The following is a 71,487-nucleotide window of genomic DNA, read 5'->3' as shown; positions in this document are numbered from 1 at the left end:
TGTAAATACTCCCACCATGGATGATCTCAAGCCACCAGCAAGACAACACTGAATGCAGAGCTGGGAAGAGATGCTCAAGCGTATCTTGCTGGCTCCAGTGCCTCATGGAGGTGGGGAGATTTGGCAGCTCTCTGTCTGTCTCATCTAGAGAAATAGCATTCTATTTCCCAACTCCAGTCTCTCCCCACCTCAGCCCAGTGGCTCACCCCCCAGGTCCTGTCCCCATTACAGAAAGCAATCCCTCCCAACAAATCCAGTGTATCAGGACACTACCCTGGATCTTGGTGCAAACATTTTCAGCTGTGCCTATTGGCCTGCATGCATGTCATGCAAACACCATTTGTAAAATTGTCAGCAGCTGGCTTTGGGGGGACAGGTGTGCACCTTAAGTTGTAATGGCTCAATCTCATGTTTAGATCCTTCAGCGTACGTGAGCGTCACAGGACACAAATAATGGCTTGCAATTCAGATCCATATCAAACCCAGAAATTGCCGGCAGTGCTGTTGCCCAAACTTTGGAAATTTTTACTAAGATAATGGTACAAAGTCTCTGGTTACTCTTTCCAAGAGATGGGTAAATATATCAGTACAAACAGGAGGAGGAAGGGCAAATACCATGTCTTCTCTTTGTCAGCTTCCACCTACGCAGCCCTGCCTGGTAACCAAGTCAATTTTAACCAAATCCAGCAGCTTATGAGAAGCTCCCTATAGCAGTGGGCCAGGTTTGGAGACAGAGGTTCTCCTGGGCGTCTTGGCCAACCTGAATGCCCTCCTGGTCCGTGTACAGTGGTTGGGAGATTGTATGTAAAGTCAACTGTCCTCAATCACTGCTTCTCAAAAGCGTGCCCTCCTCCTAGGTCTTAACAGTCAACTGCCGGTGAATCTTTTATACGTTTCAAGTCTTTCAAGATGGTCTTTGCTCCAGCAGTTTCTGGGTTCGATATGGATCTGAATTGCAAGCCATTATTTATCCGGTTATCTCGTCCTACTAGAGGTCCACGTTCGCTCTTGCCCTCTTGGCTTTGGTGACTAGCTTTATAAGGCAGCCAGCTTCTCCACAGGTGGACAGAGAGGGACAGGGGCAGGAACCGGGGGACTGCACAGATATAATTCTTACCTGCTGTGCGTCAGGCTCAGGCTATGTGTTTTATTCTTTCACATGGATCTCACTTAGTCCTAATAATAGCTGTGCAAGGTGGGTATATTTACACCCACTTTCAAGATGGGTATATACTTATACTCACCTCGCAAAATAAGAAATCAAGGCTCAGAAAGATTAAATCGCTTACCCCAGATTGTGGCTGAGGCAGGATTTGAACCCAGCTCTTGTATTCCTTCCCACACGGCAGTCCTGCCAAAAAGGCAGCTGACTTCTTTCCTTGCTTCATTGCACAAGGAACAGAAGCAAGAATTTTATTTGTTCTTACGGAGTTCCTTCCGATTTGAACTCACATCGTATAGAGTGACAGTTCGTTCCCACAGTTGTTTGGAAATTTTAGGAGTTTGTCTGTTTTTTTGGTAGTAAGGAAAGGATGATTCTAAAACCTTACAGAGGTTAACGAGAAAGCTCTTTACCTGTTTTTGGACTAAGGTGTCCATTTGCCCCGGTCTTTCCAGGACTTTCCAAGTGTTGGTACTGAAAGTCCTGCATCTCTGGAAAGCTGAGATGATTGGTCACCCTATAATATGAATCCTTAAAAGGTGCTCATACCATCTGGTGGCTAGTACTGCAAATTGCAGGCACGATTAGCTGCCCATCATTGTGTCTTGCCCAGCAGAGATGGGGTCCATTTTATTAGATAGATGATAGATAAAACACATAAGAACCAAAAGCCTTAGCCTTCCACTCAGGAAAAGAGACCACAGCAGATGCAGTATTGGCCAATCACTCCCCTTCTGATCAAGTTAATTTTTTAATTTAGCCATTCACATTTCCTCCAACTATGTAAATCAAGATAGGTCAACCTCTAGCAGCTTAACATTGGTTTCAAACTTAGGCGGTAAAAAGGAGTTTCTCTTTCATTATCAATGTCTGCACCTTCACACCCTCTTCCTTCTGCCTCACCTTCTTCGCACACGTTAGCTGTGAGGTCAGTGGTGTTAGAGAGGAGGCAGAGGGCCAGCAAGGTAAGTGCCATGTCCCAGATACATGCCCACCTTCGTCTGTCCTCAAGCTCCCAGCTCTTGAGGCAAACCCCAAATCTCTCCATGGTCTCCATGGTCTCCCTTCTCTGAGCCCTGCTCCTGGCCTCCCAGAAAACACGGTGTCTTCACTGGGCTCCCATGCCCTCGCCTCCTGAACTCAAACTTACTCAGCACCTACCGTGTGCCAGTTTAAAATATTTTGGAGTGGACTGTTTTTAAGTATAAATGTTCCCTCACATTCTATCACCGTCTGGTTCTGGGAGTGGCATCCTCTTTACACATTTGAAAGATGCGTAAGACCATGGACTGACATTTTAACACATCCCACTGGAGCCTGCCTCACCTACTGGGGGAAAGGGGAGGATTTGCTGCCCCTGGCAAAACTGCTGGTGGTTTACAGAGTACTTCTTTCTCCATGACCTCACTCAGTCTCCACACCCCCAGAGCACAATGCGGTGGTTTGGAACAGACTGTCTGCAGTGGAGCCCGGCTCCTCCCCTTAGAGTGGCTGTCTGGTCTTGGACAAATTACTTAACCTGTGTCCAAGTTCCCACTTCTGAAACAGTGAATAATAGTGCTTCCTCATAGGGCTGTTGTGAGGATTAGAAGAGACAGGCCATGTTAATTGCTCAGCAGAGTGCCTGGTCCATAAGCTTATGGAAGAATTGGCTATTACCGAGCCCGTGAAACCCTAAGAGTTGGCCAGCCTCCTCTTGACACTGAGAAGAGTGAGACCCAGAAAGGAGGAATAGTTCACCCATTCGAGGTCAAACATAGAATTAGAAACTGGGTCTTCAGACCCCCCAGTCTAAAGCTCTTTTCTCTGCCCCCCACAGATCTTAACCAGAGATTACAAACCTGTAGCCCACAGGTTGAATATTTTCTTTGCTCGCTTTGTTGTTTTATTTAATCAAAATACTACATAAGGGAATCAGAATATCTGACAGTTCTTGAAAAATGAGAAGTTCTGGCCACCTGGGCCCGCATCCTCACGAGACAACCATCTGCTGGGACGAATCACTAGTAGCCAGGAATTCCAGGTCCCTGCCCTTTCATATGACCCTTCAGATTTGGGGACCTGGTGCCTAATTCTGTCCGTATTTCTCATTGAGCTCACACGGTTCTTTCTCCCATTCGACAGGAATATGTCCCCACTTTCCACCTCTCTCTCACCAGCGGAAAATGACCAATAGACTCTAAGAGCTCCAGGACTTTTCTCACCGCAGACGTGCTTCCTCTGTCCCCTGCGGGCCCCGCAGGCATTGGGCAGGGCAGGCGGCCCCAGCCCCAGTGCATTCTCATGGCCTGTTGCTGCCTCCCCTGGGCCAGGTCTCCCAGACGGGCCTGGAGCTACCTGCCTTTGACATTTCTCTGGAAGCTTGCTATTCAGAGTCTGAGAGCATTTGGTAAGCACTAATGGTGGCTCTTTTCCTCCCCATCTTTCAGATGGAAAAGTAGGAGTCAAAGGAGCTTACCTGCAGCCATGGGAAGGGCCTGGTAGATTCCACGGTCTTCTGAGGACTTCCAGCCTCTGGCTCCAGACCAAGCTGCTGCGCAGAAAGGAGAAGCACTGGGCAGTACCTGTACTACTAGCACCTCCCAGGGTGGAGCTGCTCCTTGCTTCCTGATTACCTGGGGAAAGGAAGAGGAAGGGCCAGAGCCTGCCTTCCACACACCCATGCAGGGCTCGCCAGGCCCAGCTTCCAAAAGGGTGACTCAGCCTAACAGAAGCCCAACAGATGCTTATCTCTGTAAAGCCAGAGGTCTTGCATGAGGAACTGAGCTGGCTTAGTGAGGCTGGACCTTTGTGCCCACCCCACTTTATTCTCAACCCGACTGCCACTGGTTCATGTACGCATGGGCTTATTCATCCCGACAATATGGGTTGACTTAATCCTGTGGCCAGGCACTCTTCCAGGCTTTGGGGGAACGCCAGATAAGGTCCCTGATAATCTAATGGAGGAAGGCAGACAAGAAACTAGTAAACAAGTAAACTAACTTCGTATGACAGTATGTGCTCCAGGGGAATTCAAAAGCATGATCTGTTTTTGAGGGACCTAGGGGTGGGTGCATGTTTTATGTGAAGTGGCAGGGAAGGCCGATCTGAGAAGGTGACTTATGAGCTGAGACCCGGGTGACGTCAAAGAAGTGGAAGAGTGTCCCAGGGGAGAGGACAGCAAGTGCAAAGGTCCTTGGGTAGGGATCTTCTTGGTTTATTTGGGAACCATGTGGAGGCTCATATAGTTGGGACGTGGCTTATGGAGCAGCAGGGTGTCCATCCCTTCTTCCAGTTACCCTCAGGCTCCCCACCCCAGCTGTTGGCAATGACACTGTCCACAAGGCCTAATACTCTCCCCACCTTTTCTCCAAGACCCTATGTCCTAAACTTTCTCCTCTTTGCCGTTCTGAACTTACTCTCTAGCTTCATGCCCCTGGATCCCACCATCAAGGAGCAGACAACTCAGGAATCCTTAAGACCATGTGGGTTGATGCATGGAGAGCCGTGGCAAGGGCTCCCTTGGCAAGCTAGAAGTCCCAGGTCTTGTCCCCAGGCCTGCAACTAACCAGCTGTATGACTTTGGAAGTGTCCCTTAGAGTAGGGGCAGGCTAGAGGAAGAAATGGCATGCAGACTATAAAATGCTTTACAAGTTGTGTGCATTGAAACAGGGCTTTGCTCTAGACAGGGCCTTAGGGCACAGGGCAAGGGAGAGTGAAGGAGCAGGCCAGCCTCCTGGCCACCTTCAAGCCTGTCTCTTCTGTTGGAGAAGGAAAGACCATGCTTACTTGCAGAAGGGGTCTCAAGAGGGGTCTAGTGGAGGGCTTCGCTTTCCCCTAACCTTGTCTCTGGGATCTGGCCTCGTTCCCAGGGTCTCTCCACTCAGCACACAGGGCCTGAAGTTGGCTGAGAGGTGCGGAGAGCCAGAGGCAGGCAGGGTGTTCTTTCCTGGGGACCCCTGACCACAGGGACTTCCCACAAGGCCTTCACTTCCTGTTCTCAGCAGCCTTGGCTCATCAGCTAGAATGCCAAGGCCTCTGAGTTTGGGCTGGGAATTTCTGAAGCAATTTTTGTAGAGAAATGCCATTTGCAAACAAATCAGGAACTAAATTTTGTAAACTTGGAAAGTTGGGCATTAGGGCAGTCAGGGAACCTGCCTGCGCATGCCATCTTATCATGGTGGCCTGCATGTCTTTTATTACATCAGGACGACCACTCTGTGAGGCAGGTTCTGGTGTCTGGGGTCTCAGGTCCTGGCCTCGCACACTACATCTGTGTGATCTTGGAAACATCTGTAAACTGAGTGCAAGACTGCTACCCAGCTTGTGGGGTGGCTGTGAGGACTGAGCTAACAAGCCATAGGTGCTTAGAACACAGGAAGCATTATCTAAGCATTAGCTATTATTCCTGCAGATCATGGGTCTGATTTCTCCCTGGGGAGCTAAGGGCCTGGCCAGTCTTTGGGCAGGAAGGAGTTGATAAACTAGGCTGCCAGTCAGGGCCGGAGATGGCATGCTGGTCAGCGCACAAGGCGGGCATTCCCTGGCCAGGCCTGACTCTGGCCACATCCAGAATGTGGGCATCTCCAACTCCCTAGCCTGGCCCATTCCAGAAGTCTCCTCTCCAGGCTTGCCACCTCTCCTCCAAAGCTGCAAAGATCTAAGGGACCAGTGGCCTGGCCTGGCTCACTCGGGGCCAAAAGCCCCGGGGCCAAAAACGTCCCGGAGATGGGAAAGACTGCATTTGTGGAAAGGGCTGGCATTTGAGACCTCGGGAATTCCTGGGGGCTGGGCACCCTTGGAGGTGGAGGGGGGGCTGCTTCTGAACAACACGGAGCTACTCCACCTCCAGCAACAGTGACTGAGCACTCACTCTAGCACTGACCTGCCTGGGGCCAGCCTGTTGAACAAGGAAGAAGGGGATAGGGGACAGAGAGAAGACAGGGTGGAGGCAGGAGGTGACAAGGAGAGCAGGCATCAGGAGGGATGAGATACTGAGGTTCGATGTTATTTAGAACCCGTGTCTCAGACTGAGACAGCTGCAGGTGAGGTTACCTGGCAGGAGAGATGCCAAGGCCCCAAGGGGAAGCCATACTCCGGGCTCAATGGCAGGTTCCCTGTGCACCGTGGGAAGACTAGGAGCATCAGAGAAGCCCCTCATCGCAGCCAGGGGAAAGAGGCACTGAGGGGGCATCCTGCTTCCTGCAAGTTTAGGTGCATGAGGCAGAGGAGTGGAGCGGAGTTGTGAAAAGAGCCAGCATTGAGCTGTTTCCCATGATCTTAGATAAATGCTAGTCCTTGCAGGATCTGTGAGAGTCTACAAAACCCAGCTCCAGGCTCCGCTTGCAAAACAACCCCCTTATTCCCTGAACTCTAGCGACACAGGCCTCTTGATTTCTCAATATCACCTCTTCCTCCTGCCTCGGGGCTTTGACAAAGGCTTGTCCTCGGCTCTGCACGGAACACCCTTCCCTGCCCCATTCCACTGTCTTGCAGACTACCCTCACCCTTAAGACCTTAGCTCAGACATTTCATTCACATGATCCTCTGTGTGACACCTACCTCCCTGGCAGGTCACAGCAAGGATTGTGTCTGTTCTATGCACCATGATATCCCTGACTCTTCACACAGAACCTGCCACGTGGACAAATGAGTAAAGGAATAGATGGGAAGCTGCCACTCATGTACCTGGTGCCTCTCTCTCTCCCTCTCTCTCATATACACACACACCATTCACACATCTGTATAAAAGAATAAGTCTCCCAGCATGACATTCATAAGTGGTCACACACTGAAACACACAAGTTCACATCAGGCAAGGTCAAGATATGCAGATTCCACTTAACCCCATGATCCACTCTTCTGGGAACTACCCCCATCACCGCGCCACAACCTTCGGGGCCAGTCACGGATAAATGTGCCTGACTTGGTCCCCAGGCCTTGGCTGACTGGACCTGTGGTGGGCAGCTGCAGGAGGGAGGAACTAGAATGCAGAGAGGCCAGGCCACACGGACACGCTCTCACACCGAGGACTTCAAAATCCATAGGCTTTAGAGCAGCTACTTGCTGCAGGTGCACAGAGAGGCAGAGAAAGCCGCTCTGCAGGGAGGGAAGAACACAGCAGACAGATGTGGCAGTGGGATGGTAGAGGCCTTCGCCTGACAGATAATTATGGCTGGCTTCACATCTCATAACCTCCCTGTCCCCGGGTAGAGTCTCTCACGAGGTCTGACTGCACTGCCTACCACGGTGTCCTGTCTCACACGTTCCCCATTATGGCGGACGCTAGCTCAAGCACGTCTGCCTCCTGCAACCAAAGCCTTCAATTATACAATCCTATAAAAGCCAACAAGCAACACAGAAGGGAGCTGAGGAGTCGATCAAAATGAAAATGCAGGGATCAGACTCCAGCAAAGCACCGGCTGACAAATGGGAAGTCATTCCCCACATATGCCAGGGACACTGCAGTTCACAAAGCTCCTCCACGGGAGTCCGCAGCTCCGTAGCGCCTGAGGTTTTGCCTGCCAGGTTCCTCGCCTTATGATGCTAAGCTGGCCCTGCTCTTCCCAGCCCAGCTACCTTACCACATCCTCAGCCACAGTGCCTGGGACGTGGGACTCCTCCTGGTATTGTTCAAGCTGAACCTCAGGAAGAGAAGCAGTTCCTCTGGCTCTCACAGCAGCCAAATGGTAGAAGCTGCCAGCAAGTTCAAGGTGGGGTTTGGTCCCTTGTGACAACAACTAACAATCCTAACAAAACCTAATGTGCATCCATTCCACGAAGACTTCCCGCCTCCCCCCGCCCCCGCCCCAGCACCACTGCCAGGTGCGATGTTAGATCCTGGCGGGGCAGAGGTAAGCGGGGCAGGTTTTTCCTTGTCCTCACGGACTTAGCGTTCACACCCCCGGAAAACTACATCACAGGGTGATATGTGCGTGGATAAAGGAAGCACAGCGTTTTGTGGGAGTGCAGAGCAGGGACACCCTACTCAGGCTTAGGGGAGCGGCCAGGGGAGCCAGATGGGACAGGTAGAGAAGGAGGAAGGAAGAGGAGCTCCACCATAGTTAAAGGGGGTTTAGGCAAAGCAGAGCTGAAATGTAGTGTTCGCGGGGAAGAACAGCGGGAGCAGCCTACAGAGTCACAGAGCCCCTGGGCTCCAGGCCCTCACCCATCGATGTCATCAAGGGCTCTAGATTTGGGGCAGCATTAGGGGCTCCAGAACTGACAGGGGAGACTTGGGGTGGCAGTCTGGTTGGAAGTGGGAAAAAGGCCGGCAAGTGTTCCATTTGCATTTTCCCTCTTACTCTGTATGCTTACCTGGGGGAGGGGAAGTTGGGGAGCTGATGGTAATTATGGGGTCCTATTCTCCCCGCCTCAAATAACTTGAGCGGAAGTCGATCTCTGCTGGTTGTTTCATGTAACAGGGTGACTGGGTCCTGGGAAGACCTACTCACATGTTAGTCACCTGAGAAATCTTCCTTTTCTGAGGCCAGGGGCTTTTATGAGGAAAGAAGCATTCCAACCACAGGGTCTTGCGGTGCGTCAGAATTCCTGGAGAGACTGAGCCGCAAGCCTCTCTGTGCTTGGTAACAGGAACACGACTGACCTGTGGTCTGTTGCAAAGGGTTGCATCACTGGGGAAAGAAGTCTGTGCCCAGGAACAGAACAGCCCAGAGTCTGGGGTTGCCCAGACCTGGAGGTTTCCCCAGCTGTCTGGTCCCAGGGCTGGGGGCCAGGGTCATGGACTTAGAACCTAGGAGAGCCTGCCCATCCTAGTCTGTTGCAAGGACACGGAGTACACAACTAACCCAGGCCAGCATCTCTGCTACCCTGGGCTTTGTGTGCATGGTTCCAGGCAAACCTACTCCCTGAGCATGACATGGAGACTAGCACACAGGGCACTTACTGGGGAGTTAGCTCAGGCTCCGCCGCTGCGTGGTGTGAAGAAAGAAGGACCGAGCAGAAGGAGCTGAAGTACAGTGCAGTCATAACACTGGCCTCGGCCCATTATTCCCTGGGACGTCATTGCTATGGTGGGCCTGGCAAGAGAGCCGGACCTCCACACCCCATACTGACTGGTCATTGGATGTGGGCTTCCCTTGGAGAGCAGACATGACTTGTTCAGGTGCAGACTATTTTCCTGGGGCAGGGGTCGGTCTGGGCAGCACACACCAGCGTCTACGGCAGCAGTGCCCAATGCCAGTCACAGTGCTACCATAGGGACTAGCTTCCTGAATTTTCACAACAGCTTCAGCCTGTTTTACTATTATCTTCACTTTACAGATGAGGAAACTGAGGCCCAGAGTTGTCTGACTCAGAGCCTGCTTCACCATAACATCTCCTTCCCAAGCAAAGCACTAGATGGGTAGTCAGGAAACCTCAGCACAGAAGGCCTTCACTTCCCATCTAGCTGCTGACTGTTTCCCAGAGAGGTCTTTCTTCCTCTCTGGGATTCAGTTTTCCCAGCTGTAAAAGGGGGATTATAATACTTGATCTACATTTTGCTGGATGTGCTTTGTGAATTGCTAACCCCTCTACAAACAGCAGATGGAATTCTTAATGCGCATGAAGAACAGTATGGGATCTAAGAAATGGCAGTATAAGACCACCCCCAATCTCTGAGGATGGCCAGAAACCTAAATCTTTCGGGTACTCCAACTGGCAGAAGGCCAAAGCAAACACCTCCATTTGGCAAATGGATGGATAGAAGTAAATGACAGGGAAGTCTCTAGACAGAACTGAGGCCAAGAATGAATTCCCAGAATCCATGTCCAACAGGGCCCTAGTATGGATCTGATGACACAATGGAAGCAAGAGCCAGCCCAGCCAAGAGGATATGGACTTCCCCAGAGGGGTTGGAAGGAGGCAACATTTGTGAAATGCCCACCTGTGCTGGGCATCATGCCAGGTGCTTTATATAGGTTATGTTTTCATCCCTTCAATAACCAGAGGCTTTTGACAACCGACAATCAGAAGTCCGAAGGTGGGGGCGGGTAACTTGGTAAGGACACAGAGCCAGGAAGGGACGGGATCTTGGCTTTCTCCAGCACACCTGACGGCCACCTACCAGGTGAGGAGCTTGCTCCAAAGCCACAGGAGTACTGGGGGCTTTATTGGCTGGCCAGCATATGAACCTGTTTCTGCCCAGAAGTGCAAACTGGGTAAGAGAGTGAAAACCTCAGCAAGTTGCTAACCAGCTGACCTTAGAATAGGGAGATTATTCTGGATTATCTGAGTGGGCTCAATGTAACCACAAGGGTCCTTCAAAGTAGAAGAAGGAGACAGAAGAGGAGTCAGAGTGATATGATGTGACAAGGACCCAACACCCATTACTGGCTTTGAAGATGGAGGAAGGGGCCTCCAGCCAAGGAACGCAGGAAGCTTCTAGAAGGTGGTGAAAGCAGAGAAGCAGGTGGTCTCCTAGAACCTCCAGCAGCCCTGTTGACTGACACCTTGGTTCTAACCCAATGAGACTTGGATCAGAATTCTGACGTGAAGAAATGAGAGATAATTTTGTATTGTTTTGAGCCACAGCATTAGTGGCAATTTGTTACAACAGCTAATAAAAAACTAATAAGCCTTCTGTCCAGAACAATTTTCCTTCTTTTTAAAACACCCTTTGTTCTTTCAGTGAAGGCTTGTTGGGGGTAAACTCATTTATTATTTACCTGTAAATATCCTTATTGTGTACTTTTTCTTGATAGGTTTAATAGGTATACAATTCTGTATTCACAGCTATTTTTCTCTCAGCACTTTGAAGAGAATGATGATTTCTTAAACACTCCAGTTTAGTTCTTTCTCCAAAATGCCAGGTCATTTGTTATTTTTCTCTCTTGCTCACATTTTGATTCAGTTTTGTTGTTGTTGTTTTGCTTTAAATATTTCAAACATAGTTATTTAAAATTTTGAATCTGATAAGTCTGAAGTCTTAGGGACGTCAATCTGTCAGTTGTGTTTCAGACTCTGAGGTTCCCACATTCCTGGGATCATGTCATACCTGAAGTTGGAGGTCTGAGTCATGAAGTCAAATTCCCTCTGGGACTCTGAAGTCTACCCAGTGATAGCCTCAAAACTCTGGGGGGAAAAAAAAAGAAGGAAAAGCAATACATTGACTTATTCATAACATTAGCCTTCTACCACAAAACAAAGCAATGTAGCTTTTTGTTAAGACAGGCAAAAATGAGCAGTAATCAAATGAACTTTTTAGTTAAAGCAGTTATTACAGAACAAAGGATCTTAACCTGAGAGGTGTCTGAGGAGAGGCCTGAGAAGGGCCATGAACTCATTTAAATTTTATGCAATAGGTCAGGTTCATTTAGGGGGTAAGGACTCATATCTCAAAAAGATGTATAATCTAAAAACAAGTTAAGAATCACTGCTCTGGGGGCGCGCCTGGGTGGCTCAGTCGATTAAGCATCTGACTCTTGGATTCAGCTCGGGTCACAATCTCAGGGTTGTGAGATTGAGCCCTGTGTCAAGCTCACACTGGGCATGTGGCCTGCTTAAGATTTTCTCTTTCCCTCTCTTTCTATGCCCCGCCCCACTCGTCCATGTGTGCTTGTGAGCTCAAGCTCTCTAAAAAAAAAAAAAAAGAATCACTATGCTGGAGGAACTTCAAAAACGAAAATAAACTCGAATTTATTATTTTGTATCTTCATTATCCCTTTGCTGTTCTAGTTCTTAGTCTATCCCTTTATTTCTGTAGATTCCTAAGGAGAACTTTGTTTATTTTCCCATGTGTGATTTTGGATTTGAGTTCCTTTACAAATTGAAAAGAAAAATATCAAAATTCTAGTAGACCAGTGAACAAAGGAAATTTTGCAAAAAGCTGAAATTGAATGGAAGACAGAAATATAGAAAATATTCGATTGACATCATTAACGAAGAAGCCATAGTTAAAATAAGGCATTTACACCTAATGAATTAATGAAAATCAGAAAAGCACACCTTCCCAACACTGAAGAGGTTGCACTGAAATTTGATGCCAGCAATGGGCTATTGTTCTAAACTTTTCAGAAGGTGATTGTGTAACATGTATCAAAAGCCATAAAAACATTATCCATCTTTGATTCATTAATCCCATTTTAGGGAATTTTTCAATAGAAAATCGTCCAAAGGATAAAAGCCCCATGGTTATTTCAGCATAGAAGAAAACAGTGAAACATGAGAAGAAACTTCAATGTGCAGAAAAGGAAAATTAATGAATAATGCCATATTTATGGAAAATGATGCAGCTCTTTGAAATGTTGTATTTTAAAGACCAAGTAGCAAACACGAAAAATGCTTATCGCACATTGGTAGTGTCATCTCACCCAACTGAGACTCAGAAAAAGCATGGAGATTTTTGGGGTGCACGGTTCTCAGAGGATATATTTCCCTCTATTTTAAAGAAGTCTGGGGGTGGAGCAAGATGGCGGAGGAGTGGGAGACCTAGATTTTGTCTGGTCTCGGGAATTCAGCTGAATAGGGATCAAACCATTCTGAACACCTACGAACTCAACAGGAGATCGAAGAGGAGAGTAGCAACAACTCTCTGAACAGAGAAGCAACCACTTACTGGAAGTCGGGCCACTGCTCCTCCAGCAGGGACCCAAAAAGCGGCAGAGCCGGGGAGACTCCCCTTTCTCCCCTGGGAGGAGCGGCGCGGGAACGCACCGCAGGGATCTGCTGGGTTTGGAGACTCCACACGGGGTCGGGTGCCAGAGATAGAAACGCTCGGTCACAGGCCAGGTGAGCACGGAGTGTGGCCGGAGACCAGGGAGACAGGAGTGACTGCTTTTCTCTGGGGGCGCACTGAGGAGCAGGGACCCGAGTTCTCAGCTCCTCCAGGTGGAGATTGGGAGGCCACCATTTTCGCCCTGGTCCTCCAAAGATATACCGAGAGCTTGCAGGGAACAAAACTCCTAAGAGCAAACCTGAGTAGCTTGCTGAGCCCAGACCGACAAGGGCGGGGCAATTCAGCCTCCGGCAAAGACACTTGGAAACCACGGCAACAGGCCCCTTCCCCAGAAGACGAGCACGAACGGCCAACAAGCCAAGACCAAGTTTACCGATCAAGGAGAACGGGAGAACTCCAGCGCTAGGGAATACTGCACGTAGAATTCATGGCTTTTTTTTTACCATGATTCATTAGTTCATCAAAGTTAATTTTTTAACTGTTTTTTTTTAATTTTCCTTTTTCCCTTTTTCAACCAACATCTTATCAATCACTTTTTAAAAAAAACATTTTTTTATTTTTCATTTTTAGAGTCATATTTTATCCCTTCATAGTAGTTACCCTTATTTTTGGCATATATATATATATATATATATATATATATATATATATATATATATATATATATATAAGTTGTTCTCTCTTTAAAATTTTGGGATACAGTTTCTTCTAACAGATCAAAATATACCCTAAATCACTAGTGTATGGCTTTGTTCTAGTCTCCTGCCTGATCACATTCTCTCCCTTTTTTCTTTTTTTTTTTTAATCTTCTTTCTTTTTTCAAACAACTTATCTTATCAATTCCTTTTATAAAATCTTTTATAATTTTCATCTTTACAGTCATCTTCCATCCCTTCATTGTATCAACCCTTATTTTGTACATATATGTCTTTCTTCCTTTAAAATTTTAGGAGGCACTTTTTTCTAACAGACCAAAATGCGCCCAAAATCTAGTGTGTGGCACTGATCTATGCACTAGCTTGATCATATTTGATCATATTCTGCTTTTTTTGTATTGTTCTGTTTTGTTTTTATCTCTTTTTTTCTTTTTTTTCTCTTTCTTTTTTCTTTCTTTCCCTTTCTTTTCCCCTGGTTTCAGGTCTTTTCTGATTTGTACACAATATATTTGCTGGGGATGTTGTTAACCTGTTAGCATTTTGTTCTCTCATTCATCTATTCTCCTCTGGACAAAATGACAAAACGAAAAAAATCACCTCAGCAAAAAGAACAAGAGGTAGTACCGTGAGCCAGGGACCTACTCAATACAGACATTAGTACGATGTCGGACCTAGAGTTCAGAATCATGACTTTAAAGATACTAGCTGGGCTTGAAAAAAGTGTGGAAGTTATTAGAGAAACGCTTTCTGGAGAAATAAAAGAACTAAAATCTAACCAAGTCAAAATCAAAAAGGCTATTGATGAGGTGCAATAAAAAATGGGGGCACTAATTGCTAGGATAAATGAGGCAGAAGAAAGAATCAGTGATATAGAAGACCAAATGATGGAAAATAAAGAGGCTGAGAAAAAGAGAGAGAAACAACTACAGGATCATGAGGGCAGAATTCGAGAGATAAGCGATACGATAAGACGAAACAACATTAGAGTAATTGGGATCCCAGAAGAAGAAGAAAGAGAGAGAGGGGCAGAAGGTATATTGGAGCAAATAATAGCAGAGAACTTCCCTAATGTGGGGAAGGAAACAGGCATCAAAATCCAGGAGGCACAGAGAACCCCTCTCAAAATCAATAATAATAGGTCAACACTCCGACATCTAATAGTAAAACTTACGAGTCTCAGACACAAAGAGAAAATCCTGAAAGCAGCTCGGGAGAAGAGATATGTAACCTACAATGGTAGAAACATTACATTGGCAACAGACCTATCCACAGAGACCTGGCAGGCCAGAAAGGACTGGCAAGATATCTTCAGAGCACTAAATGAGAAAAATATGCAGCCAAGACTACTATATCCAGCTAGGCTGTCATTGAAAATAGAAGGAGAGATAAAAAGCTTCCAGGACAAACAAAAACTAAAGGAATTTGAAAACACGAAACCAGCCCTCCAAGAAATATTGAAAGGGGTCCTCTAAGCAAAGAGAGAGCCTAAAAGCAGCATAGATCAGAAAGGAACACAGACAATACACAGTAACAGTCACCTTACAGACAATACAATGGCACTAAATTCATACCTTTCACTAGTTACCCTGAATGTAAATGGGCTCAATGCCCCAATCCAAAGACACAGGCTATCAGATTGGATTAAAAAACAAGACCCATCAATACGCTGTCTGCAAGAGACTCATTTTAGACCCAAAGACACCCCCAGACTGAAAGTGAGGGGGTGGAAAACCATTTACCATGCTAATGGACACCAAAAGAAAGCTGGGGTGGCAATCCTTATCTCAGACAAATTAGATTTTAAACCAAAGACTGTAATAAGAGATGAGGAAGGACACTATATCCTACTTAAAGGGTCTATCCAACAAGAAGATCTAACAATTGTAAATATCTATGCCCCTAACATGGGAGCAGCCAATTATATAAGGCAATTAATAACAAAAGCGAAGAAACACATTGACAGCAATACAATAATAGTGGGAGACTTTAACAACCCCCTGACTGAAATGGACAGATCATTGAAGCAAAAGATCAACAAGGAAATAAAGACTTTAAATGACACACTGGACCAAATGGACTTCACAGACATATTCAGAACATTCCATCCCAAGGCAACGGAATACACATTCTTCTCTAGTGCCCATGGAACATTCTCCAGAATCGATCACATCCTAGGTCACAAATCAGGTCTCAACCGGTACCAAAAGATTGGGATTATTCCCTGCATATTTTCAGGCCACAGTGCTTTGAAACTAGAACTCAATCACAAGAGGAAAGTCAGAAAGAACTCAAATACATGGAGGCTAAAGAGCACCCTACTAAAGAATGAATGGGTCAACCAGGAAATTAAAGAAGAATTAAAAAAATTCATGGAAACCAATGAAAATGAAAACACAACTGTTCAAAATCTTTGGGATACAGCAAAGGCAGTCCTGAGAGGAAAGTATATAGCAATACAAGCCTTTCTCAAGAAACAAGAAAGGTCTCAAATACACAACCTAACCCTACACCTAAAGGAGCTGGAGAAAAAACAGCAAGTAAAGCCTAAACCCAGCAGGAGAAGAGAAATAATAAAGATCAGAGCAGAAATCAATGAACTAGAAACCAAAAGAACAGTAGAACAGATCAACGAAACTAGGAGCTGGTTCTTTGAAAGAATTAACAAGAGTGATAAACCCCTGGCCAGACTTGTCAAAAAGAAAAAAGCAATGACCCAAATCAACAAAATCATGAATGAAAGAGGAGAGATCACAACCAACACCAAAGAAATACAAACAATTATAAAAACATATTATGAGCAACTCTATGCCAGCAAATTAGAAATTTGGTGGAAATGGGTGCTTTCCTAGAGATGTATCAACTACCAAAATTGAACCAGGAAGAAATAGAAAACCTGAACAGACCTATAGCCACTAAGGAAATTGAAGCAGTCATCAAAAATCTCCCAAGAAACAAAAGCCCAGGGCCAGATGGCTTCCCAGGGGAATTCTATCAGACATTTAAAGAAGAATTAATACCTATTCTCCTGAAACTGTTCCAAAAAATAGAAATGGAAGGAAAACTTCCAAACTCATTTTATGAGGCCAGCATTACCTTGATCCCAAAACCAGACAAAGACCCCATCAAAAAGGAGAATTACAGACCAATATCCCTGATGAACATGGATGCAAAAATTCTCACCAAAATACTAGCCAATAGGATCCAACAGTACATTAAAAGGATTATTCACCACGACCAAGTGGAATTTATCCCTGGGCTGCAAGGCTGGTTCAACATCCGCAAATCAATCAACGTGATACAATACATTAACAAAAGAAAGAACAAGAATCATATGATCCTCTCAATAGATGCAGAAAAAGCTTTTGACAAAGTACAGCATCCTTTCTTGATCAAAACTCTTCAGAGTATAGGGATAGAGGCTACATACCTCAATATCATAAAAGCCATCTATGAAAAACCTACAGCCAATATCATTCTCAATGGGGAAAAGCTGAGAGCTTTTCCCCTAAGGTCAGGAACGCGGCAGGGATGTCCACTCTCACCACTGCCATTCAACATAGTATTAGAAGTCCTAGCCACAGCAATCAGACAACAAAAAGAAATCAAAGGCATCCAAATCGGCAAAGAGGAAGTCAAACTCTCATTCTTTGCAGATGATATGATACTGTATGTGGAAAACCCAAAAGACTCCACCTCAAAACTGCTAGAACTCCTACAGGAATTCAGTAAAGCAGCAGGATATAAAATCAATGCACAGAAATCAGTGGCATTCTTATACACCAACAACAAGACAGAAGAGAGACAAATCAAGGAGTCGATCCCATTTACAATCGCACCCAAAACCCTAAGATACCTAGGAATAAATTTAACCAAAGAGGCAAAGGATCTGTACTCAGAAAACTATAAAATACTCAGGAAAGAAATTGAGGAAGACACAAAAAAATGGAAAAATGTTCCATGCTTATGGATTGGGAGAACCAAAATTGTGAAGATGTCAATGCTGCCTAGAGCAATCTACACATTCAATGCAATCCCCATCAAAATACCATCCACTTTTTTCAAAGAAATGGAACAAATAATCCTAAAATTTGTATGGAACCAGAAGAGACCCCGAATAGCCAGAGGAATATTGAAAAAGAAAAGCAAAGCTGGCGGCATCACAATTCCGGACTTCCAGCTCTATTACAAAGCTGTCATCATCAAGACAGTATGGTACTGGCACAAAAACAGACCCATAGATCAATGGAACAGAATCGAGAGCCCAGAAATGGACCCTCAACTCTATGGTCAACTCATCTTTGACAAAGCATCTTGGACAAAGAATGTCCAATGGCAAAAAGACAGTCTCTTCAACAAATGGTGTTGGGAAAATTGGACAGCCACATGCAGAAGAATAAAACTGGACCATTTCCTTACACCACACACAAAATTAGACTCCAAATGGTTGAAAGACCTAAACGTGAGACAGGAGTCCATCAAAATCCTAAAGGAGAACACAGGTAGCAACCTCTTCGACCTCAGCCGCAGCAACTTCTTCCTAGAAACATCACCAAAGGCAAGGGAAGCCAGGGCAAAAATGAACAATTGGGATTTCATCAAGATAAAAAGCTTCTGCACAGCAAAAGAAACAGTCCTCAAAACCAAAAGACAACCGACAGAATGGGAGAAAATATTTGCAAATGACATATCAGATAAAGGGCTACTATCCAAAATCTATAAAGAACTTATCAAACTCAACAGCCAAAGAACAAATAATCCAATCAAGAAATGGGCAGACCACATGAACAGACATTTTTCCAAAGAAGACATCCAAATGGCCAACAAACACATGAAAAAGTGCTCAACATCGCTCGGCATCAGGGAAATCCAAATCAAAACCTCGATGAGACACCACCTCACACCCGTCAGAATGGCTAAAATTAACAAGTCAGGAAACGACAGATGTTAGCGGGGATGTGGAGAAAGAGGAACCGTCGTACACTGTTGGTGGGAATGCAAGCTGGTGCAGCCATTCTGGAAAACAGTATGGAGGTTCCTCAAACAGTTGAAAATAGAGCTACCATACGATCCAGCAATTGCACTACTGGGTATTTACCCCAAAGATACAAATGTAGGGATCCGAAGGGGTACGTGCACCCCAATGTTTATAGCAGCAATGTCCACAATAGCCAAACTGTGGAAAGAGCCAAGATATCCATCGACAGATGAATGGATAAAGAAGAGGTGGTATATATACACACTGGAATATTATGCAGCCATCGAAAGGAACGAGATCTTGCCATTTGCAACGACATGGATGGAACTGGAGAGTGTTATGGTGAGTGAAATAAGTCAATCAGAGAAAGACATGTATCATATGACCTCACTGATATGAGGAATTTTTAATCTCAGGAAAAAAACTGAGTATTGCTGGAGTGGGGGGTGGGAGGGATGGGGTGGCTGGGTGATAGACATTGGGGAGGGCATGTGCTAAGGTGAGCGCTGTGAATTGTGCAAGACTGTTGAATCACAGATCTGTACTTCTGAAACAAATAATGCAAGATATGTTAAGAAAAAAGAAAAAGAAGAAGATAGCAGAGGGGAAGATTGAAGGGGAGTAAGTCAGAGGGGGAGACAAACCATGAGAGATGATGGACTCTGAAAAACAAACTGAGGGTTCTAGAGAGGAGGAGGGTGGGGGAATGGGTTAGCCTGGTGATGGGTATTAAGGAGGGCACGTTCTGCGTGGAGCACTGGGTGTTATGCACAAAGAATGAATCATGGAACACTACATCAAAAACTAATGATGTAATATATGGTGATTAACATAAGAATAAAAAAATAAAAAAAAATAAAGAAGTCTGAGCAGCCGGCTGTGGCTTGTGATCGAATGACCATAGTGTATGAGTAACAAGCTGAGAAACCAGTATCTACATATATAAAGTTTACGTCCTGATCAAAAAAATCTCACCAAAAATGTTACCCTGACACGTACTCAAGGAACAACATTATGATTACTGAACGGAATAAGTAGGCCCAAATGTTCTCTTCCTTGGCTTTCCTTGAGGGATGGTGTATACTCAGCATGGCTTTAGGACCTAGCTGAAAGTGTTGAGAGTTTGTTTTTCACAGAACCTCCAGTCTTCATCTGTGTCAACAGTAGGCCCTGATGTCATAAACTCTTGACTCATTGTCATGGTTGCCAGACTACTCATTCTTCCCAAACATGGCCACCATCTTCACATCTTTACCTGTTTCTGCTCTACCCAGAATGCCCTTCTACTGGCCAGAAACTCATTCACCCCTGAGCTCTGAGGCCACTCCTCTGAGAAGTCTCCCGTCTCCCCTCATGTATCTACCTATCAGTAGTAGGGCTTCTTCCCAGGCCATCCATGTGCTTCTTTTTAGTTCCACATTTAGTTCCATAACTACACTTTGTTATGGTAAACTGTGATTACATCTGCTTCCCCACTGTGACCGGAAGTTTAATTCATAGCAAAATGTGTCAAGTATGGGATCTGGGGTTGGATAAACCTGGTTTTAAATTTTAGCCACACTTTTTACTAGCTCTGTGACCTTGGACAAGTTACTGAATCCCTCTGAACTTCTGATCCTTTATCAGAACAATAGGGTCAGAGAAAACCTGCTTCATGAGGCTATTGGCACAGGCTAAGTGCCCAATAAATGTTATCTATGTACCCAGGCTTATGGATCCCTGGAGTAGAATAAGACCAATGTGGCTCCAAGCCCTATGCCATACTACATGGACTGGGGAAGGTATACGAAACATAGAAGACCCCAGCTACTTGAGCCAACAAGAATCCAACTGTAGGTCTGGAAATTAGAAGTTGCTTCTCCTGTCCCCTCAGAGCCCTCAGACATGGGGGAAATCCCTTCACACACCTCCTCCTGCCCCCACAGTGAGGAAGTCCAGGAATAAATCACTGTAGGGACAGGAGGAATCAGAATCCCTGGCCACTGCCCAGTCTCCTGCCTTATACCTCTACTGCGACAACAGACTGAATCACTGCTGACATCATCTATGACACCCACTCGTCTTGGAGTTGGTGACCCCATGATGTGAAGAAACTTCCCTTCTGAGAAGCATCTCCTCCAGGTTACCAGAGATTTGTCTCCCCTCCTACTACCATTGCTCTAAACTTTACTTCTAACCTTTCAAAGTAACCCCTCAACCCTGGCACTACCTATTGGTGACCTCATTTTCTGTGTTACTGAGAAGAATTAGGACATAGGTCAGAAATTCCCTTGACTTCCTTCTACAGAACTGCAGCAGAACCATAATGATAAAAGTCATAACACTGTCTAGAATTAGATTGGACCCAGGTGTGAGTCCTGTTATTCGCTGAGTAACCTTTAGCACATCTCCTAATCCTTGGCCATTTACCTGGGCCGCTTACTTGTGAAAATAAGCTTAAAAAAAAACAACAACTTACCTTCAAGATGTCATGAGGATTAAATAAAATAACTTGGTGAAAGAACCAGAAACCTTGTAGGTACCCAACAAAAAATTGGTTATTATCCATTTCTCTTCCTTTTAGAATATTGTTGTTCCTTCTTTTCTGTCCCTGGAGCTCCAGCTGTTGGATGGACAGCTCCCCAATAATATGCACCTTACATATGACATCCAGAATGCCCCAAGCAAACTCCATTAGCTTCTCACTATTCAAGCTACTCTGTTTCTGTGGATGACACAACTTTCTTGAATTAGTTTCCTATTGCTGCTGTAACAAGTTACCACAAACTAATGACCTAAAACACGGATTTATTCTCTTACAGTTCTGTAGGTTACAAGTCCGACACAGATGTTACTGGGAGAAAATCAAGGTGGCAGCATGGCCTGTTCCTTCTGGAGGCTCTAGGGCAGAGTCCTTTTCCTTGTCTCTTCCTGCTTCTAGAGGCTGCCCACATTCCTTGGCTTGTGGCTTCATCTCCTTGACCTCTCTTTCTGTTGACATCTTCTTGGATTTACAGTCCTGCTTTCCTACTGTAAGTATCCTTGAGGTGACACTGAGCCTGCCAGGAAAATCCAGGATCATTTTCTCTTACCATTTTTAGATCCTTAATTCCATCTATAAAATACCTTTTTCCACATAAAGTAACATTTTGACAGGTCCTGGGCATTCTACGTTCATTGATGTGAACATCTTTAGGAGGCATAAATCTACCTACCACACTTCTTCCAGAATCCCGGGCCTGCACATCAGGAATGTCTGTGACTCCGATCTCCATCCCCATCCCTACCTCCCTTCATAGGATATCACCCGGTATAGTGACTGCAAAGAAGTTTGGGGTCATGTGCCCCCTCTGATCCAATGGTGCAGCTGACTGGAGTATGGCGCTGAGGACTGTGAGGCTGTGTCTTGGATCCCTTAAGAAAGGATGATCTGCTCAATTAGTCATATCCACCATGGTGGTCGGAGGGCAGAACACAGCATGAGTGCTGTGCATCTCCGTCCCAGCATCTCCCACACCTGACCTCTCTCTTTCCCATGCCCACAGGTCTCCCCTGCTCCCAGTTAGAACTGCTTGCTCAAAGTATTGCAATAGCCCCGTAAGAGCAGAAATCTTTGCTCTGCCTATGATCTCTCCCAGCATCAATCTGCCTTCTATACATGGCCAGATCTTTCAGAGCTGTGGTTCCTATATGTGGGTCCTTAGACCCATGCTAGTATAATAATGGGCCAAATAAGGTGAGGAAAGTGAGAGCCCTTGATATTTAAATGTATTGGTGTACTGTTGACAACTTACCTTTTTTTTTTTTTTTTTGAGATCATATCTTTTGGGAAGGGCACACAGAATAAAAAGTGGCTTTTCTTTTATGAGGTAGTGGTGATGTAATTTCTTATTTTTATTAAGGCCCTTGTCAAAATTCAAAGTTATTTTCCTGAATTAAATTATATATATACATATAGGCAAAAAACAAATTATTGGCATCAGTTATTCAAAGTCTGAGAATCGCTGTTTTAAATCATAGCTCTGATCATCGAGCATATCAGGCCTCCTGCCCCCAAATCACTCTCAATCTAAAAATGGCTCCCTTAGTGCAAATCAAAACCACAATGGGATGCTACCTCACACCAGTCTGAATGGCTAAAATTAACAACTCAGCAAATAGCAAATGTTGGCGAGGATGCCGAGAAAGGGGAACCCTCCTATATTGTTGGTGGGAATGCAAATTCAGCCATCAAAAAGAATGAAACCTTACCATTTGCAATGACATGGAGGGAACTAGAGGGTGTTATGCTAAGTGAAATAAGTCAGTCAGGGAAAGACAAATATCATATGATTTCACTCACATGTGGAATTTAAGAAACAAAACAGATGAACATAGGGGAAGGGAAGGAAAAATAAGATAGGATGAAATTGAGAGGGAGGCAAACCATAAGAGACTCTTAACTGTAGGGAACAAATGGAGGGCTGCTGGCGGGGAGGTCAGTGGGGGGTTGGGGGAACTGGGTGATGGGCATTAAGGAGGGCACTTGATGTAAGGAGCACTAGGCGTTATATGCAACTAATGAATCACTAAACATTACCTCTGAAAATAAAAAAAAAAGGAAAAAGCAACCCTGTAAATCTATAGGCCCACATACGTAATAAATAATTTTAATTCAAAAAAATAAAAATAAAAATGCCTCCCTTGCCTGTGGAAGGAAACTCTCACTCTTTTTTTTAAATTTTTTATTGTTATGTTAATCACCATACATTACATCATTAGTTCTTGATGTAGTGTTCCATGATTCATTGTTTATGCATAACACCCAGTGCTCCACGCAGAATGTGCCCTCTTTAACACCGATCACCAGACTAACCCATCCCCCCACCCTCCTCCCCTCTAGAACCCTCAGTTTGTTTTTCAGAGTCCATCATCTCTCATGGTTCGTCTCCCCCTCCGACTTACTCCCCTTCATTCTTCCCCTCCTGCTGTCTTCTTCTTTTTCTTTTTTCTTAACATATGTTGCATTATTTGTTTCAGAAGTACAGATCTGTGATTCAACAGTTTTGCACAATTCACAGCACTCACCACAGCACCTACCCTACCCAATGTCTATCACCCAGCCACCCCATCCCTCCTGGAAACTCTCTCACTCTTTATGCCCATCCAGGTTACAACAGATTCCCCTAGCAGGTCCCCAGCTGCTCCTCCACCCTCCGTGCATCACACATGCTGTCACATGGACCTTTCACTGTCTCTAGAACTACCCTCTGCCGCCCTCCTGGTTCACTTGGCTTGTTTCACTCCCTCAAACTGCCACATCCTCCTTCCTACACATATTCACCTGCTGATACCCTGGTGAAGCCCTCAAAGCCCATATGGAACGTTGCTTCCTTCATGAAGCCTTCCAGATCTCCCAGCCACTTGCTGTTTCTTAACTCTTCACAGGTTCTTTGAATCTTCCTTGCAGCATCTACATCTTGGCTTGTTTGAGCTTCTTAGGCACACTCTTCTAAGAAGGAGGAGGAATGCATGCGTTCACAAACATGACTTTCAGTCAGAAGGCTCTGAATTGGAATCTTGTCTGTGCTGCTTACTAAGGCAAGTGACTTAACTCTCTGAGCCTCCGTTGCTCGATTTTGATGATGGGGTATGAGGCTCCCCTACGTATATGCCCAGCATGACCCTTCAAGCCTTACCATAGACCACCTTCATAGGTTTAGTAAAGACCAGGACTCCCAGACACTCCTTCTGTGTCTCCCAGTGTCCCCAATTGGTCCGACATACTCCTGTCCTGACACCACAGTTTGTCATTTCCTGCTTCTCTGGGGACAGGACTCAACTAGCACCTGTTGTGTGAATGCGAATGTGTCTAACCACAAAATACTCTCCAGTTTGCTGGCATTTAAGAAAGAACAGAAAGCTATAGCAGAACACCCCTTCCCCTGTGAGTGACCTTTCCCTCTACCCTTTCTTGGCTCTTTTCCCCTCAATCTGCCCACCCCCTCCTGCCCTCTGATTTCTGCCTGTTTTCTGAGCCAGCTCTGCAGCCTTCCCATGGATTCTGGGAAACACCTAGTAATATTTTTCAATAAATTATTTTTCTATTTAAACTAGTCTGAGTCCAGAGGTGCCTGGGTGGCTCAGGCAGTTGAGTGTCCAACTCTTGATTTCTGCTCAGGTTGTGATCTTGGGGTCATGAGATCGAGCCCCACATGGGGCTCCACACTCAGCACGGAGTCTGCTTGAGATTCTCTCCCTACCTCTCTGCCCCTCCCCGCTGTTCACACTTTTTCTTTCTCTAAAATAAATAAATAAATAAAATCTTATAAAAAAAATAGTCTGAGTCCATTTCCACTCCTTGTCCCGCAGTCCCCAGCCAATAATCATGGATCTATCAACCATGACGGGCTTGTGACACTAATATTATAACACCTCACGTGCCGTGTGTACATGTGTGTTCACCGAGCGTGTGGTGGCTATCACCAGTCACATGTCAGACAAGTTCAGATGCAAATATATTTTTATATTTCAATAGTGTTACTGCGTTTAAGATGTAATAGAAACAAATACAGCTCACACATAAAGCTTGTGATTTCAAGGGTGTCGGTATTCAGGAGGAGGCTCAAATGGATAATTCCTATTTTATAAAAATGTGTCCACAGTGTAGTGGCTTTTTTAGTTTTCTATTCACCAACTAAACATGCTTCCCACTGGGGATAAATCCCACTGCCACCCTCCCCCTGCCCCAGTCATGTCTTGGTAGGAAGTAGGGCTCTGTTTTCCATTTCAGTACTAGAAAGAGCTACTCCTCTCCTGCTCCCTAGATAGTGAGGAGGGTGTGGGCCCATGGTCAAAGACAGGCCAGGACTCTGACTTTGCGGGAGTGACTCCAAGACACAGAAAGCATTCCGTCATTCGCCGCGGTGGTACCAGCTAACCCCTCCCTTTATGGCTGAGCACGTTGAGGACACGAAGCACTGAACAGGATCCAGAACATTGACGTAGTTTGTCCAAGGCCACAGAGCTATCGAGGGGTAAAGCTCCTTGTGGGACAGGACCTTCGGCCCACACCCCTCCCTTCAGCCCAGCGCTCTGCCCCCCACACTGCCCCTTGGGGGAATGCCACATTTGTCATTGTCAGGCAGCCACCCAGGAGCACTATTCCCACACAGGCTGGTTCTAGGTTGGGCTCTAAGCTGCGAGGTGGAAACCCAGAGAAGAAGCATAGGCGTCAGCAGAGAAGAACGAGATAGTGTTGACCCTGGGGCCCAGCAGGCGGTTGGACAGGGCGGCAGGGGGGCAGGGAGAGCAACCTGCCGAGAGCCTAGGCTCATCTCTACCACGTTCCACAGGCAACTTCTGGTGACTGTGGCTGCAGAGGTGGGAAGCGGCAGTGCGTCTGGGAGCTTGGCTCCTCAGCCTCTCTCGCAGTGGCCTTCCAGCTTGTCCTTGCACTGCCTAGAAGGCTGAGAGCCACATTGTGCAGACTCCCTTGCAGTGAAAGTTCTGGATGTGACTTCAGGTCTACCCATCAGACTTATCCGTGGGAGACTTGAATTTGGAATGCATTATTTGGGGAGAGCCCTTCCCTGCAGATTTTCGCAAGCACAGCATGCTTCAGCCTCCCGGATCTGGGTGAGGCCATGTGTTTCTGGAGCCAACAGCCACTATAGCCACTTCCTGATTTGAAGCTGGAGCGGGAGGTTGGGACAGCTTCTCCCTGATTGTGGCAGAGATGATGGCTCCCCCAGCAAGCCAATTCTAGAGTGTTCCTCCAGGGATTATTCCTGAATGCCCAGCCTAAAGCTCATTCCCCTTGTCATCCCGCTGATTCTGTAAGCACCCAGTCCTTGATATGAAAACATTTCCCGATTAAATCAGCTGCATTATTTCCTGTCACCTGCAACTGAATCCTGACAAATTAACCAACATCTCACCATCTTCCTCACCTTTGTGCCTGAGTGTGTGTTCTTGGCCATGTGTAAATATCCTCTTGACCTGACTCTGCCTGGCTAACTCCTAACTTCTACTTCAACACTGACTCAAACATCATCTCTTCCTTGAAGCCTTTACTGCCTATTTTCAGTATGGTTTAGTTCCTGTTCTCCATTCTCATGCACTCTCCATCTCTCTCCATCATTCCTTCCTTTCATTCATTTTCTCATTTCTTTCACTTACTCATTTATCACACATTTACTAAGCACTTCCTACAAGATACTCACTGAGATACAAAAGCGTATAGGGCACAACCTCTGCCCAGAGGTTGTTTACAGGTTAACCAGAGGCTCACAATTAAAACGTAGTTTGGCAAGTGCTATGACAGGGTTGATCCAGAGTCTCATAGAGGCATAGAAAAGGGATACTCAATCTGGTCACAGGGCGACATATTGTTTTCCGGAGGGGCTGAGTCCTTAGTTGAGCTCTGCAATATGAGTAAAATTAGCCAGGGAAGGAAAAGGGAATGATTTTCCACACAGAAAGAGCAGCATGTGCAAGGACAGACCTTGTGTGTGAGAGAGAGAGCATCCAGGATGGGGGTGGGGGGCTGCTGCAGAGGTTCCTAGTGGCTACAATGTGCTGCATGTGCAGGGAGCTGTGAGGGCAACTAGGAGATGAGCTGGAGAATATGAGGTATCTTATCTGTGCTAAAAACCTATGGGAACCTTGGAAGAAAAGGCGTTGGATCACTAGGATGTAGCAGCATGGACCAGAGTTTAGGACAAGGCAAAACTGCAGGAAAGTGGCTGGTGGGGAGGTCACATCAGCACCCACAAATGAGTGGACAAGGGTCTGAACTATGGTGATAGCCATCAGGATAGACAGATAGATTCAATAGGACGTGGTGACTGCTGAATGTGGATGCAACACGTGAAGGTGGATGGACAACAGGGAGCAAGGATATTCTTATTTGGGGACTTCAGGAACTGGGAAGACAGTAGAATCATGGATTGAGAATAGAGATACACGAAGAAGAGGGGGCAGATTGTTTCTGAAGGTAGTGGGGGGAGACCGTTAAATCAGCTTAGTTGCATTGTGTTTGAGATGTTGATGGACCACCCAAAGGGGTGTCCAGCTGGCAGGTAGACTCACACACCTGGAAATTAGAAGAGGAGACTGCTTTAAAGATAAAAATCTGTAAGCAATCGTTGGATCCTGAGAGAGGCCTGCAAGAGAGAGTGCAAAGTAAACCAACGCTTCAGCACAGAATAGTTTGTAATGCCATTTTTAAAGACAACTTGTTCTACCTGCTGCATTATGAACTATCACATTTTTTTTTAATTTTGGCTATCCTGTCTTTTGTTTTATTATTTACTTATTTTTTAAAAAGATTTTATTTATTTATTTGACAGAGAGAGAGACAGCGAGAGCAGGAACACAAGCAGGGGGAGTGAGAGAGGGAGAAGCAGGCTTCCCACTGAACAGAGCAAGAAGCCCGATGTGGGGCTCGATTCCAGGACCCTGGGATCATGACCTGAGCTGAAGGCAGATGCTTAACCACTGAGCCACCCAGGTGCCCCAAACTATCACATTTTTATCTTTGGGTCTCTGTTTTCTACTATAGTTATCTTGAATATTGTAAGAGCTCAAATGGTAGTAACATGTGAATCAATAATGAATCAATTTACTCATTTTTAAAGGGAAGGCTCTAACTGTAGCTAGACAAATATATCTTCTTCATGATCTCAGGTGAAGAGAGCATGAGGACATACAAGACTATAGGATTCCTGATCAAGGAAAATCAGGCGAGGGGACATCGATCCGGGCCCAAGTGGCATTCCCAATGCCCTGGCCAATCAGGTCACCAGAGAGGATCACCAGAGCCCAGGGTTGCTCTTGGGGCCACCGGAATGTGGAGGCTTCCTCCTCTAAATCCCTTGTTCTCATTACCAGTCGGTTACAGCTCTCTCCTCTAGGTATTGTTTCTGGTCTTCTTCTGTTTTTATGTAGAGATCTATTAAGAAAGTAAATTTCCTATATTTACTAACCCCAGTAAAGCAAAACTTCCTTTTCTTTGCCCTAAAATATGTCCTCTAAGTCTCAATGAATGTCATGTCTGATGCACAAGCCACTTCCCTTTGCTCAACATCAAGAACACCATTGTTTCCTGAGCTGCATTGTAAACTGTCTTACCCTCGAGCCTGCCTCAATTCCCACACAGTAAGCATCTGCTCTGGTTTCCAGTAGTTCAGTGACCTGTGGGACCTGTGGGGCCTGTGGGCAGAAATTGCAAATGTCTGTCCTTGGCCTTGAGGTCAAAAAGATAGGAAAAGTCTTTCCCAGGGGGCCACAATGGGAAAGAACTGCTGTAAAAACCTTGGCAGTTATTTTGCAAAATCACACGTCCCACAGTGATGGTTTGTAAACCCTAATGTACTTTCCTCCTTCTGCTATTCAACCAAACTATTTATTCTAACAAGCATTCATTCTATAAAATCTATCTAGGCTTACTGTTGACACAATTCCCACTGCACCCTCCATTCCCTTTGGAGGACACAATTTGTGACAAATAAGTCCCCACTTCCTCCACATACCCTCCAATTTCCATCTAATAGCCCTATTTTTCTCCTTCACAGCCTGTACCATTATCCAAAATTGTATTGAATATGTATTTGCCCGGGTGTTTATTTCTCTGTCTCTTGCTACTGGAATGTAAATTCCTTCTTTTTTTTAAGATTTATTTATTTATTTATTTGAGGTGGGGGAGGGGCAGAGGGAGAGGAAGACAAGCAGACTCCCCACTAGGCAGGGAGCCTCAGATCATGACCTGAGCCGAAATCAAGAGTTGGACGCCCAGGCGTCCCATGTAAATTCCTTAATATGTCTTATTCATGGATATGTCCCAGTGCCCAAAACAGTATCATACACCTAGGAGGTGCTGGATCGTTATTTTTTAAATGAATGACTCTATCTTTCCATTCGCTTTTCTAAATATTCCCTCAATTCTTGGGTTGGCTGAACCCTGGCTGTCCTTGGGGGACCCTGCTTTCCCTGCAGCTTTCTCAAGGAGAAAGAACTCAAGCCCCTCCACCCAGATATTTCAGGGCCAGGAAGTTGGGGCCAACATTGGGTCACCTCTCCACTGACATCAGATTGTGACATCTGCAACCTTTGTTAAATGAACAACCAATGAAAGCAAACAAACGGAAACCCCAGCCCTTTGAAGTTTTTACCATCCTGCATCTCTCATTGTAGCTTTCAGCTACTGACCTCCTTATCATTCCCCTCCATTTATTAAATATTTGGTACCTAGAACCAAGTCCTTCTCTTTGCCCTAAACCACAAGGGACCTTGACACCCATTTGGATGACCCACTCCATGACTGCTCGGTCCTTTGACTTACTTCCAGGGACTTCCACACCTATTCTCTTTTTTTACCAACCCTCATGGCTATACCTTATGACTTATCATTTCTCATAACCTCTTCACTTCTGAAAAGTTCAAACATCCTACTCTCTGACCACAAAGGACGGACTTTATGGCCTGTTTATCCTTTCCTCCTTTCTCTTTCTCTCTCCCTCTGTTCTTCCCTCACTCTCTATTTTTCCCCACTGCTATGTATTTCAACCACCAGAGACTTCCAATCCTTTGACCTACTCAACTTTGTTCTATCATCTCCTCCTATCTTCACTTCCTTCCAGCTCCTACTTGGACCATTCTTTTGTCGATATCCGCCCCCCTCCCCCGCCCCGCGAGGCCCCTCTGCTCACCCACTGCACTGCTTGGTAAAGCTCTGGATCTATCCAACGTCTGCCTCCTCAGATTCTACAACCAAATTCACCAAGAAGCTCAGAAAAACATGGCAGATCTGCACCATGGCACCTTGACAATAGCCAACCAGCTGGCCTTTATAGTTGCTTAGCACCCCTTTCTTTTTTCTATAATTTGCTAGCTGCCCCATCTCCACAGAAAATATTGCAAATCTTCCTTATTTTCTTCAATTTCCTACCCAACCTCCTCTTCCTTTAGTTATAGCAAAATAACAGAAGCTGGTAGAAAGACTTTCTCAATTCCCCATCAGCCCACATTAAAAAACCCATTGAACATTTCTTCATCCTTTCCTTCTTCCCTCTCATCCAACAGAAGCAATAGCTCTGCTCTTATCTAAGGCTAGTTCCTGAACTTTAGCTTTGGGTACAAGCCCATTCAACCTCATCAAGGTTCTGACGTCACCCACCATTCTCAATCATTGAATGAGCACCTTGTGTGCCCGGCCCCATGCCAAGAGCTTGGCATGCATTAACTTACTCAGTCCTCCCCCAAAAGTCTATGAGGCTATAATGTGGTGGTCACCATTAGTATACACCCACTTTATTTGCCCAAGTTTACATCAAGTGGAAGAAAAACCCTCTATGTTCCTTATTCCACTATCACTAAATAAAATCTTATTTAGTTCTTTTTCCATTCTGCTGTTAAAATTTAAACCCGAGGGCCTGCTGTTTGCTTATCACACAAATAATACTGCCTAGAGTGCTAGTCTTCATAATCAACAAACAAAAAAATGCAGCAATATGGGAGATAGCCCCTCTTCCTTTCAGCTTCAGTGGGAGAGATATGGTTCTACCGCATAAACTAGTTCAAAGAATCCATTTTAAGCAACATTAAATTAAGAACAGCCACAAGACATCACTTTTGTTCTGTGCATTATGAAGACCTGTATGAATATTCATTACTGTTACAAACTTTTCTATTCTTAGTTAAAACAAATATACCCTTGCAAGTATTATTTGAACAAAAAGGTCTTATAAAACACTGAAGGCTTCAGAAGTTATGTCCTGTAGAAGTAACCCTGGAAAAGAAACCTATAGTTTTAATTTGTCTTAATTGGCAATGTGTTGCTGTTGTGGTTTTAAAACATACCCACACATTCTTTGACACTTTTCTCATTAGGAGGTGGAATCTAATTTCCCTCTTAGACAATGTAGGCTGACATTAGTGATGCACTTCTAATGAATAGAACAAGGGAGAAGTGATGCCGAGTGATTTTTGAAGCCAGGTCATCAGAAATTATACAGCTTCGGCCTGGCTCTCTTTCTCTCAAGATGCTCACTCTTGGAACCCAGTCACCATGTTGTGGAGAAGCCCTCTCTGCTTGGAGAGGCCATTTAAAGGTGATTTGTCCAACAGCTCCACTACGGTCTCACCAGACAGCCAGTATTACCTCCAGACCTATTAGTGAAGGAGCCATCAGATGACCCAGATCTTACCCTTTGAGCCCCCTCAGCTGATGCTGGGTGGATCAGAGACAAGACTGAACCTTGTTCAATTGCAGATTCACAAGCAAAATAAGATTGTCGTCTTCTTCTTCTTCTTCTTCTTCTTCTTCTTCTTCTTCTTTTTTTAAGCTACTAAGTTTCAGGATGCTTTATTTCATCATAAAAGATAAATGAAACAGTTGCCTTGGAAATAATGATGAATAAAGCATTTCCGTATTCTAAAATGGCATAAAGACTTAAAAGATTTCTTGTTAAATCGGAAGAAGGTCCTTGGCACTTTTCTTTTCTCACAGATGCATCATGGAAAGAAAAAAGCATATGACTCTGTTACATAATTTTTAAAATAACTTGAGTATGCCTATGTCATTCAGTTTACTCACAGAAGAGCACAACAGGAATTTAAAGTCACCCAGACTTACTCCAGAGCCCACACACTTACCCATCCTCTCCCTGTTTCTTTCAACTCATCCTTCTCCATTAGCTCCTTCCTCTCAGCTTTTACATTTGTTTAAACCTGTAACATCTTGAAAAATTCTTCCCTTAGCCACATGTCTCCCTCTAGCTCTACCCCTCCTTCTCTCCCTTTCACAGCCAAATCTATAGAAGAAATTATCTCTACTCACTGACCCTATGTTCTCACCTTCCACTCACTCCTGAAGACCCTTTATTTCAACTTTTGCTCTAGGGTCACCTAGCTTCTAGATCCAATGGACGCTTTTCCAAACTTTACCAGCCCTGATGTACTGCTAGTGTTAGACAATGTTGATTCTCACTTTGAAACCGTTTCTTTTCTAGACTTCCATACTGCATGTCTCCCGGTCTTCCCTTTACCTTTCAGGCCTCTCCTTCCAAGCCTCCACTAAAGGCTCTGCGTCCTCCACCTATCAAACATCCCTCTGTCTTAGACCACTTTCTCTTTTAAACTAATCTTTCTCCCCATTTTATTCACCCCACAGGTTCAGTTATCTCTTTTATGCTGAAAACTCCAAAATTTGAATCTCCATTCCCAATTCCTCTCTTGAATGCCAGATCCACACAGATAGCTGCCCACTGAGCATCTCTATCTGGAGTTCATATATCCCTCAAAATTCAACATAGTTAAAAGCAAAGCTTATCATCTTTCCCCAAAAACTGCCACTTTCTCCTCCATTATTCTTTATGTCAGTGAATGAAATTGCCATCCAGCAATGGTTTCACTACCAGGGGTGCCTGGGTGGCTCAGATGGTTGGGCGACCTACTCTTGATTTGGGCTCACATAATGATCTCAGGGTAATGGGATCGAGCCCCACGCCAGGCTCTGCACTCAGTGGGGAGTCTGCTTGAAGATTCTCTCCCTCTGCCCCTCCCCCCACTCTCTTTCTCTCTCTCAAATAAATAATCTTTTAAAAACACAGATCAGTAGAAACCCATCAGTAGAAACGTCCATCAATAGACAACAAAAATAGAAATTTGTTAATCAATCTCAACAATTACCTCTTCATTCTGCACACAATAAATCACCACAAATCTATCCACTCTACCTTCTTACTATGCCTTAAATCCATTCACTCCCTTCAAATCCCCTGTGACAATTGTTAGACACTCATCTCTCAACTGGATTGGAGGCAAGAAACACTGGAATAGGGAAACCACTTGAGAAACTATGCCAATATTCATTCTTCAGCCACGCGCCAGAAGCAGCTATTTGAGGAGGCAAATTTAATCACATCATTTCCCTACTCAAAATGGTCCATAGGGACTCCATGTTGTCCTCCTGTTAAAGATCAGGGTTTAGCATGTATAGCCTTAATAAATTTCATGATCTTGACCCTATTTTCCTCTGAGCCACATCTCTTGCCTAAACCCCTTTCCTGGTACTCTTTGCTCAAACCACCTGTGTCTCCTTGGCATGAATTAGCATAAAACTTCCTTTTTTATTCTTATCAGCTAGAAAGTCATTAGAAATACTGTTTCTTTTCAGTAAAAGTCACTTTATTGTCAATTACCATAACATTGTCATAATAAATATTCAAGTCTGTGATATCAAAATGTGAATGGTGTCCTCTAGAGTCATGCAGTGTAAAACCTGCATGGCCATATGAGGTGATGTTGTGCTCATTTATGAGTGTGTAGAAATAAAAATACCAAGTTTCTGCCCTTTAGGAGCTCACAGTCTAGTGCCTTGTAATAAGAATGTTGATAAGAGGTCAAGCATTCATCTGCCAACAGCAGTGTATTTGGAGTGAGTGGGTACAGGCTCTGCTATTCCTGTATTCTCTTGTCAGGACTTCTCCAGAGCAGGAGCTCCCACCCCTTCAGTTCGGTGATCAGCCAGGCCTAGGAAATGCCACCTACAAGGTAAAACAAAAATGTACCCAAGGACAACACAATAAGGAGAGACACCCAACTTCCAGAAAGAGAAAGGCAGTAACATCAACCTTGAACCCTCACCTTAAAAGCCATGCCCCTGCCCCCCACACTAGCCAATCCTAGGCAAAGCACCTCCTGACCCAGTAGAGTCTTTTCTAGTGAATTCTCAGAACCATGCTTCCCTGAATTTCCACACTGGGCATCCACTTTGCCTCTCTCACAGGGTGTCTGGGGAAGTAACAACTAATGAGCAGCCCCTCATAATGAGGATGATTTTCCATGATCTTCTATGACTAATGAGCCTGAGCAGAGAATGACATTTTAGGTCACATTTGTGGCACATGTTTCTGTATATAGAGTTACGTTCTGATTCTCAACTTCCTGTTTTAGTTATTCCCTTTTTTGTCATGGAAATATACACAGACGGAGTGCCATGTGCCCTGACTGGGATTTATTTCTATGGGGCTGGTTGTGAAGGAAGTGAAGTTTCGTTTACACTGGGGATCCTCAGAGACTTCCAAAAAATCACCCACAGGCTCCCTAGAGACTCGAGTTTCTGGGCTTAGCCCCACAACTCTGTACCAGCTGGTTTGAAGTGGACTTAGGAGTCTTCATTCTTAACTAGATGATCCTGGTATAAGTGGTCAAGAGATTTGGAGAACCTCTGGTGCTCTGAGAACAAACTATTGTTTAACACAGTAAACATGCAAATCTATGCTACCTACAAGGTGATCAGTATCCTAGGAGTTGTATGATGTGAGGGGGAGATAGTCTTGGATGAGGGTCACCTACTCCTCAGGATGTCTGTGAAGATATTCTTTGACCTTCCTCTCAGTTTGCATCTGCAGCTTAGAATCATCCCAAGCCACTGATTAAGTCCTCTCCACGTGCTCAACACTGAATTCAGAGTTTGAGAGAGCAGGAAAGAAGTATGAGCTTGAGAAGGCTAGAAAGTCAAAACTTACAGCTATCCTCCTAACAGCATCTAAAGTAGGATTCAGTAAATACAAATGGAAGAGAGGGAAGGAAGAAAAAAAAGAAGGAAGAAAACATCGAAGAACAGCATGAGTACCTTTATCATAGTATTACCAGGGCATCAGAGGTCAGTTGCTTCAAAGCAGGTGGTATTTCCCTATTTCAGAACCCATTCATGGAGCCACAGGCCCTTTGCTTTCTGATATTCCTCCTTTTCCTTGGGTCTGTTCCTCTCCAGCCTTAGTGCTTTGCTTTAAATCCTACCCTCACTTCTACCAGTCTGCCTCCCATAGACAAGGGCCCAGTTGGACCTCACTTTCCTCTGTACATCCTTCCAAGGGCTAGTACTCTTCTTTGGGTTCCCAGTTAGCCTTAAAACCACTAAGAAAAATGAAGAACATCTGAGAGGGCTTGATCAAGGTGGCTTTCCCATTTTCTTTAGAAGCACCAAGTGCTAGACCCCACTCATTTCTGTATCCCCCGGTGTCAGCACTGCACTTGAACACCATGGGTGCTCAGTAATGTTCGATTAATGAGTGAATGAATGAATGAATGAATGAAGAGTTTACTGCCCTACACAGCTCATTGAATTTGTTGTGAAAGCAGGGTAACATGAAAGTCAAGAGTGCTCATTCAGTCTGGATTTAACCCCCCCTTTTCCATTTCCTCAAGTAACTTTGGGAACACATTTTTTGCAGTGCTTCCCATTAAGAAGTGGAGTGTCTTTCTCCACCCACATTCCCTTAAACCTGGGCTGGCCTTCTGAGTTGCTTTGACCAGTAGGATGTGGCAAGAGTGACAATGTGAGTTCTGGAGCCTAGGCTTCATGAGGGTTTGCAGCTTCTACTTTTCCCCTTTTGAACAGCCGCCCTAAGATTGCCACATAAGGAATTCACTCTAGCCTGCTGAAGACACAACAGAGGAGAGCCAAGGCCCCCAACCAACAGTCTGTATCAACCACCAGACATATGAGTGGGGCCATCTTGGACCTTCTAGCCCAGCTAATCCTCCGCTGAATGTGTGGGAACCCAGGAAAAACCAGCAGAGGACCCACCAGCCAACACACAGAATCATGAAAAATAATAAATTGTTGTTAAGTTCCTAAGTGTTGGATTGGTTGTTACACAGCAATAGGTAACTGAGATACCATGAGAAGCACTTCAGACATTGACTGGGAGTCCTGAGACTCCATCCACCCTACCAGCCCTCCTGGAACCTAGACCCTTCCCCCACTGGAAAATAGACCCTTTCTCCACTACTCCCACCAACTGCCAGTCCTTCCTAACAAATCTGGACAGGTGTCCTGGTGTTATTCTTCATAGGTTCTGACCTCCAAATTGGACCATTTTGGGACTTCTACTTGAGTTTCTTGAGACTGAGCTCCACAGTGACCTGAATAATGAATATTCCCCCAACTTACTTGATCATCTATTCCTGTATTTATTCGGCAAATGTTGCTAAGTGCCTGACACATGTTATAAACAGTTTTGCATGTTCGTGATATATGAACAAACAAAACAGACTAAAACTTCTGCCCTGTGTAATTTGCATTCTAGTGGAACAAGAGGAAAAAAGTAAAACAAATAAAAACTAAATCATAGAGTATGCCAGAATATGGTAGTATTATAGAGGATTTGGGAGTGCTGGGATTCAGAGAAGGGTGCATGTTGCTATCTTAAATGAAGTGATCAGGGTAGCCCTCATCGAGGAAGTGAGAATTCCAGACAGAATGCTAGTGCAAAGGCCCGGGGGTGGCATCAAGCCTGGAGTGTTTGTCTTTGGAGAGCAGTGAGGAGCCTGGTGTGGCCAAAGCAGAGAGTGAATAGAGAGAGGAATATAGGAGAGTACATCAGAGATAACTGTATTAGGGTTCTCCAGAGAAACAGAACCAATAGGACAGATGATAGATAGGTAGATAGATGATAGATAGATAGATACAGAAATACAGAGATACAGAGATATAAATACCTCTATCTATCTATATTTATCCATAGAGAGAAAGAGAGAGAGAGAAGGATATATTATAGGAATGCACTCATACAATTATGGAAGCCAAGAAGTTCCGTAGTCTGCTATCCACAAGCAGGAGAACCAGGAAAGCCAGTGGCAGTACCCAGCCTGGAGTCCAAAGGCCCTAGAATCTGGAGCTCCAGTGTCCAAGGGCTTGAGAAGATAGATATCCCGGCCCAAGAAAAGAGAGAGATAATTCACCTTTCCTCTGTCTTCTTGTTCTATTGGGGCCCTCAGTGGATTGGCTGAAGCCCATCCACATTGGTGAAGGCCATCTTCTTTACTCATCCTACCAACTCAAATGCGAATCTCTTCCAGAAACACTCACACAGACATTTCCAGAAATAATGCTTTACCAGCTATCTGGGGATTCCTTAGCTCAGTCAAGTTGGCGCATGAAATTACAATAACCCACGTTCCCCATAAACCCATGAGCATTCATTGGAATAGTGTTCCCTGGAAGAAGTCTAGAAAATACTAAGCTAGGAGATACCTGAGTCTCCAGTCCTCTGAGTAGTCAGGGCCACGTGACCATGCTTTTGGCGGGGGGGGGGGGGGGGGGTTGTTTTGTTTTGTAGCTCAGGTCCTCAGGCTATGGGCCCTCAGAAAGTGTCAGTGGGAGATGCTCCAGTGCAGAAGAGCCTCTGCCAAAACTCCAGTTTCCAGCTTCCTTTGTCACTCTACTTCTATGACCAGAGCTTGGGGTGTCCCAAGGGGGTTGGAGGGGATGATTATGGGAGAGGATGATTCATTGCAGCATCTCTGTCCCTGGGAAAAGGGATCAGGCATACATGTTTTGCTCCTTCACATATATACACAAGAAGTAGAAGTGAGTATGCATTTAATATCTTTCTTCCCTCCTAGGCTCCAAGCTCCTAGAGCACCAAGAAGGTGGCTAGGAAACTTGTCAGAAGGCAGGAGCATGCAGAGCTTTATAACGTCTTCATGTGATTTGGATCTGTACTCACACACCATTGAGAAGGATGCATCTATTATTGTAAGTGAGGCAGAGATTTGGTGCACAGGGGCTCACACACAGTGGATACTAAACATAGGAGGAATTAAATTTAATTGTTCACAGCCAGGCAGTGAGGAAGGTTGATCTTTGTTGCCACCTGCAGCCCGAAGGCCTCACTGCAGGCTGCTGGCCTCAGAAAATGGGCTCGGGGACCCGGATCCTGGATTGTTTGGAGTTCGTGCCTTTTAGGGACCGTGATTGGAATTTGCCTTAAGGATAGATAGACTTGGCATATAGTTGTTGATACAAAATCAATGCACAGAAATCAGTTGCTTTCTTATACACTAACAACAAAACTGTAGAAAGAGAAATTAGAGAAACGCTTCCATTTACAATAGCACCAAAAACCATAAGATACCTCTAATAAACCTAAACAAAGAGGTAAAGGATCTATACTCTAGGAACTATAGAACACTCATGAAAGAAAATGAAGAAGACACAAAAAGATGGAAAAATATTGCTGCTCATGGATCGGAAGAATAAACATTGTTAAAATGTCTATGCTACCCAGAGCAATCTATACCTTTGATGCCATCCTGATCAAAATTCCAATGACATTTTTCAAAGTGCTGGAACAAACAATCCTAAAATTTGTATGGAATCAGAAAAGACCCTGAAGGGTCTTTTTCTTCCTCTCACCAAGGAAATGTTGAAAAAGAAAAACAAAGCTGGGGGCATCACGTTGCCCGATTTCAAGCTATATTACAAAATTGTGATCACCAAGACAGCATGGCACTGGCACAAAAACAGACATATAGACCAATGGAACAGAATAGAGAACCCAGATATGGACCCTCAACTCTATGGTCAAATAATAATCTTCGACAAAGCAGGAAAAAACATGCAATGGAAAAAGACAGTCTCTTCGATAAATGGTGCTGGGAAAATTGGACAGCCACATGCAGAAGAATGAAACTCGACCATTCTCAAACACCATACACAAAGATAAACTAAAAATGGATGAAAGACCTCAATGTGAGACAGGAATCCATCAAAACCCTAGAGGAGAACATAGGCAGTAACCTCTTTGACATCGGCCACAGCAACTTCTTTCAAGATACATCTCCAAAAGCTAGTGAAACAAAAGCAAAAATGAACTTCTAGGACTTCATCAAGATAAAAAGCTTCTGCACAGCAAAGGAAACAGTCAACAAAACAAAGAGTCAACCCACAGAATGGGAGAAGATATTTGCAAATGACACTACAGACGAAGGGCTGGTATCCAAGATCTATAAAGAACTTCTCAAACTCAACACCCAAAAAACAAATAATCAAGTCAAAAAATGGGCAGAAGATCTGAAAAGACACTTCTCTGAAGAAGACATACAAATGGCTAAAAGACACATGAAAAAATGTTCATCATCATTAGCCATCAGGGAAATTCAAATCAAAACCACATTGAGATACCACCTTATACCAGTCAGAAAGGCAAAAATGGACAGGGAAAGAAACAACAAATGTTGGAGAGGTTGTGGAGAAAACCCTCTTACACTGTTGGTGGGAATGCAAGTTGATACAGCCACTTTGGAAAACAGTGTGGAGGTGCCTCAAAAAATTAAAAATAGAGCTACCCTATGACCCAGCAATTGCACTCCTGGGTATTTACCCCAAAGACACAGATGTAGTGAAAATATGCCCCCCAGTGTTCATAGCAGCAATGTCTGCAATAGCCAAACTGTGGAAAGAGCCGAGATGCCCTTCAACAGATGAATGGATAAAGCAGATGTGGTCCATAGATACAATGGACTATCACTCAGCCACCAGAAAGGATGAATACCCAACTTTTAAATCAGCATGGATGGGACTGGAGGAGATGATGCTAAGTGAAATAAGTCAAGCAGAGAAAGTCAATTATCATATGGTTTCACTTATCTGTGGAACATAAGGAATAGCGTGGAGGACATTAGGAGAAGGAAGGGGAAAATGAAGGGGGGAAATCGGAGGGGGAGATGAACCATGAGAGACTGTGGACTCTGAAAAACAAACAGGGTTTTAGAGGGGAAGGGAGAGGGGGAACTGGTTAGCCCGGTGATGGGTATTAAGGAGGGCACGTACTGATGGAGCACTGGGTGTTATAGGAAAACAATGGATCATGGATCACCACATCAAAAACTAATGATGTATTGTATGGTGACTAACATAACATAAAATAAAATTTTTTAAAAAAGGATAGATAGACTTGGTTTTGGCAGAATCGCTAGTGAACCTTCTTAGTTACACAAATGTAAAATCCAACCGGCAATGTTATCAAATAACTCAAATGCCAATGCTTCTGTCTGAGATGTTAACTTTTCTGTTTATGCTCACTTTGTTCATTTCTGTCATGCTCATTTATGAAATGGTCATATATTTTAGCAGAATGGTTTCCAGGAAAATCTGGCTCCTGTTAGTCTTCTTCCTCGCTTTTATTTTCCTCCCTGAATCCAGGTTTAGACGTCCCTACAACTGCCATATATTGTGTAGCCTGTGGAGTTTGTGTCCAACGTTTTGAGCCCTTGTTTGTAGGGGCTATGATAAAATGCAGAAGTGGAATGAGATGAAAACTGGGGTCAAAAGGTAAGTGTGACTAGATTTTGAATCCTGGTGGGAATGACACATGGGTTACAGGAAACCCTGAACACATTATTCTCTTGTATAAAATTGCTCCAAGGCTTCTTGGAATAAAGACAAGGTCCTTTATCAACAGCTGCCTAGCTGTCTGGCACCTCTTGTGGATATACAGAACCCACACACCCAGACATTCATGCATACATACAATGCACATAGGCACATATGAGGCACTGGCTCATGCATGCACACATACACACAAGCACACCATACATACATGTGCACACAGATATGCTCGTGAGCACACACATACATGTGGACACTAACACACACATGCAGCCACACTCAGGACTTCCTGCAACCATGTGGCTGTCTCCTCTGCCTGAAACATCTTGACCTGCCCCCAGAGCTCCCCCTGCCCCTCACCTGGCTGGCCCCATGCATGCCTCACTGCCTCTAAAACCTTTTCTAACCCCCTTGGATGGGACCACTTACCCTCCCCACCAGCCCAGCTCCCTGGTGCTGCCTGAATGAGAGGTTATGACACTGTTTTCCAATCACTTGTTTACTAGTCTCTGGCTCCCAACTACCAGCTGTAAATAGTGGATGAGACCTAAATTTCTCCCAGAAATCTACACAGTCATAGCTCTGATTGGCTGGTTTCAGAATGAAACCTTTGGTGTGGTCGCCAGAGAGGAGGAGGAATTTAAAAAACGAGTCTTGGGAGGTGGAGGAAGAGCATTCCTGGCATCTCTGAACTGTATTTATCAGAAGTTAACTTCCATTTCCTACTCTTCAATCCCAGTGCCAGAACATCCCATCATTGTTCATAACAGAGCCTTGCAGAACTTCAGTCCAAGGCTCCCTGAGTGCTGTTTGGAGTGTCTTCTAGTTATTCTGTAGAAAGCAGTCAATATATGTTGGCTTTTATTCCTAACATCTGGTCTCCCCATACTACACTATCTACACCTTTAAAGGGTGGGAACTGTGTCTCCCAAATCTCTTGTGTCCTCTTTGTCTCCCAAGCACTAATATAGAATTCGCATATAATAGATGCTCAAAATGTTTTGTGTTTTTTTTTTACTTAGAGAACTTGATCCAATTTACCTTTCTCTTGTGAACTGTGCCCACAGCCACCCAGACATACCCAGTCTCAGTCGTGGGCCCTGCACCAAGTTGGATCAAGTTGAGTTACCATGAGTGAAGGAGATGAGCAGGCATGGGGAGGTGACAGGGGCTAGGCAAACCTTGGAACCAAAGCACCAAAGCTGATCCCAGGGCAGTGCCAAACAGAAGGCAGGTGGGATGTGAGGGGGAGTGAAGAGGAAGCTGGAGGAGCTGAAGCTCTAGTAGCAACTGGGTTGATCCACTGTTGACCTCAGGGGCCCAGGCTTAAAATCCAGGGCCTGCTTGAAATACTTGGATGATTCCTCCAGGTCTCCTGGATAAGTGTAACCTCCCTCACAAGGCATTCATAGCCAGGCCCCGCCCAACTCCTCATCTTCATTTTCTACAACTCCTCAGCCATAAGCCCTGGGTCCCAGCACATGATGCCTCACCACATCCCAGAAGTGCTAGGAGCTCTTCTCCATCACACCTCCCAGAGTTGTTCTCTCTGCCTAGAAATGCCCATGCCCACACTCTCTGACTGGAAAACTACTCTTTCTTTGAGGCCCAGACTAAGTACCCTTTCCTTTTTGAAGCCCTGCCCAGCCCTCTCTGCTAGCTCTGCCTCTGTGCCACAGTGGGCACCATCCACCATGCTACCATGGCTCTCCTTACACTCTATCCTGAATGATCGGCAAGACCCAAGTGATCATGCACCAATCCATTCCAGACTTTGTACTCCTTCAACACCTTTGGTGTTCCAGCAGCTACTCTGGGTACTGGTGACCCGAAATTGAACAGAACCCACCCTCCAAAAGCACAGAGTAGTCTCAACACAAACACACAGGTATGACATGATAGCCAGGTGATAAAGTAATTGGGGCATATGCAGGCAATGGAGAGGCAAGGGTAAGAATCTGAACTTATTAAAGGCATCAGGCCAGCATGTCTCTCCTCGGCTAAAACCCTTCCCATAGCTTCCCTTCATAGTTAAAGATAAACTGAAGCCCTCATTTTGCCTTTAAGGCCCCCAGGACCCAGCCCCTGCTGGTCTTGATCACCTCCTAACCCTCTCCCTTGTTCTCCAGGCTCCAACACCCCTGCTTCCCACTGCTGTGTGGACACACCAAGCCCCTTCTGTCTCAGAGCCTGTATGCTTGCTATTCCTCTGCCTCGTCACTCCTAGTCCCACTCGCTCCTGTCCTTTAGCCTCAGCTCAGATGTCACCTCCTCAAAAAGAGTCACCTCCCCTGCCCACCTTCTCCAATGTTATATCTCTCAATACTTGCCACCCTCACCCTCTATCACGTAAACTGCCCTTGTTTGTTTGTTTTCTTCTTTGATTATTTGCCTGTTCAATGTTTCCCCCACTCAATTACCAGCTCCAAAGAAGCTTGTTCTTGTTTGCCATCCTTTCCCCAACTCCCAGAATAAGAGTGGAATAAAAATGTGTGGAACAACATCGGGGTCAGATGGGCCAGAATGACCTTGAGTTCCATCATGTACAGCTCATGCGACCTTCAGCAAGTTATTTCACCCCTTCTAGTTCAGTGTCCTCATCTGTCAAATGGGTAAAAATGCTTGCCTTGCAGGGTGGTTCTGAGGGTGAAGACAGCCTGTCCTTGAATGCCCCGGCCCCTGGGGCATGTTGCATGGACACTGAGTAGTTACACAAAAGAGGAAGAGCACCAGCAGCCCACCACTCTGAGCGCCGACACCATGGGCTCTCTGCCCTAGTCTGCACCCAACCCCAGATTGTCTGTGAAATGGAGAGAGATTCGGGCTCCAAAGACGAGTGTCAGTCCTAACTGCAAACTCTCAGCCAAGTCCCAGCCCTGTAGTGTTGGCTGGAACAAGTCACCTCAGCGCATAAGCTCCACCACAGCCTTAAACTCAACACACCCAGTACAAACTTGCCATCTGTCCCTCACTGCTCCTCCTTGTCCTCACATGTCAAAACCAGCAGACAACCAGTGGCATTGATCAATCGGTTGAATGACTGATTCACTATGAAATATCTGATAGGCAAATCACAAGACTTGAACCTAAACTACAATTGTGAGCAGCCCATGACATTGTCCACCCAGGGACAGAGGGGGAGAGCTAGGTTCTGCCTGCAGCTTCTGGCTGTTTCTAGAAGCTCTGGAGCAGATGGGCTGCAGGAAAAGCTGTAGGCAGCCTTCCAAGAACTCACTGAGTGACCCACGCACCTTTCATTAAACGCTGTTCACAGGGGCCTACTAAGACTTTGTACTATTTTCCTATTGCTGCTATAACAAATTACCACAAACTTGGTGGCTTAAAACAACACACATTTATTATTTTACAGTTCCGGAGGTCGGGTGTCTGAAATGGGTTCCTGTACTAAAATTCAGCTGTTTCTTCTGGAAGCTCTGGGGGAGAATCCTGTCCCTTGCATTATCCGGCTTCTGGAAACCACCAGCATTCGCAGGCTGGTAGCCCCCATCCTCTACATTCGAAATTAGCAGCATAGCATTTTCCAGTCTCTGGCTCTCACCCTCCTGCCTCGCTCTTATGAGGACCCCTGTGGTTACACTGGGCCCACTGGGATAATCCAGGATGGTCTCCCCATCTCAAGATCCTTACCTTAATCACATTTGCCAAGTCCCTGTTGTCTTGTAAGGTAACGTATTCACAAATTCTGAGGATTCGGATGTGGACAGCTTTAGAGGGGCATTAGTCTGCCTACCACAGATTCTGAGTAGGATGAGCTTGGTTTGGGGGCACCAGGCTGGAGCTCAGCCTCCTGCCTCCCTACCGACTCTGTTCAAAGTAGAGTTCAATGTGGGCCAATGGTTCACTCTCCTTGACAAGTCGTATTGGCTGCTGGGACTCAGCTGGACCACAGAGAAACCAGCCAGGCCAGGCCGCGGCCTCAAGCCTGAAGGCTGAGCCCGAGCTTCTCTGGAAGAAGGTGAAGCGCGTGGCTTCTTCACCACCCTTGTACAGATCCTCGATGTTCACATCCTGTGGGGGCAAGATGGCTGCTGCAGGATAAGGCCACTGGTTGAGATATCAGCCCTAGAGGCCCCCAGGGGGTGGCCAATGAGGGACTTTACAGGGAGGGTCAGTACCCAGGGCAGTGCCTTCTGCAGGTTCTGGAGGGCAGGGGTCTTGGCACTAGGTGCAGAGAGAAGGGGAGGCATGTGTGGACTTGGCTGGGAGTCCACAGATGGGTGCAGAGATGCCAGAGCACCCAGGAAGGTGGGCCATGTCTGTGGGGCACCCCAGAATATTGGTGTGGTTTCTCACCTCCAGCTGCAGGGTAGGCCCCTCTCCTGTCTCCACACAGGCTAGGCAGCGACTGCCTCCCTGGATCCCCAGGAAGATGGGGACTTTGGTGCGGTCCAGGCCTCTGTTGGGAAGTATGCAGATCTTCTCTGGGAGGAAAGAGAGAAGAGAGCCAGGAGATGAAAGGACCTAGATGGCAAGCTCTCAGCGACCTACAGCTGGGCAGAAAAGAGTTGGGCCAAGGCACACCTGGCTTGAACCCTGCATGCAGGCTGCCAGGCAGGCTGGGACTCCTCCAGTGGTCATGACACCCTCAGAAGGAGAGGTCCTCAGCTGCTCCCTGTCTCTTCTCACTGTCACCAGAGGCAGAGGGAAGGGGAGAGCTGGTGGCAGGTGGAGCATGGGTGTGTCTGAGGGGATGGAGGCCCCAGTGGCTCACCTGCACAGCAGTTGTCCACATTGGGATCTCCTACCAGGAGCTGGTCACCTCTTAAGTACAGAGCCTTCTGATCTGCATCCTTAATTCTGGAACAAGATGGTTGTGCTGACAACCTGCTCCCTTCAGGCACCACCAAGCCCCAAAGTCTTCCCACCCCCATGCTCTGAAGTACCACACTGAGCATTTAGGTGTTCTTCTCTCCTATAGGTGAGAAGTAGGTGCATGCCTCCACCCAAGAGCAGGTAAAAATAGGTCAGCCTTAAGGCAAGGGAAGGTCTTCTGGAGCTCGTGATTCTCAGAGGCTCCCTTTACCAGCGTCAGCCTCTGTCAGGGCCCTGGGGCAGTGAGGAAAGCCAGTGCCTTCTCACTGATGGGTAGACAGTTCTCCTGATTATGCTAGCCCCTTTTCATGCCCTTCCTGAAAAATTTCCTAATGAGGCTCAGATGTCTCTAGGATACAGTGAGCCTTATCCCAGATTTTCTGGGTCTGACCCAAATTTGCATAAATGTTTTATTTTCTTCAGTGAAGAGGATTAATTGAATGTGTAATAAAGTGTGGTTTGTGGGGCGCCTGGGTGCCTCAGTCAGCTAAGCATCCAACTCTTGATTCTGGCTCTGGTCTTGATCTCAGGGTCATGAGATCAAGCCCCATGTCAGGCTCTGTGCTTAGCGCGGAGTCTGCTTGAGATCCTCTCTGCCTCTCCTCCTGCCCTTTGCATGTGCTCTCTCTGTATACAAAATAAATAAATAAATAAATAAAATCTTTTAAAAAATAAAGTGTGGTTTGCTTTTCAAATATTTTAAAGGCTTTTTTATAGAACAAAATTCACAAATCAGAAAAAAAATCCTATGTGACAGTAGGTGTACCAACATGGCCACCCTATTCCATGCAATGTGTATTTTGGGATGGCCCCGTGTTATGGGTGCCAAATTTAGGAGGTCAGGAAAGAGCTGGAGCAGGGTGTGATTACAGTCATATGGGGTTGGCAATGGTTCCAATGATCAGCCTGGGAGGGTACATACGTTCTGGGGAACAGGGAGGAAACTATGGTGAGTGTGTGCAACATCACAGTCATGCAGGCTATTAGCTCGCAGGTTATTATCTCGGTGCCTTGTTGGCTGGTTTCAAAATGTCAACCGCTCTCAGGACCTGGGGAGCCCTCCCTATCTCCAAGGGCAGAACCTCTGGGCCAACGTCAACGCCTCCAGATTTTTTTTTATCTCAGTAACAACTAATTATAATACCCTTAGCTAATGACCGTATGTGTGTAAAGAAGGTTCACTTGTACAATAAAAATAAAGATCTGAAAAGAGCCTGGGTTTGCCATTCTCTCTCCAACCCGGACAGCCAGGACTTGTGCGGAACTCATCTGCCAGCAACATTCTCTTTGGAGACCAGAATCCAAGTTAGATACCCCAAGGTGACATCTGTTTTGTCATATGGGTGCTTAGTGCACATGTGTCTTGCCTTCCCAGGCACATTGTAACTTCCCGGAGGCCCCAACTGGCCCCCTGGTATCTAGGACAGGGCAGGCCCATGGAGGAGCTGAGAAAATGTGACCCAGAAGTCAGTCCTGTTTTATTTGTGTTATGTCTCATCTCATTCCTCAAAGGGCTGGAGACAGTTTATAAGAAATCACAGGCAATAAAGTGTAAACTATAAGGAAAGTCTCGAATGTCAAATGAGGTAAAAGGGATAATTGGGAGTGCAGACAGGGAGGAAAGGCCACAGAGGCCAACATATAAAGATGCCGTCACTGAGATTCAAAATTGTCTCTGAGCTCTTGGAGAGAGGAGGACGGAGTAGCATAGGGGGTGAGTCCTGGCTCTGTGTGACATGAGGTAATTTATTTAACATCTTTGAGCTTCAGTTTCCAAATCTGAATGGACTCAGTCATGCCCCCCTTGTAGGTTACTCAGGAGGAAGGCAAGGCAGCAGAAGGTCTGGCATCTTGCAGATGGTCAGGAAAGAGAGCTATTGTGATGAGGATGAGGATTAAGCTTAATTATGGGGCACTTGAGATTTCTTGGGTGAGATGGAGCCGCATCTCTCCCCTCAGCCTTCTTTCCCTCTTCCCACATCATCCCCAGGCCCCTGGTTCAGAGAGGGAGGACTCCAGGAAGACTTACATGTAGTATCTTGCCATGGGGAGGGAGCACATTCCTGCAGTTGAGGGCGACTGGTCCTTGCTGAGGGGGAAGGAGAGAAGGGCTGTCAGAGAAGGGTGGGTAGAGCTGGGGGGCAGACCCCCTGGCGGCCCCCAAATCACCAAATCACAGGGTGGAAAAATCTCACTAGGCTGCTTATCTATAACTGGTCTGCCAGAATCCTCCATGATCTCCCCAGCTCAGCAGGTTCCAGGCAGCTCTGCCTCACCCTCCTTTGGGGCTAACTGACCGGGGTATGGGCCCATGACGTGTGCATGGTGCTAGCTTGCGGAAACTGAAGAACAGGCTCCCCAAAGAGTTTAGACAGGAGTACTTCCTGGAGCTGAGATTGAGGTGGGGTGTGCTCCAGCCTCAAAGTTTGAGGATGAGCTGGACTCAAACCCTATCCCACTGCCCAGCCTGGCACTAAAGTCACCTGAAGGTTCTGATTTGCCAGAGCTTGAAGTGACTCCATGACCAGCCAGGCTTGGGAACTGGTATACCATCTCAGTTTTTCTCACTCTCCAATGAACATATAAATCACCTGCCAGTTCTGGTTCCCTGGGTCTGGGCTGGAATCTGAGACTGTGCATTTCAAACATGCAACCAAGTGATATGAACACAGCTGGTCCCTGGCCACACTTTGAGTAGCAAAGGACTAGATAGAGGACCTCCCAGCCCAGACAGGCCATCAGCAGCGTGGCCTCAATGCAAGCACACTTGATGCTGTTCTCTCTCTCAGCCAAACTACTGGGGTTCTTTTGCTTGCAGCAGCAAAACTAATGGGCAGGCTAGTAGCTATACCAAGGTCTGGCCAGGACAGATCAAGTGGAGGGCTCTGTGTGAGGATGATGACTCCCACTCTTGGTCAATGTGAGCACAAGGGACAGGCAGAAATTCAGTGCTGGTCCAGTCTAGCTTGATCTCCAGGGGCCCCAGAAGCCTTCTGTCCTGGCCCAAACCCAAAATCCAGCCCCAAGAACCCAGCCCCTCCTGGGTTCTGGCTAGACTGTGATGAGGTGAATAGGAGTGAGAAGCCAGCTTCTAGTCCATCAGAGAGCCTGGGGTCCTGGTGCTAAGCATCTGCCATGGTCCCTCCCAATGCACCACACAATCCATCCCCTAAGCTTTCCCTTCCCTATTGTCCCCAGGTGACCTTTCCCTGAACTCTGGCCTATTGTCCTCCCTGGACACCATCTCTGGCTGTCTCAGACTTCATCAATCCACCTGTCCTGAGTCAAAAACCACCCCCCAAGTAGCACTGAGCTTTCTCCATCACATCCTCTCCTTGCTCTCCTACACGTTTTCTATGTGGACTATGTTCTCTCCAAGACCAATATTAACTTCTGTGGAGCCAAATCAAAAGACTCTTGATTCTTCTGATATTTGGCTTCTGCCTCCTCAGAGCTCTTGACATTAATTGACTCCCTTCACACTTCCATTTTCCCCTTCTCAGGTCTGTGTAGATTTTCCCTTCCATTTGGTGGTGTCCCTAAGGCTGGAAGCCACAAGTCTAAGTTCTAAGCACTTCTCTCTCATACCCCATGAGTTGCCATTCATCCATTTCCACAGCTGCAGTGGTCATATTGGTCTAAAGCCTCCCAAGTCCCAACTGAACGTGATACTTTATCTCCAACAGTCTACAGGACACCTCCCTTTGGACTTCTTGCCATTACACCCAACCAAATAGATCTGAAGTCAAATCAATCTTCTCCTCCTCCCAGCCCATTCACCTCCCCCCTTCTGCTTACTCTGTCTGATTTGCCAACAAGTTCTGATAAATTACTCTTTAAAATGTAATTTTGTCTTCTTTCTTTTAAAGATTTATTTACTTATTTGAGAAAGAGAGAGAGCGAGAGCACATGCACATGAGTGGGAAGAGGCAAAGGTAGATAGAGAGAGAGAATCTCAAGCAGACTCCATGCTGAGCATGGACCTGAGCTGAAATCAAGAGTTGGATGTTTAACCAACTGTGCCACCCAGGTGCCCCTAAAATGTAACTTTGTCTTCTTAATAGCCATTGTACCTGTGCCTGTATTCCTGGCTTTTCTACCTTCAGTCCAGCCCAACCTATGTGAGGTACCTGGACCTATATTCTAGATATTGCTTTCACAACATCTCCACCCAGCTCTAGAGTCTACAGTGGCTGCCCATTTCATCACCATCTGGCCCTGATTCACTTGTATGAGTGTATCTCACTTCTCTGTGGACACTAAACCACCCCTCCAGGCACATGCCTTCTTTCTCCCCTGTGGGCATGCTCACAGTTGTCTTTGATTTCCCTGCCACAAAAGCCATCCCCCCTCCTTGCCGTCCATTCAGGTCTTTTGGCATTAGAGGAACTGGATGTGGTATCATTTATCTATAGGCTGCGTCTCTAGTTCTGCCAAATTAATTATCAGTTCAGAGTAACAGCTCAGACATACAAGGTTATGTCACCTCACCTCCAATTCTCAGTTTCAGCATCTATAAAATCATGGAATTAGAGTCTGTGGTTATTAAGATTCTTCCAGATCAAACGATCTATGATTCCATGACTCAGAGTTTAATGAATCTTTCCTTTACTCTTGCAACCCTACTCTGAAATCCTATTAAATTTCACTGTCTTATGTATTGTTCTATATACAGACATTTATTTCCCTTATAAAAGTTAACAACATCTTGATCCATGAAGTATGGCCCGTAGCTCCCTCCAACCACCCTGACACACATATATGCTTACAAGCAAGACATAGAAACACACACAGAAGATTTCAATGGCCAGGTTGGGTTCTAGACCTAGCTTTGCTACCAATTTGGCTTGCTACCTTAGAAAGTCCCCTTTAGTCCCTGGGCCTCCAACTTGTTATCATTAGGAGGAGAGGCTGGGCAAGGTCAGCCTTGCCCATTTTTCAAAACTAAGTTTCACAATGAAAATTTACACAGAAATCTAATGAAAGTAAAATGGATAAAGGGAACTTGCTTTTGCTGAATCAGAGAATGAGGGTGATACCAGAACCCTGACCTTGACCACTAAAGCAGGCACTGGGGCATATCTAACGAACCCCAAGCCTCACCACACACTGTTGAATACCACTGGCCTGGCTGATTTCTTCTGAAATTACTTCCTAAAATCTATGGTTCTAAATATTTAAAAATCTTGACTTGGTTTAATCCATGCCTTCTCTCAAATTCTTTCTATGTGCTCCCAGACTTATTTAGCATCCCATGATGTTCTGTGGAGGGGATACCTTGTTATCTAAAGAGCTTGACAGGAGTAGTTAAGGGAGGGGGCATACCAGAGATATTGACAGAAAGGAGAAGGAAAGCGAGAAGGAGAGATAGAATACTGCCTATCAACCACCGACCTGCAATCCTGGGTGCCTGGAACATCCGACTGATTTCTCCAGGGCATCTGCCCCAAGTTTATACTGTCTGGTCAGGGTGGGTCAAGCCTGCTGCAATCTTTATAATTGGCTCTAGGATGGGAAAGAAGGGCCTAGGGATTTCACAATGTCTTTAGCACAATATGGATAATGAGAAGGTGGGGGCATTAATGAATGTTTGTTGAAGCGGGAGAGAATCACCCATAAAGCCTGGCAGAAGCCAGTCACTGGGCCCCTGCTCATAGCTACTATCATTGACACTGTTATTGGTGGTTTCAATAGCCAGATAAATAGTCTTGGGATCAGATGTCTTCATATCACCTTCCCGTTGGTGTCCCATGAGGGTCCATCCTAGGCTTAGAGAGGTAGAAGAGGCAAGAGGGGATGTGTTTAAGGGGCCCAAGGACAGAGCAACCTCTGGTGTTTTAAGCCAGGCTGCAGCCAGCAAGACAACATAAGAGAGGGGACTGATGGCATTGGGAGTATTGCCCTGTTTGGAAAGAAGGGAGGGAAGTCTCTGCTTTTCAACAAGTCCTATTAGTTGTTATCAGGTTGGTGAGACAGAACATTTAAGGAAACCCACCTGCAGAGGACATTGACCTTAGATCCATCCTGGGACTGCGCAGCCATTGTGTTCCCTGGAGGGTTAGGACACATGACACCATGTAAGCAGGACAGGTGTAAAGAGCACCATGTGAGCAGGGCAGGAGTAAAGAGAATACTCAAGCCTCTAATCAATTACTTAACTCAGTAAATCCATCCACCCACCTGTCTGTCCAACCATCCAACCATCCATCCATCTGTCTACTTGCAAGCGGTGGAGAAGCTTGGCATAGTGTTCTCTGGGGACCATCTGCCTTACCATAATTCTCACTCTTAGGTCATTCAAAGGGCCTGGTAAGAAAGTAGGAGAGGCCAATCCACACGTAGATGCTTAAAGAGTGAAAGATAAGAAAAGATGGGCAGGGAGGTGACTCAATTTCTGTTTCCTAAGGCCAACAGTCATTCTTCACCCCTCTCCCAATCTATCTCTCATCTCTCTGTGGAAAGGGCCAATGCATGGGGTATTATGCCAGGCAGTCAATGAGCATTTACTGAGCATTTACACTGCTGTGTGACAAAGATGTGCAATGCATGGTCCCCGTTGTTAGGTAGCTTTACAGTTCAGCTGGGGAGCTAAGTCATAAATATTTTAAAAGATAATTAAGAAGACCAGACTCTCTAATCTGCAGGACAAGGGCATATTGGAAACAATAGAGGCAGAGAATCTCCTTGAGTAAAAAAATTCCTAGAATTGAAAGGGCCTGAGACATGGCATATAGTCTCCCTCCAAAGGGAGAAATCTGTGCTACAGCACCCCTGAGATATAGTTAATCAGGCTCTTCTTCAATACCTCCACAACTTCTTGAAGAAACCCTAGCAGTGTGTGTGGTCCTTGCGGTTAAAATTTTGGGGTCACACATAATTTCTGCTCATCAGTCCTGCTTGTGCCTCCTGGAATTACACAGAACAAGTTTATTTTTCTACTAGGCAGAGCTTTGAGTGTTTGAATGGGGCTTTCTGTGTATTGCTTCTCCAGGATAAAGACCCTCAGCTTCCTAGCCTCTACCCTAATGACTTGATCGTGGGACACTCTCTACTATTCAGAACACACTCTTAGTCCTCAGTGCCTATGCCTGGCACAAATGCCATGTGATGTGGGCATAATACCTCTGTAAATACAGGTCAAGCGGGGGACTTATATTGAAATTGAAGAAATCTAAAACCACTATGTCTTTTTCATATGAACAGTCATGATGCCAGGGTCCCCCAGCCCATACATTCCATTTTACTTTCCTTCTTTTTCTATTGACTCATGTCAGCTCATCCCTGCTAAAACCATTTTGAATTTTACCATCCTACAAATGATGAATCAATCACTTTAGGCTGGAGAAAGCTTGCAGACTGAGGTGAAATTTCAGTTGCTCCTTGAAGGGGGTGGGCCCATTTAGATGGGTGGAGGAGAGAGAAAGAATAGTCCAGGGTGGAGGAATAGTTTCCACATTCTGTACTCACCGGTTTCCAATTATTTGTCAAATGTTATTTGAGATCCTTGGAAACAAAGGATCACTTGAGGTCATTTCAGGGACCATAGACCCCAAATCAATTATTACAATGAGGGGAAGTTGGCATAGCAATGTAGCACAGTCAGAGCAGATGACCAGAGATCTCAATTCAGCAAAGGCTTCTTGGAGGAGGTGACAATATGAGACTATGGCTAGGCCCCTGGGCAAAGAAAGAGTGTAAAATGGGTCTGCAGAAACAGGCCTGGTGCCCAGAGCCTGTGTTCTTGGCACTCCTGAGAGGCCTGTGGCAGGACTTGTGCTGTCTGCTACCCAAGGGCTTTGGCTGCATCTGGGCCTCAGCAGCTCCACAGAGACAGACCCTTCTGGTCTGGCCACCTCCTTGCTAGTGCTTCAGCAGAATGTGAACCTGCCAGGCTGGTATGACTGGTGAGGTGCAGGAAGAATACCTGGGGCTCAGATTTAGGCCTCTCCTCTGGCTTCTGTTCTGATCCCTCAGAGTTTAGGCAGGGATGCTGGAGTCACAGTCCCCGGCATGTCAGACTGGAGGTGCAAAGGTAGTCAAGGAAGAGCTAAACCTTGCAGACACAGAGAATATTCAACAACTTTAGTATGGTCAGCTTTTAAATAGAATGTTTGGAGAAACAAAAGGGCTGATGTTGATTTTGAGAAGGAAAATGAAAATATTGGAGAAAACTGCAATCATAATAAAATAAATGCATTTATTTCTCTTTTCCTATGTATTAGTTATCTATTGCTGTGTAACAAGTTGGAGCACCTGGATGGCCCAGTCAGTTAAGCATCCGACTCTTGGTTTCAGCTCAAGTCATGATCTCAGGGTCCTGGGATTGAGCCCTGCATCAAGCTCCACCCTCAGCAGGGAGTCTGTTTGAGATTCTCACTCTCCCTCTCCCTCTGCCCACTCCTGCCCCATGTGCACTCTCTCTCTCTCTCTCTCTGAAAAGATAAACAAATCTTTTTTAAAAAAAAAAAACCTTAGCAACTGAAAGCAACAAGCATTTATTTTCTCACAGTTTCTGAGAGTTGGGAATCTAGACCAGTTTAGCTAGGTGGTTCTGCTTCACTGTCTCTCTTGAGGTGGCGATCGAGCTGTCAGCCAGAGTTGCATCATCTGAAGGCCTGACTGTGGCTGGGAGAGCTGTTTTCAAATGCACTCATGTGGCAGTTGGCAGGAGGCTTCATTTTCAACACATGGGTCTCTCTATAGGGCTGCTTATGAGATGGCAGCTGGCTTCCCCCAGAACAAGTAAACAAAGAAACAGAGAAAACAAGATAGAAGCTGCAGAGTCTTTTTTATAATCTAATCTCAAAAGTAGCATAATATTACTTCTGCCACATTCTGTTAGTCACAGAGACAACACGGGTACAATGTGGGAGGGGATATACATGATGTGAGATGGGGTCAGCAGCAGCTGTGTTGATGTCGTAGGGCTGCCATAACCAATTACCACAAAATTGGTGGTTTAAAACAATGAAAATTTTTGCTCTCATGGTTCAGGAGACTAGAAGGCTGTCATCCCTCTGAAGGCTTTAGGGAAGAATTCTTCCTTGCCTCTTCCTAGCTTCTGGTGGTTGCCTCAGTCATGGTATTTCTTGCCTTATTGCTGCATAAGTGCAATCTCTGCCTCCATCTTCACATAGACTTCTTCCTGGGTCTCCTGTGTGTCTCCTGTTGCATATGCAGTCATGTTGGATTTAGAGCCCATCCGAATACAGCATGACCTCTTAACCAATTGCATCAGCAAAGAACCTGTCTCCAAATAAGGCCCCAGTCTAAAATTTCCAGAAGGACATGAATTTCAACCAGCATGGGACCCTTTGGAGGCTGAAACCCATGCCTTGCAATCTCAGGGGGCTATGACCACTCTAGGTCTAGGATTATTCTTTCTACAAATTCCTTTTCCAGGAGATTCCAACCACACTAACTCATCATATTCTCTTTCTTCACAGCTTTGCTGAGGTCTGTGTACTGATTCTGTCGCAGCTGACCAGAGCAGCAGAGCTCAATTCAATTTGAATTTCACTCAGGGAAGTGGATGCTGAAGATGATTAGAAATATTGTCTGCTCTGTTTTCCTTAATATTAACTTACTTATTACACAAAGAGTTCATCTTCATTGTAGAACAGTTAGAAAATGTTTAAATAAAAGAATAAAAAGAAAAATCAACTGTAATTGCTAAATTGACATTGCTAAAATTGAAGTAAACTCTTTTGTTGGACTTTTTTTCTATGTGAAGAAATATATAGATAGGTATTTTTTTAATTAAAATGAAATTACAAGTTATGCTAATTTGTAATTTGCTCTTCTTAATATGTCACAAGCATCTTTCCATGTGAATAGATACCAGTATCTTGGATTCTAATGGCACCTCAGGTTTCAAAACATATGACATGCCTGGCCATTCTTTAGCCTTCTGAGCTGTAGTCAATTCCTTGGACACCACCACTCTCTCCTGCCATGGCTAGCGCATGAGGGTTGAGATGGAAAATGTAGAATATGATGGCAGCTGAGTTACAGGAAAGAGGGAGGGGGCTGGGTTTTGGGTCTCTAACTCTATGACCTCCCTCTCCTGCATAGTGATAGTAGACAGGTCCTCATGTGGGCAGCTGGTGGCCCTAATAGGCTCAACTTGGGATTGGCTGGCTTGTGGGGCTCAGGGGTACTGGGTAAGTTACCATGAAGCATGAAGGGTTTCCAACACTCCCCCCACCCCGACCCCTGGGAAACTTTTTATGTGACTTCCAGTTTATCTTGAGTGGTTTTTGCAAGGTTCTACACCAGTAGCACCACTCAATAGGGAAAGAAACTGTGGACTAAGCCCCAAATCTCAGAAGGATTTACCCAAACTGGGAATCAAAAGGGAGAGTGGCCAAGTACCCAGCCAGAGGTGGGGCCCTGAGAACAGATGGGGGGATGGTTGCCATCAGTGTCCTTCTCTACCTCCGCCCCTGCCTGAGCCAGCTCTGCCCAGGTAGGTTCTGGGGGGTGCATTGCCCTAGTCACACTGCTGGAAGTAGAAGTCTGTGATGGGGTTGCCCCAGCTGGCATCCTCTGAGAGTTGGGTAAGTCTGAGAGGCTGGTCTGCTTCGGGCACGGTGCAGAGGAACCAGCCTGGGTAGGCAGCTGACTCGAAGCTGGAGGTGAGCCCTGTGTCCCGCCGGTAGAAAGTGAAGCTCTTAGATTCGTTGGCACCGAGGTAGAGTTCCATGATGTTTACTGGCTGTGAATGGAGAGGCATGGCAGGTGAGGGGAAGGAGCGGAGGAGGCAGGAGAGCTGGGCCATGGGCATGGAGAGGCAGGGCTGTCATCAACAGAACCCTGCAAGGGAGAGGATCAGGCCCCAGGATGCCTGGCCCAGTGGCTTCAGCATCTGCTGGCTTAGTGAAGTCAAGATAGCAAGGATGCCCTAACAGGACTCACCTCTAGTTTTAGAGTAGGTTCCTGCCCTGTCCCACACGACAGGCACCGGCTCCCTCCCTGGACGCCCAAGATGACTGGAGACAGCTTGGCATCCAGAGACCGGTTGGGGACAACACTGATCTCCTCACCTAGAGAAAGGAAGCCAGAGTCAGGGTCCCTGACTGCCCTTCCCTCCCTCTCCCCAAATCGTGGACTTTGAAGCACAAGACCTACGTGAGACATTCTGTCCCCAGACTGGGCAGAAAGGAAGCCTGGTAGCAGCTGTCATCTAGGGAAGGGTGGTCTCCTGCCAGTTGGCCCAATGACATCAAGGCATGTAAGCACATTGTACCATCTCCCACCCCTAGCCTACCCCCTTGTCCAGGCTCAAACCTTCAAGTCTTCTCTAACCCCCAGGGGAGATCTGACTACCTCCTTTAATGCCTCTTGACCCTCTGGCCTTGTTTTGGAAACTCAATTTGATAAGCCTCTCATCAGAGTTATTTGGACATGTTTGTACCAACATGAGAACAGAAGAGGGTCTCATTCCTCTCTGTACCACACGTACAAACCTACCCTATCACATACCACACATACAAACACATACACACACATGCTCACATACATGCATGCATGCATACACACGTATACACACACACACACACACACTGCCTGGCCCCAGAGCCCAGTAAATGTGTCCCAAGTGGGCAGGTATGTGCTATTTTAGAGAGAAGGCCTGTCATGGTGTCTGGGGCATGAGGCCGGATGGTGCCACCTGCTATCTGGGTCCCGTCACTCTGAGGGACCAGGAATCCCCAGAAAGCAGAGGGAACCCAGGGCAAAGGGATAGAAAGCCACTCCTATATGGGAATAAAGGCCTAGGAACCTATTTTAGATCTCTCCTCAGCACTTGCTCCCAGGAAAAGGAATGTTTGGCCTAAGTCTACCTATGAGGGAAGAACAAAGCATTCATCCTGGAAAATATTCCCACCTTTGCATAGAGGCTTCAGGTAACAATGGGGTAGGCGTCCTCACTTTGCTGGAAGGTGTAGTATTTTATTTGTCCCCGTTCAGAGCCTGCTTTTATGATGCCCATCTACTGTGTCAGGCCTGGGACCTGTAGGCCTGTGCCAGTTTGCATAGCTATTCCAAGCCCTCTCCAGGCCCCCTCCCCTCAGAGTGTATAGACACCTAGGGAAGTAGGGTCATGTTCTGCCACCAACCTTTGATGACCTTCCCTGCATGCAGCCCTCCGGCTAGAAGCTGGTTATCATGCAGATAAAGCACCTTCAAGGCCGCATCCTTCATTCTGAAACATCAAGACAGGATGACGCTTAGTTAGGGGAGGGGTGGGTGCTTGGGCTTGCTGGGCTCTACAGAAGCAACCACCCAACCTTCTCTGCCCGCCCTGCTGGGCTCATACCCTACTAATGGGATAACAATAGCCTCCCATCTGAGTCTTCACCCTATTCAATCTTTTCTACACCAACCAATCTCCTCCATTTGTGATGTTGGAAAAGAAACTGGACTGTGAGTCAGAATCCTGGGTTCTTATCTGGCTGTGCTGCCCCTGCTGCTGAGTCCCAACAGACAAGTCGCTTGCCCTCTCTGAGCCTGAGTTTCCCTGTTGTTAATTAAGACACTGGGTTAGATCAAACCCAAGCCTCTTCCAGATGAAAATCTGATTCTTCAATCATTATTGAAGATGTCAAGGCACATTTACTTCCACCTATTAAGTGAGGAATATCTTTAAATTTAAAATTCTTGGGGCACCTGAGTGGCACAGTCTGTTGAGCGTCAGATTCTTGGTTTGGGCCATGTTGTAATCTCAGTGTCATGAGATCAGTCCTGCGTTGCGCTCGCGCTCAGTCTGAAGTCTGCTTAAGTTCCCCTCTCCCTCTCCTTCTGCCCCTCCCCACTGTGCACTCTCTCTCTCTCAAATAAATAAATCTTTAAAAAATAAAAATAAAATAATAAATTTAAAATTCTTTCATTTTACTGTTCAAATTTATTTCTCATCTCTGATTTCAGTTGATTTTTTGACATCTTGTGAGGTGAAAAATATATCCTAAAATGGGTTTCTTCAGGTGTTATATGGAAATAAGTAGGCTGTGTGCAAATTGGTTCAATGGTGGCTAAACACAAACAAATCTCATTCAGTTATTAATATACTGAACTGCACCATGGTTCTCTTATAAGAAGACACAGAAAGCAGATTTCCCACATTTCTTAATCAAGGAGCGCCACTATATAAAGCAACTCATAGGGTTGCGGCTCCACAGAACCCACCTTGGGAAAAGCTGTTAGACTCTGAGTTCAGAGAGAACTAGGACCATTTTCACTCACTAGTGCAAAGTCCAGAACACAGAAGACCGCCTGGCTCAGCACATGCCAGCAGACAGACAGACTGACTGACCAAATAGTTTTGTTGTTGTTTTGCCCCAAAGGGCAGCAGGGAGGTAATGGAGCAGAGTGACATCAATTCACCCCAGTGGGTGGTAACAGCTCTGAGCTGGGTCTCCTGACTTCCATTCTCATCATGGATATGTGGGGCTGAAGCTCTACACAGAGTGATTCACTTGCTCCCCCTTCTCGTCAGGGAACCCCCATGAGGTGGCCAGCCCCAGCCTGACAAAGGCTGGAAAAATTTCTCTTAGGACAACGAGGGGCTGTTCACAACTTCCCAGCTGCTCACCCACCTATGAGAGCCCCAACTCTGGGCAGGTGCAGCCTCTCCCTACCCAGAAAGTATGGACAACAGGTCTACCTGGAACTTATTTCCCCCAGAGGACACAGCCAGTCAGAGGTTCAGATACTCACCGGAAGCACAGCGCCCCACTCAGGACCATCTTGAGCTTCACAGTGTATAGACTCTCCTATTCTGAAATAACACAAAATCTTAAGTGGCAATAGAGGCTGGGCTGGAAGGGGCCTGAGTAGCAAACAGCCTTCTGGCCCCACCACCCCTCTCTCCAGCATGTGAACATCCCCCACAGAGCAGGGGATTCTAGGTCTGGGGTCAGGAGAGAGCCCCAGTCCTGCTGGGGAGAATGAAACCCAGCTCCCCAAAGGACACCTCAGAATGCTCCTTTCTCCTGGCAGAGCCTGTGGTATCTGCCTGCTCCTCTGGGATGCCTCAGCCCTTTTAATAATGCACTAGGGAGGAGCCCCTGAAACTGCCACAAGCTGAGGAGGAGCAGGGTTTCCCAGGTATTTCACACCACCCTAAGCCTCCAGAAACACCTGCGCTTCATTACTTCTCCCAAGGAAGGAAGATTCTGGAGATAGCCTTCTTTCAGCAATTCTGATGAACTTCCCAGGGGCTTTCAAGCTCTTTGTGAGCACTCCGCTCCGGGACCTGGGGCACTTCCAGACCCAAAGACTTCAGTGCAAATAGCCACTCAAGGAAAGAAGATTTTAGAATAAACCCCCTTTTCTCCCCCTTCCTTCCCTCCCTCCCTCCCTTCCTTCCTTCCTTCCTTCCTTCCTTCCTTCCTTCCTTCCTTCCTTCGCCAGGCCTATGAAAAATGCTGGAGGTGGGGCTTTCCTGCTTAGGCAATGTTTAGTCTACAAATTCATTGTAGAAAAACCTGAAAATCCAGATTGGCAAAACTAAACAAAACAAAACACACCATGAATACTTGTCTTCTGTGAGTGTACCATCAGAAAACCAATGACAACACTTTTCCACTGCCTACATATACAAGTAACTGTCAACTGTGTCTCCTACAGCTTCGTCATAGAGCCTACACTCTATTCAACTTGCTTTTTTCATGTAGCTAAATAGCAGAATATCTTTCCATACCAAATATGAATTATGATATAACATTGAATAGCTGCATACATTTCATTGTATAGATGTATCATTTATTTATAGCAATCAATTATTATTAGTCTATTATTTGCTATTGAAAATCATGTGGTGACAAACATCTTCGTATCAACCTCTTCACTCGTGTCTGATTATTTCCTTAGAAAATAAAATCTAGCCCATTCCACCTGTAATCAATCTTTCTCCAATACCTAATTGGCAAATTAATATGTGGCTGGATAACAATCCATGCAATTTCAATACCTTGATACATTCTCTGTGATGGATCTGAATTAAAGGTAGAGGGCAGTGCATAATAACAAACAATTTAATGACATCTTGAGTACCGCTGATAGCCATATATTGTTAAGATACAAATTTTAAAGAAATTGTGTTCCAGTTTATAGGCTAAAAAGTCCTTAAAGTGTTCAAGAATAAATAAAATACCAAGTTTTTCCGATGTGATAAACAACTTTCAGAAAACCTTATTTTTTTAAAGATTATTTATTTATTTATTTGACAGACAGAGACAGCATGAGCAGGCAGAGTGGCAGGCAGAGGGAGAAGCAGGCTCCCTGCTGAGCAGGGAGCCCGATGCGGGACTCGATCCCAGGACCCTGGCATCATGACCTGAGCCGAAGGCAGATGCTTAACCGATGAGCCACCCAGGCGCCCCTCAGAAAAATTTTAAAATGTAAAGGCTACTTTATGCAAAATCATTAAATTGACCAAATGGAAAGGACACTGAAAATAACTATAAAAAAGAGCAAATTGAAAAAGAAAACACCAGAAGGTGTTGGCCTATAGGCAAAATGGTTGTTTTTTTTTTTAAGATTTTATTTATTTGAGAGAGAGAAAGTGAATGGGGGGGGTGAGGGGCAGAGGGAGTGAAACTTCACGTAGACTCCCTGCTGAGCCCAGAGCCCCCCAGACTGTCTTGGGGCTCTATCAAATGACCCGTTGAAACATGACCTGAGCCAAAACCAAGAGTCGCACGCTCAATGGACTACACTACCCAGGCGCCCCAAAGTGGTTTTAAGCAGACAGACTTTCATTTGTAAAGTGATCATAGGGAAGTACATATTGTTTCACTTAAAAAGGCTGCCTTCTCTGATCCCCTGACTGCAGTGAATTGCACCAACTTGCCCACAGCACACATAGGCGGGACTTCAGAAGCTCTGTCCTCATTCTGACTAATATGGAATGACACCAGTGCATGGCTGTACCCCTCCAGGTAGGGCAGCTTGCTGAGGGCACAGGGGGATGTGTTTGCCAGCTCCATCTGTTCTGCTGTGTGCTTCATGGTGACAGGTACACAACGAATGGATGGAGAGATGAATGAATGAGCTAAGATTGTGAAAGTGACAAAAACAAAATGAACTCCCATTAAGAAAGTTAAGTTCTTCAAACTTGAAAATAAGACAAAACGTAGCTTGAAGACCGGCATTGTGATGCCACCAGCTTTGGTTTTCTTTTGCAACATTCCTCTGGCTATTCAGGGTCTTTTCTGGTTCCATACAAATTTTAGGATTATTTGTTCCAGCTCTGTGAAAAACGTTGATGGTATTTTGATAGGGATTGCACTGAATGTGTAGATTGCTCTGGGTAGCATAGACATTTTCACAATGTCTATTCTTCCAATCCATGAGCACGGAATGTTTTTCCATTTCTTTGTGTCCTCCTCAATTTCTTTCATAAGTGTTCTGTAGCTTTTAGAGTACAGATCCTTTACCTCTTTGGTTAGGTTTATTCCTAAGTATCTGATGGTTTGGGGTGGAATTGTAAATGGGATCAATTCCTTAATTTCTCTTTCTTCTGTCTCAGTCTACAGAAATGCAACTGATTTCTGCGTATTGATTTTATATCCTGCCACTTTGCTGAATTCCTATGTAAGTTCTAGCAACTTTGGGGTGGAGTCTTTTGGATTTTCCACATAAAGTATCATGTCATCTGTGAAGAGTAAGAGTTTGACTTCTTCTTTGCCAATTTGAATGTCTCTTATTTTTCCTGTTGTCTGATTGCTGAGGTTAGGACTCCTAGTACTATGTTGAACAACAGTGGTGAGGGTGAGCATCCCTGTCGTGTTCCTGACCTCAGGGAAAAAGGTCTCAATTTTTCCCCATTGAGAATGATATTCACTGTGGGCTTTTTGTATACTGCTTTTATGATATTGAGGTATGTTCCCTCTATCCCTACACTGTGGAGAGTTTTAATCAAGAAAGGATGTTTATAGCAGCAATGTCCACAATAGCCAGACTATTGAAAGAGCCAAGATGTCCATCGACAGATGAATGGATAAAGAAGGTATGGTATATATATATACAATGGAATACTACTCAGCCATCAGAAAGGATGAATACTTACCACTTACATCAATGTGGATGGAACTGGAGGGTATTATGTTGAGCAAAATAAGTCAATCAGAGAAAGACAATTATCATATGGTTTCACTCATATGTGGGATATAAGAAACAGTGCAGAGGATCATAGGGGAAGGGAGAGAAAATGGAATGGAAAGAAATCAGAGAGGGAGGGGCGCCTGGGTGGCTCAGTCGTTAAGCGTCTGCCTTCGGCTCAGGTCACGGTCCTAGGGTCCTGGGATCGAGCCCCACATCGGGCTCCCTGCTCAGCAGGAAGCCTGCTTCTCCCTCTGCCACTCTCCCTGCTTGTGTTCCCTCTCTCACTGTGTCTCTCACTGTGTCTCTCTCTGTCAAATAAATAAATTCTTAAAAAAAAAAAAGAAAAGAAAAGAAATCAGAGAGGGAGACAAACTATGAAAGACTCTTGACTCTGGGAAACAAACAGGATTGCTGGAGGGGAGGTAGGTGGGGGGATGGGGTAATTGGGTGATGGGCATTAAGGAGTGATACGATGAGCACTGGGTGTTATATGCAACTGATGAATTATTCAACTCTACATCTGAAATTTAGATGCACTATATGTTGGCTAGTTGAATTTAAATTAAAAAAAGAAAAGAAAACAGTGACTACAGGTGCTTTCAATGTCACACTAGAGCTTGGTCAAACAGGCCCCACCAGCAATTACTCAATTCTTTAGGAAATAGATGCCTTTGGCTTTTTGATGACTGTGGATTAGACACCAGACTCTATGAAGTTAGATGTGAACTAAGAAGAGATTGACTGATAAATTGCAAATCATTTCTGCCTGATATAAAAGATAGCCTCAAATGGTGCAGTTTTATTGCCTTGCAATTCATTAAGCAGGTTTCTTTTTTTAATCTAAGTCAGCCAACCCATTCCACCATTTCTTTTGAATCACGTCTTTTGAACCAGCTTATCGTCCTGCTGGTTCCTTCATTTATTAATAATGATAAATCTTTGGCACGTGCTCACTCTGTGTTTATGTAAGAGTTGTGTTTTGGACATTTTTGAAAATTAAACTGATACTACCTAAGATAATGTTATTTTCTCACAAGTCATACAACATATGTGGTGGTTTTAAAATCTATCCTAAGAGGTGAAGCTTATTTTCCTTTGAGTGTAGGCTGGACTTAGTGGCTTGCTTCTAAAGAATTTATTACCTGGTGGAAGTGGCAGGGTGCCACATCTGAGGCTAGATCACAAATGGCATTGGAGCTTCTTCCTGATCTCTCTTGGCTCTCTCCCCTTGGGGAAGCTGCCATGTCAGGAGGACACTTGAGCAGCCTATGGAGAGGACTGTGTGGTGGGACTGGAGGCCTCCTGACAACAGCTCCATGTGAGCAATCTTAGAAATAGGGGCCCTACAGCCACACTCCAGCCTTCAGATGAGGAAGCCCTGTTGACATCTTGACTGTGATTTCACAAGAAGCCCTAAGCCAGACCACCCAGTTCATGCCACTTTTCTGGTTCCTCATTCTGAGAAGCTGTGTAAAATTATAATGCTTGCTGTTTTAAGCTGCTGCTAAGTCTTGGAATAATTTGTTACATAGCAACAGGTAACTAACACACTTTGCCATCACCATGGGCAGTTTCTACTCCTGTTCTCTTTTCATTCCCCTCAGTCCTCAGTGGGTATCCTCCCTTCTTAGGAAACACCTCAATTCTTCATGGACTTCATATGACCATAGCAGTTGTCCCAGAAACTGTGCCAGTCTGCAAAGGGGTAACACTCCCCATGGTGCTTCTCACCAGTGCCCTGGAGGTGGGGGTGGCTCCTGCTCTTGCTGAAGAGACGAGGAAGCAAACAGCACAAGGGTACATGCCTGTATCAATATGTAAGCACACATTCAAGAGTGGTTTATTACAGTAAAATAGCAATTTTTTATTAGGAAGATAAATCAAACATAATTAAAATAACCAGTATTCATGTGGTGTCCACTATGTCCCTAGAACTATGTTTAGTGTTTTTTTTCTATTTCATGAAAATTTTCTCATTTTATGCTCATAACTGCCCTGTGTGGTAAACACTCTTATTATCTCTATTTCATGGATGTGGAAACCAAGCATAGAAAGGTTAATTATGTTGTCTGATATGGAATCAATAATCAGAATCAAATCCAGGAAACCTGAATCTAAAGCTATTGACCCCAAGACCCAACACAGCAGTTAGAGGGAACCATTTACAGTCTGCCTCAGATCATGTCATTTTTCTGTTCCCTGAGCCTATGAGAGTAAAAGGCAGGTCTCTGTCATACTCCCAGGCCCCACAAAACCAGGCTGTCATTATCACTTGACTTTATTCTTTTACCACACCATGAAGTACACTCAAGCCACATGACCTCTTGCTCTTTCTTGAACAAGCCAGGCACAGTCCTGCCTCAGGGCACTTGCACTGACCATTCTCTGTGCCTGGGAACCTCTTTTTCAAGATATGAGCATGGCTCACTCTCTCACCTCCTTAAAGTCTCTGCTAAAATATTACCTTCTCCATGAGACCTATACTCACCATCCTGTGCTTTTCTCTCTTGCTGCCATATTCCACTTACCGTGCTCTGTTTCTTTCCACAGCACTCACCATCTGTTAACACACTATATAATTCAGCTGTGTGTTATGTATATTATTTATCAGCTCCCCACCCTACCCTGCTGGAAGATAAGCTCATACAAGGGAGGTGTTTCCTGTCTATTTTGTTCATTAGTGTATTCCAAGCACTTAAGGTGGTACCTGGTATACAGTATGTCTTTAATAAGTAATATCGCACTAACACTGAATGAGTTGTATGCTGTATCACATTGAAAAGGCCAGAGAGGGGCACCTGGGTGACTCAGTTGGTTAAGCATCTGCCTTCAGCTCAGGTGATGATCTCAGGGTCCTGGGATGGAGCCCTGCATTGGGCTCCCTGCTCAGCAAGGAGTCTGCTTCTCCCTCTACTTCTCCCCCTGCTCATGATTTTTCTCTCTCTCTCTCAAATAAATAAATAAAATCTTTAAAAAAAGGCCAGAGAATTGTCTCACATTTTGTTCATAGTTATGATTTTTATTTCTCAGAGAGGTTTGATGCTTCTGGGTCCTCATTCTCTTAATATAGCAGTTAAGATCATGGTGGACACTCTCTGGCCAGTGGGCTAACATGGGCCCACTGTTTCCTAAACAACACTTTATTGCAATACAACCATGCTCATTTGTTTACACAGTCTGTGGATCCTTCTGTACTACAATGGCAGAGCTGAGTATCTGTGACAGAAACTGCACAGATAGGATATTTAGTACGTGGTCCTTTATAGAAAAAGCTTGCCGAACTCTGGTCACAACCATCTTGATTCAAGTCCTAAATCTGTCACTTATTAGCATACATCTTTAGTCAAGTTGTTTAATCTTTCTGCATTTTGGAGTTCTCATCTGTAAAATGGGGATAAAAATAGTACTGACTCAGGAGTGGCTATTAAGATTAAAGGAGTTAATGTATGTGAAGTCTTTAGAGCCATGCCTGGCACAAGCAGGTGCTTAAATGTCAGCTGTATCATCATCGTCTTCATCAGCCACATGGCCTGGGGGAATTTGCCTCATCTCTCTGATTTGATGATTCATCTCACCTCATTTACATTTCTCTGTAAAGAAAAGAGGAACAACCACCTCACTGGGTTGTCATGAGGATGGATGAGACAGAGGCTGTGAAGAGCAGGGTCAGCACTTAACACAAACCCATAGACACCTGCTTCTCACCCCCTCTGTTTCTCACCTCTCTAGCACCCTTCCCCAGGTAGGTAGAGAGGACCCCGAGAACATGGCAGAGGCCCCCCTTTACGCTGACCTAAATCTGAGGCTAGTTCGAGGCCAAGCACTTCCTTGCCATTGTGCTAACACATCTTACCTGACCCAGAGAGGGAGAAGGCTCCAACTCAGCCTGGCTGAATGACCACAGATTATGCTGTGGATTTTCAAATCCCTTTTAGAAGAAAGGTTCACATCTGCTGCGCATTCACTGTGTCAACATTATCTCAAAAGCAGTACGGGCTTTGTGCCATCAGACCTGTGAAGTGAGTGCAATTTTTATTCCCATTTAATTGATAAGACAAAGTCAGACCTAGAGAGGTGAAGTAACTAACCCAAGGTCACAAACTAGTAAGACATGGTACCTGGTATTAGTACTCTGGCAGTTCGATTTCATACTAACTCGCCCCCATTCCCCCCCCGCTGTGAACAAATAAGCCATATAATGCTTACAGGCTCAAGCAAGCAAGGGATGGAGGGTAGAGCTGGAGGTCAGGGGGCCTCCCTGCCAGGAGTCTTTTGCAGGCCAAGGGGCTTCTTGAGAAGAACAGAGACTTCAAGAAAGACAACAGAAACCAAAAGAGTTGGTCCAGAGACAAAGGGCTCCAGCACGACAGAGTGAGGCACACATTAGGACAGAGGGGATTCTTCACTCCCTGGAGTGACTTTGGTGGCCCGCCTGGCCTAGGAGAGCTGGTGTTGATGCACAGACACACAGCCTCCAGGGAGCTGTGAACAGAAGTGTCCTTCCTGCTACTGCTCTGAATTCCCAACCCCAGCGAAAGCCACATCCTGCAGTCACTGTGTGGAGCGACAGAGGGAAGGTGCTACTTGGCTCATAGCACATTTTAGTAACGCTAGAGTCCCTGTGACATTACAGGGAAGTCTGTGGGTCAGGGCACCGAAGCTGGGTGCTGAGCCAGAAATGTGTGGCTTTGTTGTCCTTACTCAGTCCCATGACATCTTCCAGGGTGGAGGGTCTAGGGAAGGGCCAGTTCTACAAGCTGGGACCAGGGAGTGTATAGGCAATGGCAGGGTGAGACCGTGGTGTGTGTCACACCCACAGGTAGTTTCTCCTGACTGAGTCACCCAGGGCAGGACCAGAGCCACTGGCGACTTCCTTACCTCAGATCCAGGTGAGACCCTTCAGAGCAGGTCCAGGTGCTTTGCTTATCTATACTTCAGAGGCCTCCAGAGTCTGAGGACTCACCTGCCACAGATTGTGTGGTTTGGCCATTTCTGGACCTCTCTCCACAGAACAGCTAGGACTTGAACCAGATTCTGCAGCTGAAAATTGGAAATAAGCCAAATGTGGAAGAAAAAAGTCAGTAGGTAGGAAGACAGAAAGAGTACTGGTCTGGCTCCATCTTCCCTGCTCCCTGGGCCATGCCCTCCTTCTGCCCGGACAGAGTACAGGCTCTGTGTGTGTGGCTATGACCTCACAGAGAGGGCACTCTTGGCCAGGCTGGACTGGGCAGGCCACACTGGGATGACTTCTTCCAAACATTCACCTGACCAATCTATGCAGTCTTTCCTCCTGTTTTTGTTTTTGTTTTTGTTTTTTTTCTCTTTCCACAGAGGACTTGGTCCAATGAGGACCCATAGCTGAATTAGACAAGGCAAAGGGAACTGCATTGAGACTCCCCCAGAGGAGGCCCCAAGCCTTCCTTGGCTCTGTCAGTGACACTTGGCACCGATGGAGTAGAATCATCTCCTTTCACAAACTCCTCAAGAACCAGGGACTACTTCTTTATATATATATTTATATATCATATATAAATAATATATTATTATATACAACATATTATATATATTGTATATTTATTATATTAATGTTATAAATACATATTATATATTATAAATATATATAAAATTATTAGATAAATGTTTGCACATTTGTCTTTTCTAATTTTTTATTACTATATTTAATTGTAGTAAAATGCACATAACAAATTTACCATCTTAACCATTTTTAAGTGTACAGCTATGTACATGTCTTTTATGTCTTTTGTTAAATCTATTCCTGAGTATTTTATTGTAAACAGAATTGATTTTTTATTTCATTTTCTAACAGCTTGCTGCCCATATATAAAAAACATAATTAGTTCAAGGGCAATAAAAATAAAAATATTTTTGTAATCATCATAGTAATGACCGATTCAGGTAAAAATCATCAACGGAGGTTAAAGTCTTTATGCCAGTGTTTGATGAAAAGCAAGATACACATTGTCTTAAAGGATCTCCTCACAGATTGCTTACCAATTACAGAAAGAAAATTGGTAATTTTGCAGTGGAGAAACCTGGCTGACTCGACCTTAATCAAGTGGCCAAAATGTCATTCACCAGTAATGGCGTGAAACAACACAAGGTGTGTCTGTACAGGAGATGGCACACGGAGGACACGTTACATCTTCTGCAGCGTTCCTGCCAAAAGTGCGTAAGCTGAATCTAATCACGAGGAAACACCAGACAAAGCCAACTTGAGGGACAGTCACAAAAAACAGCCCCTTATTCTTCAACAATGAATGAACGACAATAGGGACAGAGAAAAAGTAGGCTGACTCGGAAAATATTTAGAAAGTACATCTCCTGAAGACTTCTCTTCTATATGTAGCTTGTGCTACCATTTGTGTGGAAAAAGTACACGTTCAGAGGCCTGCTGGTGCCCCAAATTTCTTTCCAAAGAGAGTCTGCAAACAGGTAGCATTCGTTATTGTCATGTGCCATAGAAACTGGATGGGGAGACAGAACTGATTTTCACTTTGTTCCCTTCATCCTACCGGAATTTTTATTTATTTATTTATTTTATTATTTTATGTTAATCACCATACATTACATCATTAGTTTTTAACCCTAACCCTACCAGAATTTTTAAAAAATCATTTAGATGTGTTATTCATTTAAAGTTTGCTTTTTTACTTAACTTTACAAGGTGGTTCTCAAACACAGTATTAAGTGAAAGAAACCAGGCACAAGAAGAATGCATGCTGTATTATTTCATTTACATAATTCAAAACTAAGCAAAACTAATCCATGGTATTGGACATCAGGCCAGGGGTTAACCTCACCTTGAGGTAGGAAGAGTAGCTGGAAGGAGCACAAGGCTGTTTCTCGGTACTTATGCAGAACATCAGAAAATTCAGCAAACTATATCCTGATAAGCTGTGCAGGGTCCTCTATGCATGTTATACTCCAATTTTTTTAAGGTTTGTTGTTTAAAAAAATACAATTAACTTTTCTATATTAACAGAGTATCCTGCCACCTTACACTTATTAGTTCTGGTAGTTGTTCTATAGATTCCCTAGGATTTTCTACATAAACAATCATATCATCTGCAAAGAGGGACAGTTTTCCTTATCTTCTGGTCCTCATTCCTTGGATATTTTTAATTGACTTGGCAGTGGCTAGGACTTCCAGTAAAATGTTGAACACAAGAAGACAGGACAACCATCCTTAACTGGTTACCAATCTTAGGAAAAAACATCCAGTCTTTCATCATTTTTTAAAAAGATTTTTATTTATTTATTTGACAGAGGGAGACACAGCGAGAGAGGGAACACAAGCAGGGGGAGCGGGAGAGGGAGAAGCAGTCTTCCCGCGGAGCAGGGAGCCCGATGCGGGGCTCTATCCCAGGACCCCGTGATCATGACCTGAGCCGAAGGCAGACGCTTAACGACTGAACCACCCAGGTGCCCCTCCAGTCTTTCATCATTAAGTGTGAGCTGTAGATATATTTTTTTGGTAGATGCCCTTTCAAAATACTGAAAACAGTTTTTTCTATTCCTAGTTGGCTGGAACTATAGATCATGAGTAGACGTTAACTTTAACCTAATGCTTTCTCTGTATCCACTGAAATAATCATCTGGTATTTCTCCTTTATTCTGTTAATATAGTTCCATTTTATAGTTCTTGTCTACTAATTCTGACATCTAGGTAATTTCAGGATTGGTCTTCATTGTCCTAATTCCTGACACAGGGTCACACATTCCTTCTTCCTCATATGTTTGAATTACTCCCTGGACATTGTAAATATTATATTACAGAGACTACCACACTCCTCTGAAGAAGTTTATGTTTCTGTTTTACCACACAATTAACCTCATGAGAGTCAAAATGCAAATCCTGTCTCTCAAGTGGCAGCAAATACCTCAGATCAGTTCCTTTACCTTTAGCTGGGCTTCTAGGCATGGCTCAAGGGTCAGCCAGAGATTTGGGCAGTTTTTACACTGAATTTTGTGGCTCTCCCTCACTGCCTCTAAGATTACCTTCTAAGATTACCCCTTCACTTTCCAGTTGTCCCAAATCTGTCCCCCAGTTCTTCAGAAAGGACTGTAGGGTTTTCGATCCATTTTAGTTGTCTCATGCTGTGCAGCTTAAGCCTGCCCTCGGTGTAAAAATAGGACATATGGGAAACTGACCCATTCACATCATTTGTTTCCAAGTGGCTACTCCCCTGTGGAATCTGCCTGCATGTGTTTGCTTGTGCTCACTCGCCAATACATTCAGATTCCCTGCCCATTTCCCACCCGATCTTATAGTTGTTTTTGTGAAAGACTTGGTCCAGTCCGAGCCCACTTGGCACCAAAAGAAACACATTCCTTTCAATTCTAAGTATGTCTCTTGTAATTAGCACATTGCAGTATTTCTTTTTCTAGTCTGTTAACCTTCTTTTAACTGGAGAATTAAGTTAATTTAAACTGAACGATTGCTGAAATTTGCCAATTTATTTCTACTATCCTCTTTTTTCTTTCCTTTCTTTTTTGTTCCTTTCTTTCTGATGTCTTTTTTTCTGTTTCTTTTTCTCCTTCCTTTAGTGCTTTCAACTGGATTGAATGAGATAGTTTTGTTTGTTTTCCCTTTGTTCATCCTTCTCTCAAATTTGGAAGTTACATGCTCTCTATTAATTTGATAGTTACTCTAGCTATTTTAACGATCCTTCTTGACCCAACTAAATATAAAGTTAATCAGTATTTTTAGTTGGAGAACTGTGCCATAGTGAGGGTGGCCACAGGGGTAGGATGGTGACCACATTTTGGGGTATCTGATTGTCCCTTCTTGCGTGTTCACTGAGTTTTGTGATGAGGGTACAGTGGTACTCTCTGCCATTTGGCTAGTAATGATGAAGGGTCAAGAAAGAACAGAACTTGAAGTTGGTGCCTGCCTCACCCTACAAAGCACATACTGATTACATCTTTGGACACCCA

General features: G+C 45.1%; 3 protein-coding genes across 6 annotated transcripts in view; all 3 read right to left on the bottom strand.

The window, feature by feature from the left end:
* IL1RN (interleukin 1 receptor antagonist) overlaps positions 1-3,840 on the bottom strand; it is a 14,108-nt gene extending 10,268 nt beyond the window's left edge. Inside the window, exon 1 of the mRNA XM_027623540.1 lies at positions 3,621-3,840. Within this exon, the coding sequence (XP_027479341.1) occupies positions 3,621-3,825 (205 nt within the window). The 5' untranslated portion in view covers positions 3,826-3,840. The remainder of the gene's footprint in view (positions 1-3,620) is intronic.
* A 40,566-nt stretch (positions 3,841-44,406) lies between these two features.
* Positions 44,407-51,426, bottom strand: IL1F10 (interleukin 1 family member 10). Its single transcript, XM_027624069.1, has 5 exons — positions 51,419-51,426; positions 47,453-47,512; positions 45,323-45,408; positions 44,905-45,032; positions 44,407-44,619 (listed from the first exon to the last, which is right to left on the bottom strand). The coding sequence occupies exons 2-5, from the start codon at positions 47,482-47,484 to the stop codon at positions 44,407-44,409; spliced, it is 459 nt and encodes a 152-aa protein (XP_027479870.1). The 5' UTR covers positions 47,485-47,512; positions 51,419-51,426.
* A 2,486-nt stretch (positions 51,427-53,912) lies between these two features.
* On the bottom strand, positions 53,913-67,654 carry IL36RN (interleukin 36 receptor antagonist). 4 transcript variants are annotated; one of them, XR_003524774.1, is made up of 7 exons: positions 67,408-67,654; positions 66,383-66,541; positions 59,140-59,200; positions 57,543-57,628; positions 56,341-56,468; positions 55,861-56,140; positions 53,913-54,150 (listed from the first exon to the last, which is right to left on the bottom strand). XR_003524774.1 is itself a non-coding variant. In XM_027622998.1 (6 exons), exons 3-6 carry the CDS (start codon positions 59,166-59,168, stop codon positions 55,916-55,918), a joined length of 468 nt encoding a protein of 155 aa, XP_027478799.1. In that variant the 5' UTR covers positions 59,169-59,200; positions 66,383-66,541; positions 67,408-67,654; the 3' UTR covers positions 55,229-55,915. The 4 variants fall into 4 exon arrangements, 1 of the variants encoding a protein (XP_027478799.1); XR_003524775.1 differs by having other exon boundaries at positions 53,913-54,146; XR_003524776.1 differs by having other exon boundaries at positions 67,493-67,654.
* Positions 67,655-71,487: the final 3,833 nt, after the last annotated feature.

Source organism: Zalophus californianus, chromosome 8 (assembly GCF_009762305.2).
Source record: "Zalophus californianus isolate mZalCal1 chromosome 8, mZalCal1.pri.v2, whole genome shotgun sequence".
NCBI classification, from domain to species: domain Eukaryota; kingdom Metazoa; phylum Chordata; class Mammalia; order Carnivora; family Otariidae; genus Zalophus; species Zalophus californianus.
The sequence above is the reverse complement of the archived record's forward strand: the minus strand, read 5'-3'. Positions and strand labels throughout refer to the sequence as shown.

Coding starts and splice junctions, on each gene's coding strand:
- IL1F10 (XM_027624069.1), bottom strand. CDS start 47,484: ATGTGCTCCCTCCCCATGGCAAGATACTACAT. Junction 45,033..45,322: donor TGTGGACAACTGCTGTGCAG/GTGAGCCACTGG, acceptor CTTTCCTCCCAG/AGAAGATCTGCATACTTCCC. Junction 44,620..44,904: donor GGCCTACCCTGCAGCTGGAG/GTGAGAAACCAC, acceptor TTGCCCCCACAG/GATGTGAACATCGAGGATCT.
- IL36RN (XM_027622998.1), bottom strand. CDS start 59,168: ATGGTCCTGAGTGGGGCGCTGTGCTTCCG. Junction 57,629..59,139: donor AGTGGGGCGCTGTGCTTCCG/GTGAGTATCTGA, acceptor TTGATGTTTCAG/AATGAAGGATGCGGCCTTGA. Junction 56,469..57,542: donor TGCAGGGAAGGTCATCAAAG/GTTGGTGGCAGA, acceptor TCCTTTCTCTAG/GTGAGGAGATCAGTGTTGTC.